The sequence below is a fragment of the Diabrotica virgifera genome, chromosome 1 (genome assembly GCF_917563875.1).
Source record: "Diabrotica virgifera virgifera chromosome 1, PGI_DIABVI_V3a".
In the NCBI taxonomy this organism is placed as follows: domain Eukaryota; kingdom Metazoa; phylum Arthropoda; class Insecta; order Coleoptera; family Chrysomelidae; genus Diabrotica; species Diabrotica virgifera.
The window spans coordinates 294,446,841-294,518,929 of NC_065443.1; the positions used below are offsets into that span (position 1 = coordinate 294,446,841).

General features: G+C 33.3%; 1 protein-coding gene across 1 annotated transcript; it reads left to right on the forward strand.

The window, feature by feature from the left end:
* The first annotated feature begins 28,416 nt into the window (after positions 1-28,416).
* Positions 28,417-55,722, forward strand: LOC114324230 (uncharacterized). The gene is made up of 3 exons (XM_028272018.2): positions 28,417-28,815; positions 43,418-43,585; positions 55,544-55,722. The coding sequence occupies exons 1-3, from the start codon at positions 28,678-28,680 to the stop codon at positions 55,703-55,705; spliced, it is 468 nt and encodes a 155-aa protein (XP_028127819.1). The 5' UTR covers positions 28,417-28,677; the 3' UTR covers positions 55,706-55,722.
* The last annotated feature ends 16,367 nt before the right edge of the window (positions 55,723-72,089 follow it).

Genomic DNA, 72,089 nt, shown 5'->3' on the forward strand with positions numbered 1-72,089 from the left:
TTAGCCTTCTGGACACCACCGTCCGGCATAACCCAGGATCCAAGAACATCAGGACACGGCGCTTGCCCCAGTGTGTTTTTCGGACTGTTTGCTTTTGCTGCCAACACTAAACATTCACCTCAAACCCTGAAGAGGACAAAATCCTAAACGGGGAAGCACATTGTACGCATTTCTTCTAAAGCATTTTTCTAGACAAGCAAATCAAACAATGAGATGATGATGTAAAATATATCACTTGAGAAAGGCACTTTGCCGAAACAGCTGTAGTAATAACATAGTTGTAATAAATTTTGTGGAAGTATAGAAAACAAACGTTTTTCAGTGTTTTGTTGTGAGATAAAATGAACTTCCATCAAGTAACGGTCGAATCCATCAATTATTTAAGGAGATTCTGTTTTATTTTCTACCAAATTCATTCAGGGATTATAGACCAAGAGCTAGCAACGTCGGAAAAAGAATTATTTTAAGACAACTGGTTCTTTAATATATTCCCTATGCTTCCTCGAACACCGTACCGGCCATCTGGCTACTGATACAGGTTGCGTTCATTACTGCGCAGCACACTTGTACAGGTAAATATATCGGATTTAAAATTATTGTAAGACGAAAAATGTTTTTGTCATTACTTTTTAAACATTATTAGAAATATGAACTATAATTGCCAGACATTTCTGTTGTTTAAAAAGTAATGACAAAAAATGTTTCGTCCTAAAATAATTTAAATTCAATATACAGGGTGATTGATGAGTGTGATAAAGCTCAGTAGATCCGCTGTAGTAATAGATCCGAAGAACTGCCGAACTGTTAAAAGAAGTAAATTAGACTGTATAGTTACGGGGATTGGTACAAAGTTTTCGGAATAAAAAAATACATAAAATTTCCAAAGATAAAAAATAACCAAAAAATAATGATTGAAGGTACAAATGCAATATTTTACACACAGCAATAAAAAACAGCACGCAAGCCGGATCTGAATCTCTAGATCCTTCTGGAGACAGAATCAAAAAGGTCGAGATACGGTTTTGATCGCTTTCTGCATAGAGGCGACAACTTGTTTGAATGTATTTAATTCGATTTTATTCTATTTATTCCAGGCCCGGTCTAGAATCTTGTAGATCAAAGTCAGGAAGTACTTAAATAGAATATCGAATTGTAGACATCCATTCATTAATCAGAGGTTAAGTGCGCATCTTGTATTGTCGAAAATAAATTGTACCTAAATTGTAGCTATAAGTTACATGGTTTAGTATAAGTAGGTGAATATCATAAATTAAATAAAGACGTTTAAATTAAGTGTTTTAAATTAAAAATAAAGTTAACCAATAAATCTAGTAATAACACTTCAATTCTAGCCTTTATTTGTTTATCAGGTCTGAATATCAGTTGTTAATCACTTAAGCGCAGAATTTTGTCCTTAATGTTTTTATAGGTACGCATAAATGTTTTCAAATCCTGTGAAAACTAGTATTTTTGAGACATTTAAACGCAGAATGAACCATGAGGACGTCGAAAGAGCAAAGCGTATCTCAAATCTGTGCCACATGAAGGTCGTGATAGAGGACCTACGCAAAGCAACCGGACCAACGCAGTGTTTCAACTGCCTAGTCTACCACCACGCCCAGAACGCGTGCCACAAGGACCCAAAGTGTGTGAAATGCGGCGAAGATCACCCCTCAAAGCTGTGCAAACGAGCTAGAGAAGTAAAGGCAACATGTGCTAACTGCAGTGGAAGCCATCCAGCCAACTATAGAGGATGCCCTAGGTGCCCAACCTGGGGAAGACCACTACCACAGAGGCCACAACAGACGATCAGACGACAGCAGGCAACCGGGGTATCCTACGCCCAAGCCACGCAAACAAACAAACAACAAACACAGAACACCACAGCGATTCCCCAAGACGAAGACTACCTAATCAGAATGGTCACCAACATAGTGACTAAGGTAGTCCAAGAAGTTATCCTAGACACCAGGCAGACGCAGAACTAATGCAGACAGACAGGGGATACTTGAGGATAGGCTCCTGGAATCCGGGCGGCATATCAACAAATCAAAATATCATGGATGAACTCGCCAATATATACGAGACGGACATCGTAGCAATACAGGAAACTAAGCTTACCAACGACTTTAACCTAAAGTTTCCTGGGTACGATATATATATAGGAACGACCTCACAAGAAGATCAGGAGGAACGGCCATCCTAGTCAAGATGGGAATTAAACATACAAGATTCACGACTCTACCACTGGTAAACATGGAGGCAACAACAATAGAAGTGAAAATGAGGCAAGGCGCAATCAAAATAACATCAGCCTACGTAAGACCGCAACACCCATTAATGGACGATGACCTAGATGCATTCCTAAATATCGCCGAAACATCGATAATAATAGGAGACCAAAATGCTAGATCTCCCAACTGGAATGATAGAGCTACGAACAGAAACGGACGACTACTAAATAGCTACATAGAAAATAACGAAGACACAGTGGCAATGGGCCCAGAAGAACCAACGCATTAACCAGGAAATGGACTTCCCACCCACATTGACATCGTTGTGGCTAAAAACCTAGGACTACAAGCAAAACTAATCACCCTAAACGAAGGAACAACAGACCACAATCCCATTCTACTAGAGCTAGGAACATGGGAAGAAACAAACCCGCCGAAAAGAATAAAAAAGAAAATAAAGTGGACAAATTTTAAAAGATTAGTGAGTGAAGGAAAAAATATGTATAGTTCCAGTTATAAATAACCCACAACAAATAGAAGAAAAAGCCCCAGAGCTAGAAAACATCATCCGAGAAGCAATTAGAAATAGCACAACAGAAGAAGAAGTCGAGATCCACACGGGAAGGTTCAAAGACATACCACAAGAAGTACAAGACCTGATAAGGGAAAAAAACAGAGCGAAGCAAATAGCCAGAAGAACAAGAAACCGAGTGGACAAAACCTAGGCAAACACATTAAACAGAGAGGTCAACACGGCTCTTCGACAACACCGCAGCGAAAAATGGGACAACTACGTACAAGAGATGGAAGAACTAGACTCAAACATGAAAAATGTTTGGCCAGAAAATAAAAACCCATCCCCCCATTACATGGAGAAAACGGCATGGTATACACCATAGAAGAAAAATCAGAGGTGATGAGGTCCACACTTGAAAGAGAATGCAGGCTAAACTACCACCCAGACGAGGATGTAGACTTTATGGAAGAAGTCGAAGAGCAAGAAGAAAGGGCAGACGATCCAGAAGACATCATCCCCCAACATCACCGGAAGAAATAAACGAACACATAAGAAATAGTTCACCGAGGAAAGCGCCTGGTCTAGACGAAATAACAAATAGAGCCCTAAAATACTTGCCCATAAGAGCTATAGTGTACTTTACAAACATAGTGAATGCGATACTAAGATATAAAATATTCCCAAATAGATGGAAAGAGGCCCATATCATCATGATTTCAAAACCTGGCAAGAACCACACGTTCCCGCAGAACAACAGGTCAATCAGTTTACTCCCAGCGATTAGCAAGATAGTGGAAAGAATTATCCTCAGCAGACTGCAAGCGGAAACAAATAGACTAGAGATAATCCCTGAAGCTCACTTCGGATTTAGAGCAGAGCACTCCAGCGAGCTACAAGTACTGAGACTATCTGAGTACATAGCAGCTGGATTCAACTACAAGCAGTATACTGGAGCAGCATTACTGGACGTAAGCAAAGCTTTCGACAGAGTATGGCATAAGGGCTCATATATAAAATGCGAGGTTATGGGTACAGCGGGGCGATGACGAGGCTGATCTCTTCGTACTTGGGCGACCGGAGCTTCAGGACTCGGATAGGACAAGTCCTGTCCGAGTTCGAAAGCCCGGAGGCTGGAGTGCCACAGGGAGCAGTCCTGTCACCTCTCCTGTACACAATCTACACCGCAGACGTACCTAGAACACCAGGTACCCTTATGAGCCTCAACGCCGACGGCACAGCAATAGCGGCCAAACACAGGCAAGTAGACATAGCAGTGACCAACCTGCAAGCAGCGGTAGATGACATCGAGGAATGGAGTATAAAGTGGAAGATAGCCATAAACTCCGAAAAGACGCAAGCGGTACTATACAAGAAAGGTAGACAGCAGTAAGAAGAACAACTGACGGTGCAGAACAACCCCATCGAGTGGAAAGATGAAGCTAAATACCTGGGAGTCATCATGGACAAAGGATTAACCTTCCAAAAACAGGTGGAAGCCACAGTCCAGAAGGCCAACATGGCGAAAGCAACATTAGGAGGAATCACAGGCAAGAAAAGTAAATTAAGGCTAAAAACGAGGTTAAGATTAATAAATAGCATAATATTACCGGTATTAACATACGCATCCCTCGCATGGGGACATGTTTGCAAAACACACAAAAAGAAGATTCAAGTGGCACACAGCAGCAGCCTAAGAGAAGCAGCTAAAATCCCGAGGCACGTCGCAGAACGATTCCTGTTCAGAGAACTACAACAAGTGAGAGTGACCGTAATGATGACAGACAAGGCAAGGGTCAAATTCGCGGAGCTGGAACAGCACCCAAGCCCCATACTGCGAGAGATGCTAGGGTATGACGCTTTCCACCGATGGAAGCACAAACGTCCTAAACAGCCAATAGTGGAATAAAGTAAAAAAAAAATAAAGAGAAACATAAAGTGAAAGTAAAGTGACAAAGAAGTAAAATAAAAAAAAATAGTAGATAGTTCGTAGCTCGAAACACCAACTGCCGAAGAAACACGAAATCACAAGCGTAGGTCCAACATCACGATCAGGTAAAGTCAGCCCTTAAGAAAATAGAAGAAAAGACGCAAGCCACCAAAAAAATATAAAAAACAAAAAAAAGGGCGCAAGCCACCAAAAAAACACAAAATACATAAAAACAAAAAAATACTTGAGCACTAAGCCATTGGACTGAGCTCAATGGGGCTTGGTACAATGACTTGGGCCCCAAGCAAGCAATTTTAGTTCCGCGGATAAGTAATTAGAAGATAAAAGCATAGAGCGCTTCACGTTGGCCTAGTTTTGAATCGATTGGGGCACCACATTGGAACCTTATTACCTAGGATTCCATTGTGAAGAGCATTTGGCTGATAGTTGTGCCGCCATCGCGCATCAGCGTGCTGTGGGGGGGGGGGGGAGGAATTGCCTGGGGCATTGGAGCGAGGTGGGATGATCCCTGTTTTTACTCGGGTCAAAACACCTCGCCCAATGAATTGTTACACCCGGACGTACTTTTTCGATAGGGTGGACATCTCCCACGGGTCGGGTTGAAAAGTAAAAAAAAAAACGCAGAATGAAATATTATATTTTTAACGAGGGTCGGTATACATATAAACAAACAGTTTCTTATGAATGAGATATTTGAAAATAAAAATCACACCCAATTTTCTTTTCTTCTTCACCCCTATAACTTATTAAAATAAACATTATATTATAGAAGTTTTTAGGGACTATTAGCCCTCGGTGATAACGTACTCTTTCATTATGGGTTTAAATTTTTCAAAAATATTTATTAGTTTTCTCGGTATTCCAAAAAAATGGCTACGTTTAAAAAGCATTGGGGCCGAAATTTTGTTCCTGCCCCCTTAAAAGTATAACGAATAAATATAAATCATAACAACGAAGAAATATGAATTGCTAATATATTTCATATTGTTGTTTTAACTACGTTTGTGTTGATTTAAAATATTTTTAAAAGTTAACATGTTATGAGTGTCCTCTTTTATGTATCATTAAAATAGTAAGTCTCTAAGCAGAGATGTATGTAATTATACAATGTATGTACCGCATACTCAAACTTACATTATTTTATTGCATGTATTAAAAATGAAAACAAAGTATAGAACTTTTTAACTTCGCAAAAGAGTTAGATATAGCGTCCATTCCCTTGTAACGTGCATCGTACTCCGTGTCATTTTCCCGACTAATTGTTCAGCTCTACAATTACAGGGCTATTATTAGTGGATATCTCATAATAGTATGAGCTGTTAACACTTGCCAGTATCATAGTTATGTAATTTAATTTGTGCTTAATGAACTTTATACGGCAGCTTTTAGAATACGTGATGGGTTAGTAATGCGGACGAAGCATTGTGAAATATAATTACAGAGCAGTCGTTTTTTTACTTAAATTACAGTGAGATGGCCGCGAAAAGAACTATTTAGGATACATTTTCTCCACAGTTATAAAATTTTTTATGTTTATGGATATTTTGGATAAAACGAATAAAAATAGATCGGGGGTTAAACAAGGAGACCCAATGTCACCTAAACTTTTTATTCAGTACTGGAACATGCTTTCAAGAATTAGAATTAGCTGACAAAGAGACTAAAAATAGATGGAGAATATATAAAAACTTAAAATTCGCTGATGATATTGTAATAATAACTGGGGATCGAGGAATTTCAAAAGAGGTAATTACAGGAACTCTTGTGGCTACAAAAAATGTAGGTACGCAACCAAAACATCAGTATTGGTGGACAAACTAGAACTCGTCTTCTTCAGATGCAAATCCACTAATGGATGTTAGCGATCATATTTTCCATTAACTGTTTCTTGCAATATCTTCTTAGCCTTCTATCGTCCACGTTTGGACATAGGCCTCTCCCAACTCCTTCCATCGGTCTCTATCCTGAGCAACATATTTCCAATTCGTTCCGGCTACTCTTTTAATATCATCAACCCATCTCATCTGTGGTCTTCCTCTCGGTCGTTTACTTTGGTAAGGTCTCCAATGTTGTATCGTGGCATTCCAACGTTGGTCTTTTTGTCTAACAGTGTGGCCTGCAAAGCTCCATTTAAGTTTGGCAACTTTTGTTGTTATGTCCTCGACTTTTGTTTTTGATCTTACCCAGTCGCTCCTCTTTTTATCTGACAGTCGTATACCTAACATTGCTCTTTCCATAGCTCTTTCTGTTGTAGCTAGTTTATTCATATTTGCCTTGGTTAGGGTCCAGGTTTGACACCCATATGTCATGATAGGAAGGATGCACTGGTTGAACACTTTGGTCCTCAAATATTGAGGTATTTTGCGGTTCTTAAGTATCCAACCAAGTTTTCCAAATCCTGCCCATGCTAGTCTTGCTCTCCTATTAATTTCCGCACTTTGGTTTTCTTTGTCAAGTTTCAGGATTTGGCCTAGGTAGATATATTCCTGAACTTTTTCTATCTCACTGCCATTTATAGTTATGCGTCTGGGGTCATCTGTGTTTGTCATTATTTTTGTTTTCTTCATGTTCATTTTTAGACCGACGTATTGGGAGCTGCCTGCGAGTTCCTCTATCATAATTTGCAGTTCCTCGAATGAGCTCGCTATAATCACAATGTCGTCAGCGAATCTGAGGTGATTTAGCTTCTTGCCATTAACGTTAATGCCATAGGTTGACCAATTTGTCGTTTTGAAGACGTCTTCTAGTGCTAGGTTGAAAAGCTTTGGCGATATTACGTCTCCTTGTCTCACGCCTCTCTTAATAGGGATGGGATTTGTATTTTCGTCTAGTTGTACTATCATAGTTGCATTTTCATATATATTATGTATTAGTTGTCTATATCTCGAATCTATTCTACAATTATTAATAGCTTGTTCTATGGCCCACATCTCGATACTATCAAACGCCTTTTCATAGTCTACTTTTCTTGCAATATGTATGTCACTAATCCCTGTCCATTGCCTTATGTTTCGGAGCCAGGACATTTTCTTGCGTCCTATTCCTCTCTTGCCTTCAATTTTACCCTAGATTATAATTCGAAGGACCTGGTATTTTTCGTTTCGCATTATGTAACCCAAATACGCCGTTTTTCTATTCTGGAAGTTTTCGAAAAGCTGGCGTTCTTGGTTGATTCTATATTCTATATTCTTTAAGGACATTTACATTTGTGATTTTCGCCGGCCATGGTATCTCTAGGATATGGCGATATAGCCACATTTCGAAGGCTTCTAATCTATTTTTATACGAGCATGCAAAAATGTCTACTTTCGGGCACGCGTTTTAGTTTAGAAAGTTTTACTTTTCCGCACGCATTTAGATATTTTAATATGGCCTTAAATTAATTATAATACATGCAATAAACTAATATTTTTAGATATTATTTACTATTTTATTTCAAATTATGTATCTTATTGTGTTGCTGTTTTAATGAAATTAACACGACAGTTCGGTGAAATAAAATTATTTTGACATAATATTCGAAACTCAAATCGGTAGACAATAACAGTCGTTTTGAATCATCGTCATGGAAACCAAGATCATCGTCATGCTAACTAATTATATTGAAAGTTTGGTTTTAACCACGGTTCTTAGACATTACTACGGTTGCCTAAATCGACTAACCAATGAACATTAAGGGTGAGATTACGTCACGAGAGTTTACTGTCATTTGAATCGTAATATGATTTTTTTCGAATCATGAGAAAACCAAGTATTTTAGAAAAATTTAAACGCAGGATGCAATATTACATTATTACCGAGGGCGGAAAGCCCCTTAGAATAAACAAGCAGATTCTATTGAATGAAATATTTGAAATTAAATATCACACTTCTCTTTTATTTTCAGCCCTGTAACTTAAAATAAACATTATAGAAGTTTTCAGGGACTTTCAGCCCTCGATAATAATGTAGTCTTTCATTCTGAGTTTAAATTTTTCAAAAATATTTATTAGTTTTCTCAGGATTCGAAAAAAATGAATACAATTAAAACACATTGAGAATTTTGACATGCGTCAAAATTTTGCATTAACTCAATGTAAAATTCTGAACTGTTGAATTCCAGCTTCCCTAATAATTATTGTACATCAAAAGACATTAGAAACTATTTGTAGAGGAATCTGTATTGGAAATAACTGTTAAAATTGGTCTATGTAATTAAACATATTCCAAAATTTTGTAAAAATGTAATACATTTTAGTTTTCAGCCCAAACTTAGGCCACACACAATGCAATAATGTTCACGTTTTTGAACTGTCAATATTTTTATTTTATCATCTATTGTTTAAAAACAATACAGTTGATAAGATACCCTCAGTTGCGGAGAAAGGATTAATAATAAAGATTTTTTTATTCAGTCAATGGTGTGAGCACTGTCAGTTAAATAGTAACGTGTGGCCTTACTTTTACACGCATACCTATTGTGGCAAATGTATCATATTTTTCAAAATTTTGGAATGCATTTAAATCGTAGAACAATTTTAACTTTTGATTTTAATACAGATTTTAATTCTCTTATGACTTTTGATGTAAAATAATTAGGGAAGCAGGAATTCAACAATTCAGAAGTTTACATTGAGTTTCCTATGGCCCTTTTTACGATTCACCACCCGGTATAAGATAAAATGTGTAATATTTGTCTAATTGTTTCATAATAACACAAATAATACACATATATACACAATAACACATATTCAATGATCGAAAATCATTTAAAAATATGGGAATGTAAACTCTTGTGACGTAAAGTCAAAAATATAAGTCTCCCCACCACCGTCGGACAAGACAACCGTAATAAAGTCTAATAACCGTGGGTTTTAACAACCTTGTCAAAGAATTAATTTGTGTATATATTTATATAGTAATTAAATTAATTCATTAAGATTTGGCCATTTTTTAAGGACTCTTTGAAAAAATATTGTTCCTAACTCTTGCAGAAAGTCTCTTTTCCGCACTCGACTGCTTGCCGAACTCCAGCTTCGCGTCGTTCGGCAAACTGCAGTCGCGTGCAGAAAAGTATGACTTTCTGTATTTGTTAGGAAAATAACTATTATATCCCTCGTTGAACTGACCAGCCCTCTATGCCTTATAGCAGCACCGACTACACGTAGCATTTAGTAAACCTTAGTCTCAGTGTAAGATCGAACTCTGAACAGGTCAGTACCTTTCCGAATTTTACGAAAGCTTGTCGAGCTTGCTTAATGCGACATTTTACTTCCCTGTCCGATGCCCAGTCCTCAAAAAGCCACTTTCCCAGTTATTTAAATTTGCTCCATCTTTCAATGGACTTAGTATTCAGTGTTATGGTGGGGTTTTCAAATGCATCCAAGTTTCAGGAGATGATCATGAATTTGGTCTTTTTGGTATTAATCTCTAATCCCATTCGCTTACTATACTCTACGATTATAGTGACAAGTTGTTGAAGATCTGCTATGTTGTCACAAATTAAGACAGCATCATCAGCATATCGTATGTTGTTGATCAATACCACATTCACTTTGATTCTTATCTCTGCATCTTCCAAAGGCTCTTGAAATATGGCTTCCGAATAAACGTTAAATAAAAGAGGGGAAAGCACTCATCCCTGCCGAACACTCCTTCTTATAGGTATGGGTTTGGATATAGAATTTTGTATTTTTAATTGTGCTACCTGATACCAGTTTTCAATGCATCTTATGTCTTTTCGGTCTATATTAAGCTTCTTGAGGATCTGTATTAACTTGTGATGTTGGACACGATCAAACCCTTTCTCGTAATCTAAAAAGCACAGGAACACGTCCTTCCTCTGACCGTAACAATTTTGGACCAAGAACCAAGACCATAGAACTCGTAGATAAATATAAATACCTAGATCACGAAATTAGAATTAACCGAGATAACTAGACTCATCAACTGAAAAAAAGAATCGGTTTTGGGTGGGCAGAATATGGAAAACTAAAAGAATCTTTGAAAAGTGAGCCATATGCCCGAAGAGAAAATTATTTGATCAATACGTCCTCCCAGTGTTGACATACGGAGCAGAAACTCTTACATTAAGAGGCTACAGTAGCGATCGACAGGTAAGTAGCAATAAACGCGGTCCAAGATTGCGGCTGTAATTTTGAATATTTTGTCGAGGTATTTGGCACACATATTCGTAATACCGGGTGTCCACTTATATTTTCCCCCATTTTAACTGCCTATAACTTCTAAACGGCTCAAGATAGAAATATACGGTTTTCGCTGAAATGTTTTATTTTAGTAAAAGTTTTGTCTGAATGGATTGAATTTTTTATGTCGCTTTCAAATACGAAAAGAAAAATGGCGGATTTTTGAAAAAAACGTTGTTGACTTTTTTTTAATGGAACACCCAGTATATTTTTTGTAAATTGAAAGAAAGGTCATTCACCTATCCAGCGATATAAAGTTTTTTTAAAATCGGTTGTCAAATCACTGAGTAATTAATTTTTAAAATGAGAGGTGCAACGTGGATATCACATACCTAAATAACATAACTAAGCAAACTGATACTGTTATGTGATTTCCACATTGCATCTCTCATTTTAAAAATTAATTGCTCAGTCATTTGACAACCGATTTTAAAAAAAATTTATATCGTTGGATAGGTAAATGACCGTTTTTTATATCGCTTTTAAATAAAAAATGGCGGATTTTTGAAAAAAAAAAACGTTGTTGACTTTTTTTATTGAAACACCCAGTATATTTTTTTGTAGCTTGAAAAAACAGTCATTTACTTATCCAGCGATATAAAAATTTTTAAAATCGGTTGTCAAATGAGTGAGCAAATAATTTTTAAAATGAGAAATGCAATGTGGAAATTACATAACATAATATCATTTTGCTTAGTTATGTTATTCAGGTATGTGACATCCACTTTGCACCGCTCATTTTAAAAATTAATTACTCAGTGATTTGACAACCGATTTTGAAAAACTTTATATCGCTAGATAGGTAAATGTCTTTTCTTTCAATTTACAAAAAATATACCGGGTGTTCTATTAAAAAAAATTCAACAACGTTTTTTTTCCAAAAATCCGCCATTTTTTTCGTATTTGAAAATGATATAAAAATTCAATCCATTCAGACAAAATTTTTACTAAAATAAAACATTTCAGCGAAAACCGCATATTTCTATCTTGAGCCGTTTAGAAGTTATAGCCAGTTAAAATGGGGGAAAATATAAATGGACACCCGGTATAAGAAAGAATGGCGGTACAGAGCCCGATTTGAGAAATAATGTTAGTATGTGGCAATTACTCTGTCATTAAATACAATACTAAAAAAACGAGCCTGTACCGCCATTAAGAAGAACAAAAAAATACACTTTCTTCAAATAATCTTTTTTATCCCATCCCTACATTTTGTGTTATTTTGGACCTACTAAAATTGTTTATATCTAACAAGAAATCGAACATATTATACCTAATAAATAATTAAGCAACATAGAGAAATTGTTACTGCCATTTTGACAAACCTGCGTCAGATTTTCTCTTATCTGTTCTGTTATCTCTATCGATATCTGTTCAGTGCAGTAGTGTATTTTTTAAGAATTCGTTATTGTTGGTTCATAGGAAAGTAGTGTTTATTTATAGTTAATTTATTATATTTTTGTGTAATAGAACAAAGTTGTTGGCCTATTTAAAAAAATAGATTATTGTTAAAATTGTGAGTTTTAATTATATGTAGGTAGGTAAGTACATCGAAAAAATGAAAGAATACCCATGAACGATCACATCAATCACTTATTTTGTATTTATTGTCTTTTTTTATAAAATAACAAACGTTTGTTATAGAAAAATATAGCAAACACAAAATAAGTGATTGATATAATCGGTCATGGGTATTCTTTTATTTTTCCGACTGTATATTTTACATAAAAATATTTCGAATTCTAATGCGAGTATATAAAGTTAAAGTGCCTTTGGCGCTTTATGAACAAAATAAAACAAGACGGCTCTTGTTTCGCTTCACAACGAAATGATTATTTATTATTATTATTTCGTGTAAATACCTATGTTGACACAAAATTTTCACCCATTTTGGTTTATTTTTATAAATACATATCTACTAATAACGAAATTGTTTTCTATTACTTCCATTTAGCGCGCCTATGAGTATAATTGTTAAAATATTGATCTTAGATAATGTCAAAGATTACCACTGTTGCCAAAGTTTCGCAGACCTTACGAAAAACGGTATGATACTATCTCCCGAAGTTAAATTGATGACGCGCTACTGTATGCTCTTAATAAAAGTCCCGATTTCCAAACTGAAAGTCACACAGAAAAATGAAAAAAAGGAAAGATCTAAAGAAAAAAATCTGTGACTGGCGTCATCGAAAGGATAGCCAAACTAAAATGGAGATGGACAGGACACATAACTAGAATGACAGATGAGAGATGGACAAAGAGATTATCGTAATGGAGAACAAGGAAAGGAAAGAGATAGAGAAGCGTCGGTCGACTACTTAAAAGATGGACTGACGATTTAAGAAGGCTAAATAAATATTGGATTAGAGCAGCGCAGGATAGACGAGGAAGAGGCCTATGTTCAGCAGTGTACTTTTGAGGCTGGATAATAATGATGAATGATGATGTGTTCATGGATATAATAATAGATTGCTACTGATTCTTGCTGACGTCATCTGTGAAATTGTGGTTAAAACCCAACAAAAATAGTAAATGATATTAAATTGCCAAAAATATTAGATAAACCATTTATTTTAACACTAGAAGCACAATAGCGGTCATTTTGACTGCTTTTTATTTTGGACCCTCTGTATTACTACTTATTCATAGTTATTCTAGAAACTTAAAAATTTAGGACTTTGCTACATCTATTTAAGGATTACAAGTTCTCTTTTGCAGGTAGGTACTTAGTGTAATTACTTGTTGAATATGTTGATGTCTACCTAGAAAAAATGCGGTCCTTATTACGGAGGAGAAGTATCAGATCTGAGCGATGATCAACAGATAAAAAAGGCAAGGTGTCACTTCACCCAGTACATAGCGTATAAACCCGATAAGTTTGGAATCAAATTCTGGCTTAGGGCTAATGTCTAGTCCAAATAGTTATTGCACGGATTTCCTTACCTACGGAAAGATGAACAACGACCAGACAATCAACTTATAGGGGAACATGTAATTAGCCGTCTAATGGGCCCATTTATAAATAAGGGAAGAAATGTCACAATACATAAAAAGTATTACGAAAGAAGGCTACCAGCAGTACTGGAACAATAAACCGAGCAAGAAAAGATATTCCTCCGTCAATAAAAAACGGGAAGATGGAATTATACAAATCAAAAATTTTCATACATGAAGATTTGAGCTAACCAGGAAAACCGGGTGTACCAGAGAAAAATGATCAAAAATGTTCTAGCGCTAAATTCTCTAAATATACTCAAACAATATTGAAATAGGCATAGACAAAAAGGATAAACCTAAAACTATTACCTACTACAACCATACAAAATACGGAGTAGACGTTGTAGATCAGATGGCCATACAGTGCTCAACCAAATCAGCTTCAAAAAGATGGCCGTTGCAGGCTAAATGCTTGGATTCTGTATAAGGAAGTTACTAGTTGTCAAATATCTGGGCAAACTTTCCTACTTCAGTTAGCAGAAGAATTGCGACAAGATCATCTGACTAAGGGCAGGACAATATCAATGGAAACAAATCAGAGATACAACACCTCAATCAAATAATAAACGTAGGCAGTGACAAAAGCTACAGTATCTCGGACATGTGATGGGAGCGAGAAGTATGGCATCCTATGACTCATAATGTAAGGAGGGATAGATAGCAGAAGAAGCATCGGAAGAAGACGAATTTCATGGCTGAGGTTTGGTTGCAGCTCAAAACAACTATTCAGAGCTACTGACTCAAAAATTAAAAGAGGTATGATGATTGCCAACCTCCGCAGCCGAGACAGCACCTAAAGAAGAAGAAGTGAAAAACTGGGAACTAAAACTAAAATAAAACATGTGAAAGTCATATACCTATGTAAAAAATTTGTGTATAGGTCTTGTACAAGCAAAATTAAAAAATTTTGTTACTATATAAATTGTGCTGAAATAATTAACTAATTTATTTAAATTAACTAAATGTCTTTTGTTAATAGGTATTAACTCAATATAGTTTTTTTTTCAATTAAAAAAACGATACTAAAACGACTGGCGATAGAAAATTCCTAATACCCGTCATCTTGACTGCTCCGGTGCTTCTAAGTATGCCAAAATGTTGGTGCTTCTAGTGTTAAAGACGGTTCCTCATTTCAGTAGAAGTCACTCGATTTCAGATCAAGACTGAATGATAAATAAGCTTTCAGTTCTATGTTTTATAGATTACGAAGTCACAAGTTCGAGACAATCTATCAAATATTGCATTTTGGTTGAATACTAATCGATTTATCATAGTTGTCGTTCTACACGTCTATGAATGCGTTTGATAAAGAACTTATGTTGTCACAACTATATGGTTTATTCAAAAATTACTGTTTCAAGTTGTACTACGGTCCTTGAATGATGAACTTCTGGTAGATGTTGAAGACGTTCCATGATCCCCTGATGATCAATGAATTATGCTAGAGAAATTTTAGTGATCTGGTTGGACATCCTATTGTGACTAAGGTTAATAAAGGATTAGAAAAACGACTAGCAAAAAGACAAAAGAAGGAAGGAAGTGAAACGAAAATGCAAAGAGAAACGAAAATCAAATTGCAGATTTAGGTCATTAGGCGCACAGAAAATATATTCTTCTTCTTCTTATAAATAAAAGAAAGAAAACAGGATTTTTTTGTTCGTATCTGGTGTTGTCCAATGTTCGTTGCATTCTCTTGTTTTAAAATGATCTCAAATAGAGATAAAATCATATATTTATCGATATTTGTGGTATATTTAATGCAATTGTTAATAACTAATATTCATAGTAATGGTTGGAACATTAGTGAAATCATTTTACAGTTCATTAATATTTGAACTGTCATTATAAATTATAAATGAATAAAGACTTGCATTTTTTACAGAGTAATTCTATTATTCTTTTTACACACAAAAAAATTATATTATATACTTCTTCCAGAAAACAAAGCAGCTCCAAAAAAAAGCATCGTTTTTCAAAATTTTTCTTTACAATATCAGGAATGCTTTCAAATTTACTAGGAAATTCCACTATTTATCCGAAATATTCCTGTATGATCTATTTAGGGTATAATGGATAGAAAAGCATATATCTTAAACAATGCTACAAAAATCCCATTCGTGATATAACGAGTGTTGCAGCTATTAAAAAATATAAGCCTAGCAGGAGCTTCATGCAGTTTTTTTTCCTTCCTTATTGGCTTTGGATTACTTGATCCATTCAGCCACGATAGATAATAAATTACTGTTTGCTACAATATTCCAAATATAATACATTGCATTACATAATACATTAGGTACATGTGCGCACATATAATACTTATGCACGCACATACATACATACATATGTAGAAGTGGAAACATTTAATTGACCAGTAGGTATACTCCTCATTCATGGCCCTAACCAACTTAAATTAATTTACAAATAATTAAATCGACAAAAAAAAACTACATGCTAATACTAAATACTAATACTAAATGCTAATAAATATATGTTTTTTTTTACACAGCGATAAGGCTTCAACCCGGATCAACCCCGCGGAAGTTTACACCCTCTTTGTGTTTTTATTTTTTTTTTCTCTTTTTTATTTTTTTATAATTTATTATACTTTTTTTTATTTATTTATTTTTTTTTAATTAATAAGATTTAATTTTTTTTTATACATTTTTTTTGTATACATATTTATTTGTATAATTTTTTTTTTATTTTTTCAATATAAACTTTTATACAATTCTATTCTTATTACCTCCCTGCAAAATCTACTTAATGAACTTTCACAGGGAGACAATATTACATAATAAGGATAAACATAAAAAAACAATAATTATTGCTAAACACACTCAACCGGACTCATTCAGTGCAAGTTAAATTTTCCTCTTAGTCCTTTTTAAAAACTCCCAGATGATTTGTTTAATTTTAGAATTTCTACGAGACAAATATAAAAGAGAAGCATTATTTTGTGGGAAAGGTATTTCTTCTTGAACCAGATTGTTCATCAAAAACTTAATTGCAACATCATTATGTTTGCATCCAAACAACCAATGATTAATATCGTCAACATATCCATTGCAATCGCAAAGATCTAATTCGGATAGGTTAAATCTATAGAGGTATGACTTGACAGTGGCATGATTAAAGAGACATCTAATAAACATGGCATATATATTTCTATTGGGATAACTTCTGATAGCAAAAGGCTCAGTAGGTAAACTAGGATGAATTTTGGTGTAGAGATTGTTGCTTCGATTGCAGAAAGCGTGCCACTCAATATCCCAATTTTGTTTCAAACTTTTCTTGCGAGTAGCTGTTAGATCGCTTCTATCTAGCCAAGTTATTTCCGATCCTTTTAAGATTGCCTCTTTAGCAAAAAAATCTGCTTTTATGTTACCGGAAATACCAATATGTCCTTTTACCCAGACGAAAGTTACAGAAGTCTGTTTTTCCAGTAGCTTTAGTTGGTTTTCTAAAATTTTGACGACAAGGCTATTTTTATATAAATGTTTACGTGTGTTTTCTAGAGCTAATAACGAAGATCTTGAATCTGACATAATTACAACTTGCTTGTTAGAAATTTTTTTGTTGACAGCCCATTCTAGAGCTTGATAAATTGCGAACATTTCTGCAGAGTATATGGAACATTGTTTATCTAACTTGAACATCAAGGATTATTGGTGATCCGGAATATATACAGCACATCCAACTCCCAATCTTGATTTTGAACCATCCGTGAAAATCCTGCATGGATTATCAAGCTTGGCTATATGTTGCTGAAAGTCAACTGGATTCTCACTGTCAAAATTTGGGAACCAAACATTAACATTGGCATAAGATATATTAAAACTCGATTTAAAGAAAGTTAATTCACCTGGACTGTTTAGGTGCTGAGAAACGTTCGAGTATGTCACTGCTAAAATAGGAGAATTCCTGTTGTGCCACCATTTGTCGACAAGATTAGAAACAGAGATGTCACATATTTTTTGTAGTAGTTCAGTTTGGTTGTAAGATTGGCATTTAAGAATAAATTTTTCAGCCAAAAATAGTCGTATTAAATGTAAAGGAGGCTCCATGGATTCAGCTAAAAGATTCTCTATAGGCGTAGACTTTCATGCAGTTATATCAAAAGGATTTTGGCCCAAAAAAGTGATTTTTTGACGGTACAGTTCTGAAGCGTAGAAGGTGGAATTAAATCATTGAAACAGTCTGTAATACGACGCGAAAAGTAAATAGTGACCGATCGCATTATTTTCATTGAAATAAAAACCCACAAGGAAAAAGTTTTCCTGTAGTTGGCTGTATACCATAACACAAAAACGACTAAAATCCTTTATAAAAGGTTTATTTTTTAAAATCCCTAAAAAGGGCTACATTACAGAACTAGTTTTCGATTGGGTGACCAATCATCATCAGTGCTTAGGTGATCTAACATGCTAACCACCAAAATACAATATTATAAAAATTTATGAGTAAAAACCCTTTAAAAGTGATCCGTCATGGAAACATAGATGAAATATGTGTACTTAAACATGGATGTTCAAAATATTTCATGTAATACGCTCTAGGTACCATCTGAGATCAGAATCGACTTGTTCACAAGTCACTTGCCACCATACAGTCAACATGTGAACAAGTAGATTTAGAGCTCATATGGTCTTCTTCTTCACGTGCCATCTCCTAGACGGAGGTTGGCAATCATCATGGCTATTCTAATCTTAGATGCTGCTGGTCTGAATAGTTTGGTTGATGTGCATCCTTACCATTCCCTCAAGTTACGCAATCAGATGGTACCTAGAGCGTATTACATGGAATATTTTGAACATCCATGTTTAAGTTCACATATTTCATCTATGTTTTCATGACTGATCACTTTTAAAGGGTTTTTTCCCATATATTTTTATAATATTGTATTTTGGTGGTTAGCATGTTAGATCACGTAAGAAATGATGATGATTGGTCATCCAATCGAAAACTAGTTCTGCAATGTAGCCCTTTTTAGGATTTTTAAAAATATACCTTTTATAAATGATTTTAGTCGTTTTTTCTTAACTTAATAATGTCGTAAAAATGCTCAGGTTTATTAACGACATCCTGAGAATTAGCTAAACGAGATGGACAGTGGCAGCTGCGAGAAAAATTAATATTCTTTTACTATTCAAGAAATAGTGATCTGAATGGTTAGAGGCAAATTGGGATCAAAACTAGCAGAACTAAGTAACAATCCAAGACAAAGCGAATATTAAGATAACATATACACAAAATAAAATATAACATTCGAATTAATTCCGACGGTCTTCTAGATCCATTAGAAACACAGAAAAATAATTCATTGATGATCTATGAGATATGTTTAAGAAAGAGCAGAAGGCTAACTAAATAGTACAGTCGAATCCGCTTATTAGAATAGCTGTTATAGGAATATCCCGGTTTAAGGAATAAAAATTTGAGGTCCCGAAACGTTTCTATGGTCACACAAAAAAGACACAAATGTGTGTTCAAAAAGAGGGGATGAGAAGACACAAATGACATCTCTAAATACGATAGACATTTGATCTAGGACCCAGTAGATATATGCAAAATAATCGAAAGCTATGCTTTTTTACTCTATATAGATCAAAGGTAACCAAGCAATATATTAAACTGGAACAAGAGTGAGGACCAGAAATAATGTACTCTCAGATTCAACAAGCTCTGAGATCAATGAAGAATCGAACGAGTCCTTAAATTATTTGATCCAAAGCACGTATTTGTTTAACCGAATATAAATGATCCAGCCAAAATTTCAACTGAATGGTTAAAATCAACCTTTGTAACAATTCAAAAATTTTAAAAAGAGTCTAAGAGTCTAAGAAGAAAAAGAAAGAACAATTTAGAAAAAGATATATCTCAAACACTCGAAGACTGAAAGTTTTGCGCTGAAATGATCTGAACGTTTTTAGAAATAGAACTTGACCACTTACTCCTTGGAAAGGTTTATGTATGAGAATACTTTATTTCCAGATTGGAAATGAAAATGTCTAAAATAAAATCGTAAATTCTGATTACTTCTTCTTCTTCACGTGTCATATCAGAATTATCAGACGTTGGCGATCACCATTGCGAAGGCTTCTCGATCTTCTGCAATATGGAATAGTTGTCCGGCATTTGATATCTGAGTCCACTCACGAATATTTTTTAACCAAGAAACCTGCTTCCTTCCTACACCTCTACGGCCCTCTATTTTGCCTTTAAGGATCAGTTGTAATATTTTATATCGACTTCCCCTCACTATATGTCCCAGATAAGACACTTTTTTCGATGTTTAAAGTCTTTAGCAGTTCTCTATCTTTGTTGACCCTCCTTAGTACTTCTTCGTTAATCAATTATATTACATCAATTATATTACAATTTACGACAAACACAAGTTCATTTTCCAATTAGTAAAGAATATCTACTAAGTTGTCATAAAACGAAAAATATTTAAATTACTCATAAACTACTTGAAAGAGACAAATATAATCATTTAAGTGAAATACGTATAAATATAACAAAATTAATAAATTGAGGTAAAAATAAAATAAAAATCTGTGGCTAACGGACTCGCATCCAAGCAGGGCCGGATTTAAGGGGGGCAAGCTGGGTAGCTGCCCGGGGCCGCCACAACCCAAACTTAAAAAAAATCAGCACATTATTCACATAGACTAATTTTTGTCATCAATTAACTGTGATATTTCGTTACATGGAAGATTTCTCTCCTGTTGAAAATGTATCTTTGCTAAGTCACGGTCATTATAAAGCAGAAGATATATTTAATTTTCTAATAACACTGTCGCAAGCAAGAAGATGATATCAATTTGAAAATCTGCAGGGGATGGTCCAAGGACAACCCGTCAGTTATGAGTGGAAAATACAATGGTGTTTAGGCTGGAATTAGATAATATATTGCCGTTGTGGATTTCGTGTGTCGCCCACTCTCTAAATTTAGTTGCAAAAGCTGCAGCTGAGTGTTGTCCTGCTACCATAGCATTCCTTGATTTCCTGGATGGACTATATGAACTATATGTAAAATATGTATTTTTCCTGTACATATAGATACAACTTGTTAATCCAATGTTTAAAAGCGTCTTTAAGCGAGAGCAACGCCGACCGTGGCAGAAATATTATTGTTCCTAACTAAAAGAGTAAATACCTACTACTAGATTGTCATCTAGAAGCGACGCCGAAAAAGAACTAGTTTAAGTTATAATCAGATCAAAGAAGTATTTGAAACAATTTGACAATTTGAAACTCGTAACGATGCAAATGGTTTGTATAATCGAATGTGTTTCATCGATGTGTATAATCGAATATAAGTAAAAAACTTCAAATATACCGACTGTTAAAAGAAAAGAATGTGAATAATACGTTTCGAAATGTTGTGGTGACACTTCGTTTGTTTAGTTCTTACGCTAACTAAATGCAGTGGAGGGAGGTTATTCTCAAAATTTAAGTTAATTTAAAATCGACTTCGGCCTATGATGGGCCAAGAGCGTTTGAATCATCTCTGTATAATGGGCATTGGACACGATGTCCTAAAGCAACCAGACATGTCCGACATAATTAAAGAATTCCCAATGAAAAAATCTCGAAAAGTACCCGGGCTTAACCATATATTTTACTATGTTTATTTTTAATGTTTTACTGTAACAAATAAACAGATTACAGTTCTTGTATTTTTTATTATTTAAAAATATATTTGTAAAAATAGATCAACATTTTTTTTTAATTTCTAAACGAGAAAACCCTCTAGTTAGCTACATACCATAATTACAACAACAATTTTCTAAATGGTAGGAGGTAGGGCCCCCACACCAATTCTGCCCAGGGGCCCCCACTGCTTTAAATCCGGCTCTGCATCCAAGCCATTTTTTCACACACACACACACACACAAAAGTACGGACCAAACATAGCACTTAACCATTATTTGTCTTAGTTCTAAGCTGAGATGATTATTGCAAGGAAATGACTTCATCTTCATAAAAATAGTTTGAGTCATTGCTATTCTACGTTTTATTTCTATGTCTGGATCTAGTTGGTCCGTTATCACAGTTCCCAAATATGTCATTTTGTGAACTTTCTCAACTTGGACTCCGTTTAATTGAAGCTTTGCATCGGGATGTGGGTCACGACTAAACACTAAAAATTTGGTTTCGTTTGAGTTTATTTTAATGCCCATTTTCTCTCCTACCTCGTGAATACGATGAAGTAGAATTTGGAGACCTTCAATATTATCTGGCAGAATTACTGTATCGTCTGCATATCTAATCACATTAAATAGTTCCCCCTTGATTTTTATTCCCTATGGCTGTCTCTGAAGTGCCTTTTGAAATAACTGGTCCGAGTAAACATTGAACAATGTTGGCCAAAAAATGCAACCTTGCCTGACTCCTCGTTGCATGGAGATTTCATCGGTGTAGTTTGGAGGCACATCAAGCAAGACTCTCCTACACACCTACAAAACATACATAAGACCCATTATCGACTACAGGGCAATCCTCTATGCCTCACTAAATCGAAAATATACCAACAATATCCTCGGTTGCGAACGCAGAATACTCAGAAAGTGCCTTAGGAAGCACTGGAGATATCCGTCGGTATTGGTACACCCACTCGCAAAAATACCCCCCATCAATGAGAGAATACGTTCTCTCAGCAACAAATACGTTATGCGTACGATTAATGGAAATAACCACAGAGCGAAATATGTTCTAACCACCCCTTGCAATCGGCAAGGTCACATACTCACCGGGATTCCCAAAAACAAAGTTCCATTCCCTCCGGCCAACCTTCTACAATTGGCCAGAAACGAACTTCCTGATGAGTACTAAGAAATTCTAGACCAAACTCCCCTAATGTATCGCAGATAACCAAGCTGCATCCCCACACGCTGATCCAAGAGCCGTTCCTTTTTTGGTGACAGATTTGGACCTTCATTGACTGACTGGACGCTTCACTGGGCTATGGCAACTTCTCTCCTTCACCTCTACAGCTTCTGTGCTAAAACCACCTTCTGAACCCCTGATCCACTGGCAGCTTTGCCTCTCCACCATTCATCTAACATTCACAAGCTCACTCTATCATCCCCACACTCCTGAAAAGGAGGTTCCTTCACCATGAAGAGGCTCAAGCCTAAACGGGGTATAAACAACAAGTCTATATATATCGGTGTAGTTATCTCCAATTTTTACGATATCAGTTTGATTCCAGTACAAATTTTTAATGGCACGAATATCCTTGTCATCTATTCGGATATTTTTCAGTATTTGCATTAATTTTACATGCTGTACCTTATCGAATGCCGTTTCGAAGTCCACGAAATATGCAATTACATTTTTCTTTGGTCACGGAATTTTTGTAATAGGATGTTAAGCGCTTAAATTGCCTTCCTGGTTCCCATAGCATTTCTAAAACCAAATTGGGTATCTTCGAAATCTCCTTCGCATTTGCGTCTAATTCTGTTGTGAAGTATTCTTAGGAAAATCTTGGTTCATTAGGTTAATTAGGCTAATTAATTAATTCTATTACAATTAATTGTGGTTTAATCCGATCTCGAAACATAATATTTCACATCTCATTACGTTCAAAAACTTCTTCAATTTTGAAAAAATATATATCACTCTGTATAAAATTGAACGATGCAGCTTAATTGACCACTTTTACACTCCACTTCATATCTAGCATCACATCGTTAGTAGATGCATTATTAATGTAATGATAAAATAATTTAATAATACAATAAAAAAAGTTTTATCGTAGTAAAAAAAACAATGTTAACCCGAAACGTGTGGTTTCTAATTTTGTTTACAATTTTCTTTTATTTTACGGTAAGATAATATTTTACAAATTTGTCAAAAAAATACAAGATCCTTTGTAAAAGGTATATTTAAAAGACCCCAATAAGGGTTAAATCACAAAACAAAACGTTTTCGGATTAATAGGTAATCCATCATCAGTGTTAAGCCCTAAAATAGTTTGTTCAAATTATTCAAATTAAACAAATTTGTTTTTAAAAAAACTTACATAGAAATAAAAACTTCAGTTTTTATGATGACATAAAATTTTATTATTAAAACTTTCTTAAAAAGTGTCGTCCAAATGGAGTAAGGAGTTTCATTCTGCTGAAAATTATCCACGCCAGAATACACTCTAAACCGGAGCTGGATATTAGTGACACTCAATATGGGTTCCGCAATGGTATGGGTACCAGAGAGGCATTATTCTCCTTCAACGTGCTGACACAGAGGGTACCCCGTCAAAATAGCCTCGTCAAAAAAGCCCCGACAAAATAGCCCCGACATAATATCCCGCACACAAAATAGCTCCGACAAAATAGCCTGCAGACAAAATAGCCCCGACAAAATAGCCCCGACAAATTAGCCCCGAGAAAAAAGCTCCCTTCAGAATTCATCATGAAATAATTCCTTAAAAATACATTTTTTCGGAAATGGTAATTGAATCGTTTATTTCAGAAAGGGGTCAAGTGACTAATTTTGACAAAATGAGTTTTTGGTGGAATTTTTTAATTTAAAGTAAATACAGCTTTTGTTGCAGAAAGGAATCAATTGCTGCCATATTGTTGCCTTGGCAGCGCAGAGAAATTATTATCCTCTATTCAGATGTTTATCTTAACAACATTAAATAAAAATTGTCTTTTCAGAGAACTCGAGTCCTGTCTTTCCTGCCTCTTGGAAGTTCGAACATTTAAGTTAAGCGAAAATCAAAGTTAATTTATGATATAAACATTTTTGTCTGTTTTCGGGCAACAGTAAAATGCATTTTAAATTAAATAAATTAAATACATTCTTCCTTTTTGTCAAATAAAATTAAAAAAAAGTTTTTGGACACCTTGTATAAATAATTATGTAATTTTTTATAAGAGGCTGTTTTAGCCGGGGCTATTTTAGCAGGGGCTGTTTTGACCGGGGCTATTTTGTGTGCGATCTATTTTGTCGGGGCTATTTTGTTTGCGGGCTATTTTGTCGAGGCTATTTTGTGTTGGGGCTATTTTGACGGGGCTTTTTTGACGGGGCTGTTTTGACCGGGCTATTTTGACGGGTCACGGACACAGAGATGTTTGGATGTTAACCGCCCTCTTTACGTCTGTTTTATAGACTATAATAAAGCATTTGATAAAGTAAAACATGATCGACTCATGGAAATTCTGAAAACTAAAAACCTAGCTGAAAGAGGTTTAAGACTAATAACACACCTCTATTACAATCTACGAGCAATAGTAAGAATTGAAAAAGAAACATCCGAAGAAATGCAAATAAACAGAGGAGTCCGGCAAGGCTGGATACTATCACCTCTATTATTTAACGCTTATTCTGAAGAGATAATGCGAGAAACTCTGGAAGATGAAACAGTCGGCATAAGAGTAAATGGAGTCTGAGTTAACAACATCAGATATGCAGATGATACAGTAATAATAGCCGATAGTTTACAAGACCTGCAAAGACTCATGAGCAAAATAATAAGGTGTAGTAGGGAGTACGGACTCTCTCTCAATATCAAAAAGACGAAGTTTATGAAAATTAGTAAAAACAACCATAATACTAACAAAATCTTGATAGTACAGGGCCAGCAGATCGAAAGAGTAAAAAAGTACACTTACCTAGGAACACTTAAAAGCACGTTCTAATTTTATGAAAATGAAAAAGGTCCTATGTAGCAAAGATTTAACATTAGCTCTTAAAGTACGCCTAACAAAATGTTACGTATACAGTATACTATACTATGGAGTGGAATCATGGACGTTAAATGTAGAGACAATGAGACGACTTAACGCCTTTGAAATGTGGATCTATAGAAGAATTATGAGGGATTCCTGGGTAGATAGAGTTACGAACAACGAAGTACTGAGAAGAATAGGTAAAGAGAAGGAAGTTGAACTTACAATTAAAGAAAGAAAACTACAGTATCTCGGACATGTGATGCGGGGCGAGAAGTATGGCATCCTGCGACTCTTTGTAAAAAAAAATAAGTCGACTTTATTAAGTAACAAGACATTTACTCAGCACAAATACTAGACATTACACCATCTGGTTACATGCAATCACTGTACCATGCCAATGGCCATTAGTTGTCGAGGTATTAGGCTAAATAAAAAAATAAAAAGTATACTATTCATAATTAATAGAAATAACGGAAAAGAAATGAAATGCAAACTTTATAGTCATTAGACACAATAATGAGATAAGCGGCAGAAAAATGACATGACACAGAGAGGGCATAAAGATTGCTCGAAACAGCGGAGATGAAAACCTGAAGGATCGATGAGAAGACACCATGGGACAGAGCTAGAAGTACAGATAAACGACAGAGATGCAAGGTTGACAACATTAATAGCTGGATACGAAACAGAAAAGTAGAATGGAATGACCACATATGCCGAATGACAACAAAGAGGGTAGTAAGGAATATTGTAGAAACGAGATTCCTACTGTGGACAAAGTTAATGAGGATAATGATCTGCCTAATTTTAAAAGAACAACATTTTTATAAACTTCTTAATATATCAAAAACGAGAAAGACATGTTTACACATTTTACATAATTCTCTTAAATCAATGCAATAAAATAACGTATTCGTATTATTAGAAAACCTCATTCTAACGTATTAACTGCACAAATAAAATAAGTAAAAATGAATTTATTTTATTATTCATGTGTTTACCCCTCAGCGGCGCTCTACTCGCACCTATCATCTACCTATCGCCAATTAGTCCAGAAAGCCACTGCGCATCCGCTAGGAAAAATATTCTAGTTCTGATTTTTTGCACAATCTTACTCAAAAAGGACTCCTTTTAACAAATTTGCATGTTGCCAGGACCAAAAGGTGATCAAACATTTTTTTTTTGTTTTTTTCCTAAAATTATTTTTTTTGCATGGAACAAAGTTTTTTAGGTTTTTTGGATCATTCCAAACAGAAAAGGTCTTTAGTGACTTTTCTCTAAAAATGATAGTTTTTGACATATAAGCGATTAAAAATTGAAAAATTGCGAAATCGGCCATTTTTAATCCGCAAAAACTATGTGAAAAACTGAAAACTTGAATTATGCCAAGGTAGGTAGATATTCTTTAAACATCGATTGATGAAATCCCGAAGAGTTTTTTGCAATATAATATTCAAAACTCCTTTGTTTTTAATTTATAATCACGCGTGCGCGACACTATTTTCCACTGTTGCATGTGTATACAGTATGGTGCAAATGAAAGGAATAAATTCGTTATTTCGTAAACCGGCGACTTTAAGGAAAAATCCCGAAACAGGTCGATTTTTATTTTTAAGTTATGATATTGTGGCATATATGGTATACTAGTGACGTCATCCGTCTGGGAGTGATGACGTAATAGATTATTTTTTTAAATGAGAATAGGGGTCGTGTGCTAGCTCATTTGAAAGGTTCTTCAATTCTCTATTCAGTAATGTAAACATTTACATCATTATTTATACAGGGTGTCCAAAAAATTTTTATTAAATTAAATTATTTAACAAAAAAAAAGAAGTAGAAGGACACCCTGTATAAATAATTATATAAATGTTTATATTACTGAATAGATAATTGAAGAACCTTTTAAATGAGCTAGCACACGACCCCTATTCTCATTTAAAAAAATCATCGATAACGTCATCACGCCCAGATGGATGACGTCACTAGTATACCATATATGCCATAATATCGTAACTTAAAAATACAAATCGACCTGTTTCGGGATTTTTTCTTAAAGTCGCCGGTTTACGAAATAACGAATTTATTCCTTTCATTTGCACCATACTGTCGGTGGAAAATAGTGTCGCGCACGCTTGATTATCAATTAAAAAACAAAGGAGTTTTGAATATTATATTGCAAAAAACTCTTCGGGATTTCATCAATCGATGTTTAAAGAATATCTACCTACCTTGGCAACATTAAAATTTTCAGTTTTTCACATAGTTTTTGAGGGTTAAAAATGGCCGATTTCGCAATTTTTCAATTTTTAATCGCTTATATGTCAAAAACTATTATTTTTAGAGAAAAGTTACTAAAGACCTTTTCTGTTTGGAATGATCCAAAAAACCTAAAAAAACTTTTTTCCATGCAAAAAAATAATTTTAGGAAAAAAACAAAAAAAAAAAATGTTTAAAAAATTTTTGACCACCTTTTGGTCCTGGCAACATGCAAATTTGTTAAAAGGAGCCCTTTTTGAGTAAGATTGTGCAAAAAATCCGAATTAGAATATTTTTCCTAGCGGATGCGCAGTGGCTTTCTGGACTAAATATGAACATTAGTCCAAATAAGTTGTTTAAATTCCTTCGCTTATATTTTCTATTAAACGATTCGGTCTGCTGGCACCGTATACAAAGTATGTTTTATATTTTATGAGCCCAAGATTATAATATACGTTTATACATTGTAAATCATGATTTGGAAGTGCTCCTCGTAACGTTCAAGGTCGTCTGCAGTGTTGTTTTCTCCTGCATCTTCAAGACAGACAGAGTGTAGTTATTTCATTTTTTTTTAATTTAGTGTCCATTTGTTTATTCGATACATTTTCTTCTAATGTCTTTACTCCTTTTTCGATCTCTCAACATATTTCCTGTAATTCTTCTTAGTACTCTCATATCTGCTGTTTCCAGTAGTCTATTTGTTGTGGCTGTATCGAATCATTTTCTGATGCATATGTCATTATTGGTCTTACACTGGCTTTATAAATTCTTGACTTCATCTCTATCTAGATTTTTGGTCTCGTTAACAATCAGTTTATATTAGTTTTCAGCAAAGCTAAGATATGCGGTGGAAACTATGGGCTACTGTAAAGATCCTCAGTATAAAGATGTAAAGCAAGTGCTGAGAAATTTTACATTCCGTCCTATAAACCGAACGACTAAGATTATGGAATGGGATTTAGTTATGGATCGTGACGTGGATAACACAACAGAAGTAAGTTATTTCTTTACAATTTGCTTATTGCATATTTCATATCCCATTGTTTTAGTCCAAATAATGAAGCTTAAAATAGGACAAAACCTCGCAATTTTTATAGAATTGATAGATTGGCTTGAAAATTTGAGAATAAGTAGTCGATAGTCCAAGGTACAAAATGTATATGATACCGAAAGCAACTTTTACCATAGGAGTGGTTGCCACCCCATCTCGGAAGTGGAACTTTTAATTATATTTTGACCACAAAAGTTGGTAAAAACAGTCATTCTAAGCAAAATCGTACTATACATTTTTTTTATAAAGTTAATAGTTTTCGACTTATTCGTTATCGAAATTGTTAGTTTTATATCGAAAAAATCAATGTTTTTAATAAGTTTTCTACTATTAACTCCAAAAGTTTTCGTTTTATCAAAACAACTATACTTAATAAAAATGTTCCTTTTGAAAAAACAAACAAAACCGTTTCTTTTAATTTTCTTTAAGACCAATAGTAATCGAGCTATACTTTATTATATGTTAGCTCTTCTTCATCAAATACTAAATATTGTAGTTTCAAAGTCAAAATACGGGAAAACTATGCATTTTTCGAGGATAACTTGTTGAAACTAATTTAAAGTAATTGATGGATTCGACCGTTACTTGATGGAAGTTCATTTTATCTCACAATAAAACACTGAAAAACGTTTGTTTTCTATACTTTCACAAAATTTATTACAACTATGTTATTACTACAGCTGTTTCGGCAAAGTGCCTTTCTCAAGTGATATATTTTACAATGTGTTTGTCTTTTTAAGTCTTTAACTGAAGAGGTTGAGGAGTGGGGAGCTGTTTGTCTCGAGTTGGTCATTCAGAATTATATCTGTATTTTTCAATTTATTAATTTCCATTGATTCTAAAAGTGATAGCTTAAGGCCTTTATTTTGAATATGTAGAATTTGAAACTCTTCATTGAAAGAATGATTATGATCTAGAAGGTGAAGTGCGTATGTAGAAGTGTCTGTTTTTCTATTGTTGAAAGCCCTTTTGTTTTCTGCTATCCGTTTGTCAAAAGTTCTGCCAGTTTGACCGATGTAAGTTTTCGGACAGTCACCACAAGTTAGTTTGTACACACCACTCTGTAGTTGCTTTCTCTTTCGGCTTTTATTGTTTTTAATATGTTTGCTTAAGTTGTTGTTAGTTCTGAAAGCTGGTGTTATTCCTTTCTTTTTTATGTATCTGGCTATTTTTGTTGTTATTTTGCCAGTATATGTGAGAGAGCAGAAGGTACTGGGTTTTTTCTGTGGTGGTGGATACACTAATTTCAAGGCTTTCTTATGGAGTTTTTGGTTTAAAATGTTGTTAACTGTTTGTTCGTTATAGCCATTGTTTACTGCTATTTGTCTAATGATAATAACTTCGAGACAGAACTAAATATAATTAGACAAATAGCAGTAAACAATGGCTATAACGAACAAACAGTTAACAACATTTTAAACCAAAAACTCCATAAGAAAGCCTTGAAATTAGTGTATCCACCACCACAGAAAAAACCCAGTACCTTCTGCTCTCTCACATATACTGGCAAAATAACAACAAAAATAGCCAGATACATAAAAAAGAAAGGAATAACACCAGCTTTCAGAACTAACAACAACTTAAGCAAACATATTAAAAACAATAAAAGCCGAAAGAGAAAGCAACTACAGAGTGGTGTGTACAAACTAACTTGTGGTGACTGTCCGAAAACTTACATCGGTCAAACTGGCAGAACTTTTGACAAACGGATAGCAGAACACAAAAGGGCTTTCAGCAATAGAAAAACAGACACTTCTACATACGCACTTCACCTTCTAGATCATAATCATTCTTTCAATGAAGAGTTTCAAATTCTACATATTCAAAATAAAGGCCTTAAGCTATCACTTTTAGAATCAATGGAAATTAATACATTGAAAAATACAGATATAATTCTGAATGACCACCTCGAGACAAACAGCTCCCCACTCCTCAACCTCTTCAGTTAACCTTCGGAGTACGAAGACTGGGTCAAGCGTGACCCGAAATTCACTTATTTCTTAATATTTTATGAAATAATTTTTTTACAAATCCGATTGACCGTAAGTTCTCCTTATATGTTTCAGTCTATTTTTTCGTATATAATTCGTGAACATGCAAATTACAGTTTTTCCTCTACGTAACATCTATGATGCCGGGTCAGTCCTGACCCGGTCTTCGGATTTCGAAAAATATTTTTAATATTTTTGTAGGTACACGTAAATCGCAGCCGTCTCTGTTTACGAGTATACGTATTCAAATATATGGCCGGAGCGAATTTACCTATGCCCGTTTTCTGTAAGGTATTAAAATCTGGCCGCCGCACAGTGGTCGAAAATTCAAATTTAGGAGGACTTGTTGAATTCGGTATGTTATCTTTTTTAAGGCAATTTATTAAGAACAAGTAATGGTCACAAATTGTTAAGATAGCATCACGAAAATAGTTAATATTAATGTCGTTCAATTATACAGGGTGTTTCATAATTATTGTTATATTTAGCCGGCTGCAATAAGGGTAATTTACAATAAAAAGCAACTTGTTCTTTATTTTTCTTAGGAACTTTTTTTCAGTAATCACTTAAAACAAATCACAGAATTCTAACAAAAATAAATAAAATACAATTATTAAAAAACCCAAAGTATGTAATAGCGAATTATAAACAAATTTAAAATAGTTTACCAAGCGTGCATATCTAGAGTCAAAAAAAAAAAATAAAATTATTAATAAAAATTTACATTACTCAAAAACTGTAGCATGAAGTATCCGAATCTTCTTCTTTTCTGACATTGAAGGTGATTGAGGGCTAATTTCTGGTGCACGAAGTAAGCCCAAAACTTCTTAAGATAGATGATTTACTTTTCTTTTAGGCAATGGTCTTAAATGTGAAATAACCATATTTGAAGATAATAATAACGCATGAAGAAGGTCTTCTATATTGTCTTTTCTTCCGATCTTGCGCGTGTTATGTTGTCGATAATAAGGCACTCCTCGTCACGAAGAAGCTTTAGAAGAAATAAGATATATGCTCGACATAATAGGAAGTAAAAGAGTATCAATTACGTCAGTTCCATGTATTAATATTTTATGGACACTAGCTGGCATCTTATACCATTCGTATAATTTCACAATATATTCGGCAGTTTTCAGAGTACATTCTCTAAAATTTTCGCTATTTAATTGATAACCACATGATATGGCTTGTAAAATTGTTACAAATCTCCTAATTAAAGTTTCGTCTACATTTGTAATTTGAGCGGATTTCTCAGGGTCTTTAAAGAATTTTCTGGCAGTGTTACCATCATTGGTATTACCACTATCCTGCTTAATTGTATCTATGAGAAGTCCAGTTTCTTGCCGAAATTTTGATTTTATTTCTTTTTTTTTTGCTTCACAAATGGCTTTATTTTGAACACCTCTAACCCGCCATGTTTTTCTATCTAGTCGGTAAGCAATATGCAAAATGCATTCAAAGAATCTAATATGTGCATGTAGCGTCGACAGACCATACTGAAAAGTAGAGAAATTGCAAGGTTTTTTTAAAACTGCCCTTAAATTGTTCATATCTTTTGGTTTAGTTTTGCAAATATAGCAACTCTGTGTGGAAGGATTTTCTGCTAGAGCATTGGCCACTTTTCCATCCAACATAGTTTTTAATAACGTATGCTGGACAGTAACAATTTCTTCTCGAACATTTACAATTGTTGGTAAGAGCGAAGCTATTTGTTCCTCGACATAATTATTTTCTCGCATTATTATATCATGTGTATCTTATCTATTATTATTATCTATTCCATGATTTACATAGTCAAGCATATTTTTCCTTGAAGCAACTGTAGTTGCCCGAGATAACAAAGAATTATCTAAAAGAAGTTCGAATAAATTCAACCTCGTCACGTCTCAGTGAATACCTGAAACACACAAAAAAATTATTAAACAACTTCCGATGCACTCCGACCCTACAGATTTTGTGTATAAAAAGATAAATGATGAATCAACAATATAATTAAAAATTAGAATAAAACTAAATAAACTTTTTTTCTTTTGACTATCAAATTTCAACAATTAAAAAGATAACTATTGTTTTTCTCTGCTTCTAATAAATCCAATTTTACTATGAATAAAATACTTTTATATACAAGCATCACAAATAATACTAACCTGAAGAACCAGCAGACATGATAAAATAAAAAAAAATAATTTAAAAACACTCTTTAACACTTTTAACAACTTGAGAACACAACGTTCGCAAACGACGATAAAGCGTAACTGAACAAAACTTGTACTTGCAGTACCCTTGCGACTACTAGACCTTGAGAAGGTTCCTAGGAAATAGATAAATTATTCGGAACCGACTAAGGTACGCATTTTACTTTTCAATTATAATCATTAATAGATGTTTCTCAGAAGTTGGGTTTTTGTTAGATGTCCTCCTAAATTTGAATTTTTGACCACTGTGCGCCGGAGCGAACTAGTATATACCCATGGGAAACGATCTTAAAAAATTTAAATACAATAATTTAGGATTATAATGGTTATGTTTGTTTGTTTTTTGTTGAATTAAAGATACTGTTTATTAATACTGACTATTTAAAACATCCTTATAAATAAAATGAGAATGGGTCACGCTTGACCCATCTTCGTAATCTAAGTAAGTCAAATAATCTCCGTACTCCGAAGGTTAAAGACTTAAAAAGACAAACACATTGTAAAATATATCACTTGAGAAAGGCACTTTGCCGAAACAGCTGTAGTAATAACATAGTTGTAATGAATTTTGTGGAAGTATAGAAAACAAACGTTTTTCAGTGTTTTATTGTGAGATAATTTAAAGTATTTAAAAATATCTATCTTCAGAAGTAAAAAAAGTCTCTAGCTCAAAAATTAAGTGACTTATAATGAAAATAATCTCAGTCCCTATTTTTTCAGCGAAATAATGATTGGAAGCAACCTCCTAATCACCACCCTAATTAAAATTAGTCATTGACCTCATTTGGTCTTCTTTATTAATGTCTTATTAATAGGTTCTAGAAGGCTTAGAATGATTAATTAAAAAAAAATGACTTAAAATCGAATAACGAATTTTTGTAGTTTGGAAAAAATGGCATTTTTTTCAGAATAGATAGATTAGCATCAGAGATACGAAAAAATGTTCAAATATGAAATTGTAGCTTATTTAATTTCCAAGAAAGTGGTTTGTAAAAATTTTTTCTACATCAAAAATTGAGAGAGCTATTGACAATTAAATCTTGTAATAACATGCAAAAACCACTTTTACCAACCCTTTCAAAATCACTTCTCTTGCGACTGAGGATACTAAAAATATTTAATATTAATATCCTTATAGGTCTTATAAAAACCTACAAAATTCTTTTTTAACAAACTGTTTAAGATAAAAAATAAAAAAGTTACGGTTAAAAAATCAATACATTTTTTTGAAAAAAAGGGGAGAACTCCAATTGGAAGCATAATAATGTAAGTTAGCGGTGTTTTTAATCATTTGACTTATCCTTTCTTCTTTATTTATGTATTATTAATAGATTCTAGAAGTTTGACTGGCTTAAAATGATTAGTTGTAGGTTTTAAGCTCCCAATTAATTTATTTAATTCAGTTTTAATTTAATTAATTTAATTCCCAAGAACTTGGTTTGAAAAAAATTTTCTACGGCAAAAATTTAATGAATCGTAATAATGAGTATATCGAAAAACATTGATTTTTTCGATATAAAACTATCACTTACGATAGCAAATAAGTCGAAAGCTATTAATTTTATCAAAAAAATGTATAGGACATTTTTTGCTTAGAATGCATGTTTTTATCAACTTTTGTGGTCAAAATATAATAAAAAAAATTCACCCCCGAGATGCGGTGGCAACCACCCCCATGGTAAAAGCGTCTTTCGGCATCATGTAGATTTTAATCTTTGATTTTGATTCACTACTTATTCTCAAATTTTCAAGCAAATCGATCTATTCTGTAAAAATTGCGAGGTGAAAAGCTTCGGTTCCTGGACTATTTCTCTAGTACTAAAACCTGCAAATATTTAGAGTCGGAAAAATGAAAGAATACCCATGCGTCATCGATGATATGCATACGAATCAAATCAAAAATTTCTAGTCAAAACAAAGTCTAAACTAAGTTAATACTGAAAATAAACGGATGTGACTACTACCCCACCGTACAATTTTTCGCTACGTAAGAATGTGTCAAAAAATTTTTGTGATGTTATTCTTTTTCTGATAATATATATTTATTGGTGATAAATGTTACTATTACTACCGTTATTAAATATTTGATATAGATTAATTATACAAAAATAATGAGTATGCAAATATAGTATTATGAATTTCCCCATGTTAAAGTTGCCAGTGGACGTAAATAGTAACAGGAATTTAAAAAATATCGTTTATGTCAGCTGCATTAAGTGATTAAAATGAAAGTAAACTTAATGAATTTAGATCATTAGGTGTGCAGATCATTTTCCAGACATTATCTGCAAATAAATGTACATTCGTAAAAATCTACTAATTTGTAATTTCATACACTATGATTGAAAAGTCAGAGTAATATGTATACGTTTGGCGAACTCTAGACAGAAGTTAACCATATTGACAGATGATTACTTACAAATTTTATTGACGTATTTTAATTAAATAAATACTTACTAAACCAAAAGTACAATATAATATCCAAATAGCTCTTAAAAGAACTGAATTTATTCAAGTAAACAAGACTGATTCACGGTTCTTAGACATTACTACGGTTGCCTAAATCGACTAACCAATGAACATTAAGGGTGAGATTACGTCACGAGAGCTTACTGTCATTTGAATCGTAATATGATTTTTTCGAATCCTGAGAAAACCAAGTATTTTAGAAAAATTTAAACGCAGGATGCAAGATTACATTATTACCGAGGGCGGAAAGCCACTTAGAATAAACAAGCAGATTCTATTGAATGAAATATTTGAAATTAAACATCACACTTCTCTTTTATTTTCAGCCCTGTAACTTATTAAAATAAACATTATAGAAGTTTTCAGGGACTTTCAGCCCTCGGTAATAATGTAGTCTCTCATTCTGAGTTTAAATTTTTCAAAAATATTTATTAGTTTTCTCAGGATTCGAAAAAAATGAATACAATTAAAACACATTGAGAATTTTGACATGCGTCAAAGTTTTGCATTAACTCAATGTAAAATTCTGAACTGTTGAATTCCAGCTTCCCTAATAATTATTTTACATCAAAAGACATTAGAAACTATTTGAAGAGGATTGAAATCTGTATTGGAAATAACTGTTAAAATTGGTCTACGTAATTAAACATATTCCAAAATTTTGTAAAAATGTAATACATTTTAGTTTTCAGCCCAAACTTAGGCCACACACAATGCAATAATGTTCACATTTTTGAACTGTCAATATTTTTATTTTATCATCTATTGTTTAAAAAACAATACAGTTTATAAGATACCCTCAGTTGCGGAGAAAGGATTAATAATAAAGATTTTTTTATTCAGTCAATGGTGTGAGCACTGTCAGTTAAATAGTAACGTGTGGACTTACTTTTACACGCATACCTATTGTGGCAAATGTATCATATTTTTCAAAATTGTGGAATGCATTTAAATCGTAGAACAATAATTTTAACTTTTGATTTTAATACAGATTTTAATTCTCTACAAGTATTCTCTCATGACTTTTGATGTAGAATAATTAGGGAAGCAGGAATTCAACAATTCAGAACTTTACATTGAGTTTCCTATGGCCCTTTTTACGATTCGCCACCCGGTATAAGATAAAATGTGTACTATTTGTCTTATTATTTCATAATAACACAAATAATACACATATATACACAATAACACACATTCAATGATCGAAAATAATTTAAAAATATGGGAATGTAAACTCTGTGTAAAGTGACGTAAAGTCAAAAATATAAGTCTCCCCACCACCGTCGGACAAGACAACCGTAATAAAGTCTAATAACCGTGAGACTGATTATTAAAATTTATAAACTCTACCGAACCTAACCCAGTTTCACTGTCAAAATGACAGACATGGAATCAGTCAGATTATAGTTGATCAGCACGATTACTGAAATGTTATGTGTGGTCTATCCTATTGTATGGTTGTGAGACATGAACGTTAAAAACCACAATGCTAAACAAATTAGAAGCATTCGAATTGTGGTGTTGTCGACGAATCCTAAAGATATCGTGGGTTTCGCACACTTCCAATGAAGATGTTCTTCAAATGCTGAATTCAGAACGTCTGCTCATAAGCATCATAAAGAGGAGAAAAACAGAATACTTCGGCCATATAATTAGAGGACCTAAATAACATCTGCTTCGCCTTATAATACAAGGAAAAGTGGAGGAAAATAGATGGATTGGTCGAAAGAAACTTTCATCGCTGCGTAATATTAGACAATGGTGTGGCTGCACAGTAGAAGAATTATTTCGCGCAGCAGCCGATAGAGAGAGATTTCAAGAAATTGTAAACATGATGACGGCCAACGTCTGAATACAGACACGGCACCTAAAGAAGAAGAAGAAGCACGATTACTCGAATAGTAGTTTATACAATCATTATCTCTACTCATGTTGAATGTTTTTCTAAGAATGACATTAGAAGTACAGAAATAGTCAAGTGTGATTTTAAATTTCCTACTAAATTAATATAACTCCGTTGAACAATTGTATCGCCGTCTCACTCTGTCAATTATAAATATGTAACTGCGTATGTCTTGGATAACGTTTTTTCTTTGTAGACAACACTTAATAATCTATCTCTCTCGTTTGTTATTTATAGAAAAAGGCAGCAAATCCAAAATATGTGCTTGATATGATCGTTCATGGGTATTCTTTCATTTTTCCGACAGTTTCTGATAATGTTCAATTCCATTCATTAACATTATTTCTGCTTGACATTTTCTTCTTATATCTTGAGTAACTGAAGCTATTTTCTTGTGGCATTTTTATAATCAAGTATATTCAAATGGGAAATAAGCCACAATTTTACCTAAAAATGATTTTATTAACGTTTCGACGCCCAAGTCGCGTGTCGTTGTCAAAATACAAAATAATACTAAATAAACAAAAATGTTGTTGCTTAGTAAAAAATTCTTCTAATAATTTATTTAATCTGACTAATTTATATCGGCAATTCAGACACGTATTATACATTTTAAAGTAGACGACTTTAAAATGATATTGCCAATATTGATGAGTTGCGTTCCTGGGACGACTTTATTAAAAGATAGTTCATTCGATTACATGAAATCAATCCCAACTCAAGAATATCAGTTATCAAAATAATTCCTTAAAGACAGATCATATGCTATGATTTTTTGTGGCGGATATTCTTGAGTTGGGATTGATTTCATGTAATCGAATGAACTATCTTTTAATAAAGTCGTCCCAGGAACGCAACTCATCAATATTGGCAATATCATTTTAAAGTCGTCTACTTTAAAATGTATAATACGTGTGTGAATTGCCGATATAAATGAGTCAGATTAAATAAATTATTAGAAGAATTTTTTACTAAGCAACAACATTTTTGTTTATTTAGTATTATTTTGTATTTTGACAACGACACCCGACTTGGGCGTCGAAACGTTAATAAAATCATTTTTAGGTAAAATTGTGGCTTATTTCCCATTTGAATATACTTGATCTTGTGTAACCTTTAATTATCCATGTATGTCTGCCCGCCCGCCTGTCAATGACCTGACCTACACATGTAAAGATTTATCGTACTGCTTATTGAACCTTAGGTCGTATCAAAAACAGTACTGCTTGCATTACTGCAATATTATCTACACACATTGCAATGTACTGTGCTGCAGCAGATCGAATTGTGGCATAATTGAAGAGTATTTGTGGTTACAGTAAATAGAACAGTGTTGATCATAAACGAGTGGTTATGTCTTAATGAATTTCAAAAAAAAGCTATTGGAAGAATTTAAAGAAAGAACTTTTTCATTATGTCTTTCGTCCCTTCTGGAAATAATTCCTTAAATTTGGCAAATAAGATATCATAGCCCGTGTCTCGTTTTATCTTATTTGCATAATCTTTTGATTTTGTACCCCCATTTGTTTTTTCTATTTAATTCAATAAACTCTTCCCAGGAAGTTTTTTGTTTAATGTCGATGACGATTAAATAACAATGTTTTTCTGCCTTTTTACGAACAACAAAAGTAGAAGACTTAAAAAAATCGTAACTACAGTATTCGCCAGCCTACACACGTTCCAACTTGCGTTCCAGAAATAGTTCAAATTACTGTAGCAGTTTTGACTAATAGAATAGCATCTGTAAAAATATTAGTACATTTGAACGTTGAGAGGTGACTTATATTTTTTTGCAGAAATTGCTTGAAAATAACTGATATAATATTATTTGAGCTATTCTCCTACTCAAAAAGGTCCGGAACATTGTTTAAATAATCAAAATGTCAAAAAATGAAGCAAAAATTCGATTTTTTTCTTCGTTTTTTGATTATAACTAGACTTAGGCAAATATGCAAATTGCATATTTTGCATATTATTTATAATAGATGCAAAAATATCCAATTTTGCATATTTTTATATAAATTTGCATAAAGTGCATATGATTTGAAATTTTGGTTGTATATATATTTTTATATTCATGTAACAAATAGCTTGGAAATCTAAATATTTAATTTTGTTTTATAATCTCTTGGTATTCAAATTTTTGTTATCGGAACTAATACAAGATAGCGGCTTATACATAATTTTGTCACGTTTTGTCCTTGATACAAGGGTTCCAAAATCTGTCAGTTTATATCACTAGGTAAAAATTTTTTGTTTGACGGTCCTTTTCACTTTTGTTGTAGAATAAGCCGCGAACACCTGTGTTCAGTGTCGTTCATAAAATCAAACTCTAGTTTCGTTCAGACTATTACCCAATTAGATTCCTCCAAATTATCATTGTTAGACAGTTTATTTTTAATAAAAGAATTTGAATCATTTTGTCAAAATATTAAAAGTAGTACATATTGGAAAGAAAACTTTCCAAACATTTCCCAACAACCATGGAAAAACAGGGGTTACCAGGTTATTTCTAAAGTGGTTCAAGTAATAGCTTGGACATTTTCTGAACCACTTAATTTAGAGCCAACTATTATGGTGAATTTGAGAAATGCCCGTTACATCAGTTGATGTCGAAAGAAGTTTTTCTATGTACTCAGAGAGAAGTCGTATGTTTCTGTTAAAAAAAAAACAGCATTTGATAATTTTGTTGTTACCTCAATTCCAAATAATATTATTTATTTATTAAAATACTTAAATATTTAATTAACATAAGTTTAGTTTAAAAAATACGCAGAGGAAATAATAGGCGACTACCAAAGCGGATTCAGACCGGGAAGGTCGACTATAGACCAGATCTTCGTCCTACGCCAGGTGTTGGAAAAAAACTGGGAATTCAACCGCGATGTACACCAAATCTTCGTGAACTTCAAACAAGCTTACGATTCTGTTAGCAGAGAAGCATTGTGGGAGACTATGGTAGAAATGGGAGTACCTGGAAAACTGGTACGATTAGCAAAGGTGAGCACGGAGAACGCTTCCGCACGAATCAGAGTTGGCAGCAACACGTCGGAGGAATTCCTCATTGACACCGGACTTAGAAAAGGAGATCCTCTCGCCCCCCTGCTGTTTAACTTCGCACTGGAACATGCAGTAAGGAAAGCTCAGCCACAACTGACAAACGGATTTGCCGCCCAAGGATCAAAAATACTATTAGCCTTTGCGGATGACGTGGACACAATTGCACAATCCACCAGAGATGCAAAAGAAGTTTTCACCCTATTCGAGAACGGAGCCAAGGAAGTTGGTCTTAAGGTCAACGAGGACAAGACCAAGTACATGGTGGTTACGAAGAACCCAAGACCAAGGGTTAGACAAAACGTAACAATTAATGAATACAATTTTGAAGTCGTCAAAGAATTTAAGTACTTGGGAGCGATCATAACATCTGAAAATAACTATGAAAAGGACGTGGCAGCCAGGATTATTGTAGGAAACAGGGCATATTACTCGTTAAGGACCCTACTTAAATCAAAAATACTCTCAAGACCAGCAAAAATAAGAGTATATAAGACAATAATTCGTCCCACAATAACGTATGGAAGAGAAACCTGGACTCTGAATCAGCGGGAAATAACAAAATTATTGGTACTTGAAAGAAATATACTGCGGACTATCTATGGGCCTTGCAGAGAAGAGACAACAGGAGAGTGAAGAAGAAGACACAATGATGAACTCCAGACAATATACGGAGATGAAAACATAGTACGCTACATTAAATCATACAGAATACGATGGGCGGGTCACGTACTAAGATCAAGTGACGAAAGACTTCTAAACACCACATTCTGGGAAAGGCCCGATGGAAAAAGGTCAGTTGGTCGCCCAAGAAAGAGATGGAAGGACGCAGTAGCCAGCGATCTACGCAAAACGGGAGTACAGCAATGGGAAATAGCTGCTCAGGACCGACAACAATGGAGAGAAATAGTAAACGCGGCCAAGACTCACATAGAGTTACAGAGCCAAAAGATGATGATGATGATGATTAGTTTAAAAAATACGTATACGTGTTAATTAACACAACATGTGAAGATTTTTTAATTATTTTTGTAAATTAAAAAATGTTGTAAATATTTTTTATTACATGCATATTTTCTAGATAAACTTGCATATTTTTGGGTAAACTACTGCATATTTATGCGCATATTTCATACTTTTTTATTGGCATTGCCTATGTCTAATTATAACGATGAAAGTATTCATTTATGAGAAAAGTTGTACCAACATAAAAGTTGCGCAATTAAATTTCCTACAATACAGAATTCGTTAAAAATTTTAAAAATTATCATCCTTGTTTTATAATAGCAATAATTGCGAAAAAACGATAAAAAAAAACAAGTATTCGCATTTTACGTTTTCCAACCATTTATTTTACACTCAGGACCTTCATATTTTGCCAAGAAAAACTTTATGATAAAAAACAATACTGGTAATTTCATTAAGATCGGTTGGATAGATTTTGCAAAATAAATTTTGCAATCGAGCTTTCGCAAAAAAAAATTTATTTTTCAAAATCTTGCAGGACTGAGTATAAAGCAGACAGCAAGTTTAATGTTTTTTACATATAGAAGAATACCGTACCTTTCATTTGCAATTTGCAAAATTAAAATCGGTTAACAACTACGGCGTCAGGAATTTTTTTTAAATACACATTGTTTTTTGGTGCTACGCGCAGGAGAGCGGATAGTTTGCTCTGATTGGTCATTCCAATGGCCTTTGATAATGACTGACAAATTTTAATTTTTAGTACATTTCGATATAAATAAATTTGTTTATTGTAAAATAAAAACACATGCTCCGTTTGAAATAACACATTTTTTGGCAAAAACTTTCTTTGTTCATATATTTTAAGTTAGAGAATACAAGTTTACTAATTTTAAACATATATGCAACTGTTTAAACAATATTTCACATGTTTATTTTTGTAAATTACAATGTAAAATTAGTTTGATTTTTGTGGAAATAAAATATTAAAATACAACAAAATACAATGTAAAAAAATAATATATTAGATAAAGATTGGAAGAAATTTTGGAGGAAATCAACTTGTGTGAATTAAACACCGCTGTCCTGCGCGCAGCACAAAAAATTAATGTTTATTTAAAAAAATTCCTGACGCTGTTGTAGTTAATGGATTTTAATTTTAAAAATTGCACGTGAAAGGTACCGTATTCTTCTATAAGCAAAAAAAAATTTCAACTTGCTATCTGCTTTATTCTCAGTCCTGCAACATTTTGAAAAAATGAATTTTTTTGCGAAATCCATTGAACCGATATTAATGAAATTTATAGTATTGTTTTACTGTATAATATAGTTTTTGTGGGTAAAATATGAAGGTTGTAAGTGTAGCATATATGGTTGAAAAATGTAAAATGCAAATACTTGTTTTTTTATGTTTTTTTCGCAATTATTGCTATTTTGCAACAAGGCCGACAATTTTTAAAATTTGTAACCAATCCTATATTGCAGGAAATTTAATTACGCAAGTATTATATCAGTACAACTTTTCTCTAAAGTGAATACTTTGAAAGTTATAATCAAAAAACCAAGAAAATAATCGAATTTGTCCTTCATTTTTTTACATTTTGATGATTTAAACAATGTTCCGGACAATTTTAAGTAGGAGGATAACCCAATTATTATTATAAGAGTTAATTCCAAGAAATTTCTGCAAAAACCTATGAGTCACCTCTCAACGTCTATCTCAAAACAGATTTGCTCTGGACTATAATGTTCTACTATATTCTACTACATGCTAAAGCCTAGGATCTACGAAGTCTAATTTCTTGTCTCCTTAATTATTTGATTTACTAAAGTGTGAATGTTAAAATATTACGTCGTACATTTCAAATATTAATTTTCTTATATACAGATTTCATACTGTACTTCTTCAACATATTCATTACATATTATGTGTAAAAAATTCAAACAAGGAAAATTTGTTACAGGCTCGCATCGAAATGGAAAGATGGTCAGGGGGTAGATGGATAAAGATGACATTTTTGCCCTTCATACGTGATCCGTGTGTGATGTTGCAACAATATTTCTCAGAACCCTGGGTTACATTGATGAAAAAAATTCAAGTGGAGGATCCTTACAGTTGTCCTTGGAAAGCTGTAAGTATTATAGTATGCTCAAAAATGCATTTTCTGTAATGCTGATATATGCAAAGCAAGCATATTTTAAAATATACAAAACACTAATAACTGAAAAAATCGTTTAATCATGAGGTTGAAGTAATGGGAGTGGGAATGGAATTCTTACTTCTTAAGAAGACTTGGATGCCAGTTCGGTTGATTGTAGATATAGCTGCTAGTTTTCTCGGACTCAACATAGGGTTCAGGTGTCCCACTATAATTCTAAAACTTCAGTAGCTTCGTTAATTACGGACTCCTCAGTTTCTTGTTATTTATGACCTGCATTCCCAACCTCGTGAAGTTTTTTACTCTAAAACATACTTTCTACTGACATGGTTATCTTTCAATTATTCATCAAATTGCTGAGTTGTCATATTGGCACATTTATTGTTCATAAAATACAATGAAATCAAGTATAGCAGCGAGACAAGGTCATTGAGGGGGGAAACAAAAATCCAGGGTCAATGCTATGGGAATGAGGTTCCTGAGGAAAATAGCAAACAGAAAGGGGACAGACAAAATACGAAACGAAACAATCAGACAAAATCTAAAACTAGAACCAATCAATGAAAAAATAATAGAAGGACAACTTAGATGGTTCGGGCACGTGTGTAGAATGTCGAACGAGAGACCAACATAACGAGTGTTCAAAATACGAGTGCAGGGGAAAAACAAAACAGGAAGACCAAGAGTTATATGGATAGATGAAATCAAAAGAGAAGTCGAGAAGAAAGGATTAACATTGGAAAGTCCAAGAAACCCAAGAAACCCAAGTGCAAGAAACCCAAGGAAACACAAAATCGGAAAGCATGGAGACAACAATGCAAAACTCAATTCCATCAGACTTAAATCTAAAGGTAGAAAGGCTTAGGACTAAGTAAGTAAGTAAAATACAACAAAATGATCTTCCTTTCTAAAATGGATCATAGTAATAAAATATGGTAATAAATTCTCAAAGACAACAAACAATTGCTGACATTCACAAGATAAACCTTTACTTTCAAGTTCTTATACAGTACGTAAATCATACAGATGGACATAGGGAACATACATTGTATATATTTAGATACATAAATACATACATTGTATTATATTGAAATAATTGTGGCAACTGAGCTCTCTCGATGACAATATGGTTGTTAGCATTAAGGGGCATTAACCTCAAAATTGGCAACTCATTTCGACTGACACAAATAAACGTCAAAATATGACAATGTAGTAGCACAGAATATACAGCGTGTCTACTTAAGTTGGAAACATATGGGAAACTTTTTTATTATTAATTTTACCAAAAAAAGTTATTCTTTATAAAAAGTTCTGCATGCCCCAAAACCTAAGATTCAATCATCAGATATCAAATTTTCTCAATATTATACGAGGTATGTCAAAAAATATGAATTTCGGTCAAGGGTAAAGTACCTTTATTTCTCTCAATATCGAAAATTCTTGTGATAAAAAGTTATTTGGAATTAAAAACTGAGATGAAATATGCAACTACATGCTTCTAATTGAAAAAAAAATTTGTTTCTCAAATTTATGGATACCCAACATCGTTTTTAATTATTACAAATATGATAACTCGTTTATTATTCATTTTACGAAAAAAAGTTATTCTTCATAAAAAGCTCTGCATGGTCTAAAATCTAAGACACAACCATGATATATCAACTTTGATTAATTTTATACGAGGTGTCAAAAAATATGAAATTCGCTCAAGATTATAGTACCTTTATATTTCACAATATTTCAATTAGAAGGATGTAATTGCATATTGAAACATAGTTTTTAATTTTAAACACCTTTTTTAATAACTGTTTTCAATATTATGAAAAATAAAGGTACTTTACTCTTGAGAAAAATTCATATTTTTTGACATACCTCGTATAAAATTAATAAAATGTGATATCTGATGGTTGCACTTCGGTCTTAGGACATACAGAGCTTTTTATAAAGAATACCTTTTTTCGTAAAAGTAATAATAAAAGAGTTATCCTATGTGTAAAAAATAAAAACGAAGTTAGTATCAATAATTTTGAGAAAAATTTGGAAAATATTTTTTTCCAATTATAAGCATATAATTGCATATTTGATCTTAGTTTTTATTTCCAAACAACTTTTCATAATAAGAATTTTCGATACTGAGAGAAATAAAGGTACTTTACTCTTGAACGAAGTTCATATTTTTTGACATACCTCGTATAATGTTGACAAAATTTGATATCTGATGATTGAATCTTAGGTTTTAGAGCATGCAGAACTTTTTATAAAGAATAACTTTTTTTCGTAAAATGAATAACAAAAAAGTTTCCCATATGTTTCCAACTTAAGTAGACACGCTGTATAACCACACAGAAGCGAATCTGACTGTCGTTTCCATTGATTTTGTTGGGACCGAAATATTTGACCTTGTGCACCAGTTACAGAATAGAACTTGATGTTCTAAGGAATAGACAATTCCAAATTAGGTAATATTTTTGACAAGTTGTTATTAATTAAATATGAAATATAAAATTTAACTATAAAATGCAGGGTGTACCAAAAATACAGGTCATAAATTAAATCACATATTCTGGGACCAAAAATAGTTCGAATGAACCTAACTTACCTTAGTACAAATATGCACATAAAAAAGTTATAGCCCTTTGAAGTTACAAAATGAAAATCGATTTTTTCGAATATATCGAAAACTATTAGAGATTTTTTATTGAAAATGGATATGTGGCATTCTTATGGCAGGAGCATCTTAAAGAAAAATTATAGTGAAATTTGTGCTTCCCACAAAAATTTTATGGGGGTTTTGTTCCCTTAAACCCCCCCAAACTTTTCTGTACGTTCCAATTAAATTATTATTGTGGTACCATTAGTTCAATTCAATATTTTTAAAACTTTTTTGGCTCTAGTATTTTTTCGATAAGGCATTTTTTATCGAGTTGTGGCTTCTTTTTTAATATGTTTACATAAAAATTTTATGGGGGTTTTGTTCCTTTAAACCCCCCAAATGTTTGTGTACGCTTCAATTAAACTATTACTGTGATACCATTAGTTAAACAAAATGTTAAAAAAAAAAAAAAAATAAAAATGTGTGTACCATTTTTATATATTCGGCTGCAATACGAAGGAAAAACAATCTTACTTTTTAATTAGAATAAGGAGTGCAGCCAGTCCCTTTAACTGCAGTTTTCTGCTCTTATTGGAGCGTCATCAGAAGGAACGTAGGCACTGTTCTCCTTAATCCAATCAAATCGCATCGAAATGTTTTCCCAAATATTGCAGCCAAAATGATGGTAATGGGTGGCTAGCGCCATCTGGCCGTAAAATTTTTAAAACTTTTTTGCCTCTTTGTATTTTTTCGAGAAGGCAACTTTTATCGAGATATGGCTTCTTTTTTAATACGGTTCAAAATATACCTAAAAATGTAAATCATACATAAATTTTCATATTATTACAAAGTCTCCATAATCGTACTTATAGTCCTGTCGCCAGGGGGGGTACAACGGCCTCGTTAATTCAGATGGACTTACCCAAATTTTTTTTATGTATTTTGACCCGTAGAACACGAATTTTTTGGGTAACAGTTGATCCGGATGTCGATAAGATTGTTATAGACCAAGAACTTGAGGAATCAAATAACAGCGATTTTTGGCAAAACAAAACAATATTTTGTATTTTTTGGGTCATTTTAAGCAAAAAATATTTCTACAAGTTTTTTAGTAGGATGCACAGTTTTCGAGATAAACGCGGTTGAACTTTCAAAAAATCGAAAAACTGCAATTTTTAAACCCGAATAACTTTTGATTAAAAAATAAAATAGCAATTCTGCTTAGCGCCTTTGAAAGTTCAAGTCAAATTATGTCGGTTTTGATTATTTGCATTGCTAAAAATTTATTGTGTTATTGCTAAACAAAGCTACAAACAACTAGTGCGTGAGTGATGTTTCTATGATTTCTCATTTAAAATCGAACGAGTAGGTAGAATAGGTACTAGTGCAATCAAGACTATTTCTACGCTACATGCGTTAAAACGCATGTAAAAGCACGGGAAACCCTACGTGTTTATAGCTTTGTTAAACAATAAAAAAATAAATTTTTACCAATGCAAATAATCAAAACCGATATAATTTGACTTAAACTTTCAAATGCGGTAAGCAGACTTGCTATTTTATTTTTTAATCAAAAGTTATTCGGGTTCAAAAATTGCAATTTTTCGATTTTTTTAAAGTTCAACCGCGTTTATCTCGAAAACTGTGCATCCTACGAAAAAATTTGTAGAAATATTTTTTACTTAAAATGGCCCAAAAAATACAAAATATTGTTTTGTTTTGCCAAAAATCGCTGTTATTTGATTCCTCAAGTTCTTGGTCTATAACAATCTTATCGACATCCGGATCAACTGTTACCCAAAAAATTCGTGTTCTACGGGTCAAAATACATAAAAAAAACTTGAGTAAGTCCATCTGAATTAACGAGGCCGTTGTACCCCCCCTGGCGACAGGACTATTAACCATATACAAATATGTGGTGGATTTGACAAATATTCAAAATATCTCGATAAAAACTGAATTTTCGAAAAAGTACTAAGAGCCAAAAAAGTTTTAAAAATGTTGTGTCTAAGTAATGATACTACAATAATAATTTAATTGGAACGTACACAAAAGTTTGGGGGGTTTAAATGAACTAAACCCCCATAAAATTTTTATAGGGTGTCCAAATTTCACTATAATTTTTTGTTAAGATGCTACTGTCATAAAAATGCCATATGTCCATTTTCAATAAAAAATCTTTAATAGTTTTCGATATATTGGAAAAAATCGATTTTCATTTTGTAACTTCAAAGGGTTGTAACTTTTTTTATATGCACATTTGTACTAAGGTAAGTTAGGTTCAATCAAACTATTTTTGGTCCCAGAATGTGCGATTAAATTTATGACCTGTATTTTCGTTACACCCTGTATAATTAAAACATGAAATGAAACATAATATATAAAATTTAACTATAAACAACTGTCACGTCAGTCGCAAAAGTGAGGTTGCACCAGTTACGTTGACATATGAGCATGAAAATTATGTTACCGTTTTCGGCAAGAGTTTCGCTTCTGTATGGTTATTTATTCTGTGGTAATAGCTAAATATTTTTGGCCTAAGGGAGAATGGGAAAACTGTTTAGTTCTGAAATTAGTTTTTAAATAAAAAATATTTTAAAAATTAAAGTAAAATTATTAACTCATTAATCATAAACGTTGTTTTTTATTTATTTATCGACAGCCTTGCTTCAAAACTGACTCATTCTATTCATTCTCACAGCTCTATAGGGCTTTTCATTCACAGTCATTTGTTTCGAGCTTCTGCCATGTGTCACATAATATTAATATATCTACGTTATACGTTATTGGTATATAACAATGATACACACACACACACACCAAGGACGTATGGCGCAGATATATTAATATTATGTGACACATGACAGAAGCTCGAAACAAATGACAATCGATGAAAAGCCCTATTGAACCAAAAACTCGTACTCGAACAGAAGCTTTAACTAATACAGGTTAGCGTAGCTGCCACAATTCTCTCAATGTATATTCCCTATGTCCAGCTGAACGATTTACGTACTGTATAACCGTATCATATAATTTACTTAGTGTGATATATGTGACAAAAAAAAAACAAAATTAGGTGTACAGAGAAATATATTAAAATATAGACCATTGGTGCATTATTGATATTAAACCGAATTTTAAAATTTAAAGAGTAATATATTAGAATTGGTAGATCTTTAAAACAATATATTTTCAAAAATTTCGTAGTTTCTAATAATCCCTCTATTTTGTTTTCTTCCGGCCACCAAGACACTTTAATAATAGCTGCCAGAGAAGATTGGATTTTGTTAACATTCTTTTTCAATTTGTATTCGCAATATTTTTTTACGATTTAAACAGCTGTGTTTATAGGCCAGGAACCGAAGCTTTTCACCTCGCAATTTTTACAGAATGGATCGATTTGCTTGAAAATTTGAGAATAAGTATACCTCGTCCAATTTACTTACCGTTGCACGTCATCCGCGCCATAGCCTGTGACACGATACCAATACGAAATATCTAGGCGGTAGGTGTGTTCCCCTTTAGAATAATTTTGATTCTAAAAAAGAACACACTCACCGCCTAAATATTTCGAGTTGGTATCGTGTCACAGGCTATGGCGCGGATGACGTGCAACGGTAAGTAAATTGGACGAGGTATATTGGACAGTCCAAGGATTAAAATGTATATGATGCCGAAAGGCGCTTTTATTATGGGGGTGATTTAAACCCCATCTCGAGGGTGGAAATTTTTTATTATATTTTGACCGCAAAAGTTGATAAAAACTTTCATTCCAAGCAAAAAATGTTCTATAAATTTTTTTGATAAAATTAATAGTTTTCGATTTATTCGCTATCGAAAGTGATACTTTTGTATAGAAAAATCAATGTTTTTTGATAATATACTCATTTGCGATTCACTCAATTTTTGCCGTAAAAAATTTTTTTCAAACCAAGTTTTTGAGAATTAAATAACCTACAATTTTATATTGAAACATTTTTTTGTATCTCCGATGCTAATCTTTCTATTCTGAAGAAAACTGCATTTTTTTACCAAACTACAAAAAATCGTTATTGGCTTTTAACTCCCGTTTTTTTAAAACTAATCATTCTAAGCCAGTCAAACTTCTAGAATCTATTAATAGTACATAAATAAATAAGAATCAATAAGCCCAATGACTAAAAACACCGCTAACTTACATTATTATGCTTCTTATTGGATTTCTTCTTTTTTTTTTCAAAAAAATATATTGACTTTTTAACCGTAATTAGTTTTAATTTTTGTCGTAGAATAAATTTTTGCAAACCTTATTCATGGGAATTAAATAAGTTACAATTTCATATTTAAACATGTTTTCGAATCTCTGATGCTAATCTTGCCATTCTGAAGAAAATGCCATTTTTTTCCAAACTACAAAAATTCGTTATTCGCTTTTAACTCCATTTTTTTTAACTAATTATTCTAAGCCGGTAAAACTTTTAGAACCTATTAATAATACATAAATATAAATAAGACCGAATAAGGTCAATCACTAATTTTAAATAGGGTAGTGATTGGGAGGTTGCTTGCGATCACTTTTTCGCTGAAAAGTATAGGGACTGACATTCTTTTCATTATAAGTCACTTAATTTTTGAGCTAGAGACTTTTTTCATTTTGAAGATAGATATTTTTAAGTACTTTAAATTAGTTTGAACAAGTTGTCCTCGAAAAATGCATAGTTTTCCCGTCTTTTGACTTTGAAACTACAATATTTAGCATTTGAAGAAGAGGAGCCAAAATATAATAAAGTATAGCTCGATTACTATTGGTCTTAAAGAAAATTTAAACAAAACGGTTTTGTTTATTTTTTCAAAGGGTACATTTTTGGTAAGTAAAGTTCTTTTGATAAAACGAAAACGTTTGGAGCTATTAGCAGAAAACTTATGATAAACATTGGTTTTTTCGATATAAAACTAACACTTTGGATAGCGAATAAATCGAAAACTATCAATTTTATGAAAAAAATGTATGGAACGTTTTTTACTTAGAATGAACGTTTTTACCAACTTTTGCTATTAAAATATAATAAAAAATTTCCACCCCCGAGATGGGGTGGCAACCACCCCATGGTAAAAGCGCCTTTCGGCATTTTGATCCTTGGATTATCCACTACTTATTCTCAAATTTTCAAGCAAATCGATCCATTCTGTAAAAATTGTAAGGTTTTGTCCTATTTTAAGCTTCATTACTTGGACTATTACTTTAAAAATAGATATAAATTAGGTTTAAGTTATAATTGAGGCTATCAGAGCAACAATGGCCTAAGCCCAAAAACGAAGTTTTGAGATAAACGCAATCTTTGCATTCGTATTTCCAGTATGATTATGGGATGGCGCTACAAATTATGTAGCGCCATTTAGCCAAATATAGAGGTAGGTTGTGTAGGCCCTGTTAATCCGAAAATTTAATGTTGCTGCTTTTATTGATATATTAATCTTCTTCTTCAAGTGCCGTCTCCTAATCGGAGATGGGATATCATCATCACTATCTTTACTCTATCCACCGCTGCTCTAAAAAGTTCTGTAGAACTGCATCTAAACCAGTCCTTTAAATTCTTTAACCATGACACTCTCCTTCTTCCTATACTCCTTCCACCTCTTATCTTTCCCTGTATTATCAGTCTTAGCATTTCATATCGCGGTCCCCTCATGACGTGTCCCAGATATTGTAACTTTCTTATTTTAATTGTATTTATTATTTCGCATTCTTTACCCATTTCTCGCAATACTTTTGTGTTCGTTTTCTTCTGTGTCCATGCTATTCTAAGCATCCTTCTGTAACACCACATTTCAAATGAGCTTATTTATGTGTTCTTCCTTTAATGTCCAGCTTTCAAGTCCATATTGTGGTATCGAGAACACGTAGCATCTCAAAGCTCTTACTCTCAGTTCTAAGCTAAGGTCTTTGTTGTAGAGAACTGTTTTCATTTTTACAAACGCACTTCTTGCAATCTCTATCCTGGTCCTTATTTCTGTTGTTTAATCATTTTTCTCTGAAATCCAGGTTCCTAGGTATTTGTATTTATCAACATCGGTACATTTTCCAAATGTATGCTTGTTTGTATGTTTGTTTTCCTAGTTATTATCATGTATTTCGTCTTTTTTATATTTATTTTTAGACCATATTCTTCACAGAAATTGTTTGTTTTGTTTAGTAGTAGTTGGATTTGTTCAGCAGAGCTTGCCATAATCACGGTGTCATCTGTATATCTTATGTTGTTAATAGATCTTCCGTTAATTATTATTCCTTCACTTTAAGATAGCAATGCTTCTTCAAAAATGGCTTCACTATATGCATTAAAAAGTAATGGAGACATAATACAACCCTGCCGAACTCCTCTTCTGATTTCAATTTCTGGACTGGTTTCGTTATCTATTACAATTTGTGCTCTTCGATTCCAGTAAAGGTTTGTTATTATTCGTAAGTCCCTTTTGTCTATGTTTTTTGTCTTTAGAATTTGGACTAATTTTTTATGTCTTACTTTGTCAAAAGCTTTCTTAAAATCAATGTAACAAACACGCACATCCACATTCATGTCCATGCATCTTTGAGCTAACACATTAAAAGCAAATAACGCCTCTCTGGTTCCTAGTCCGTTTCTGAACCCAAACTGACTATCATCTATTCCTTCTTCTAGTTTTTTATTTATACGACCATGTATTATTTTCAAGAATAATTTGAGAATGTGACTTATTAATAATATTGTTCTGTATTCACTGCAATCTTTAGCGTTTGTATTTTTAGGGATAGCACAAAAGGTTGAGAGTAACCATTGTTTTGGTATGTTTCCTGTTTTGTACACTGTGTTAAACAAGTCTTTATGCAACTAGGGTTAAACTACAGATTCTCATAGTACTGCATTCATATTCCGTAATGACTTTTAAGTGGGCGGTATCCTTTCCTGTTAGTACATTCTTTCACGGTCTTTGCTGTAAATTTTAAAGAACCACTTGGACTAAAATGAAATTTGGCATACGCATGGCTAACATGTCGTGTTCACCCCATCTCGGGGGTGAAAAAATATATGTTCAAGATAAGTCCCGAAATGGATAAGCTGACTAATTTTAAGCAACTTTTGTTCTTTAGAATTTTTTCCGCAAATCAATAATTTTCGAGTTATTTGCAAGTGATTATGTTCATTTTTCAACAAAATAACCACGTTTTTAGACGGCTTTTCGCAAATAACTCAAAACGTAAGCATTTTGTCGAAAAAAATATTTTTAGCCAAACTATATCCTATAAAAAAGTGAAAAAAATGGTGTATATGTTACAGTTCAAGTTGATTCTCAGTTCGAGTTGACTTTTCCTAGTTCGAGTCAACTCCAACTGAAACCAGCAGTAACAACGTTTACTAGTTGAAGTTGACTCTTCCTAACTCTTGTTAGTAAAAGAAGATTATACAATTTATACGAGTATAATCTCACGTGCATTTTTGATGAGTGTGTGTCTCTTTGTTTTGACCGTTTTAACTATTTATTAGTTCAGGCTCTAACGTCGCGCGTTGTCCCCGTTAGGTAAATTATTCTGATTCGATTTTTTTTTGCACAAACTTACTCAAACAAATACATCCTTATAACAAATACACAGTGTCAGGCGGTACCGCGGTTGAGAAATTGTTTGTTTTGTTTAGTAGTAGTTGGAGTTGTTCAGCAGAGCTTGCCATAATCACGGTGTCATCTGCGTATTTTATGTTGTTAATAGATCTTCCGTTAATTATTATTCCTTCACTTTGAGATAGCAATACTTCTTCAAAAATGGCTTCACTATATGCATTAAAAAGTAATGGAGACATAATACATTCCTGCCGAACTCCTCTCCTGATTACAATTTCTGGACTGGTTTCGTTATCTATTACAATTTGTGCTCTTTGATTCCAGTAAAGGTTTGTTATTATTCGTAAGTCCCTTTGGTCTATTATTTTTTGTCTTTAGAATTTGGACTAATTTTTTATGTCTTACTTTGTCAAAAGCTTTCTAAAAATCAACATAACAAACATGCACATCCACATTCATGTCCATGCATCTTTGAGCTAACACATTAAAAGCAAATAACGCCTCTCTGGTTCCTAGTCCGTTTCTGAACCCAAACTGACTATCATCTATTCCTTCTTATAGTGTTTTATTTATACGACCATGTACTATTTTCAAGAATAATTTGAGAATGTGACTTATTAATGATATTGTTCTGTATTCACTGCAATCTTTAGCGTTTGTATTTTTAGGGATAGCACAAAAGGTTGAGAGTAACTATTGTTTTGGTATGTTTCCTGTTTTGTACACTCTGTCTACGATAATGCCTAAGGTTTCATCATTTATGCATTTTAAGCTGTCTACTGGGATTTGGTCTGGACCTACTGCTTTGCCATTTTTGCTGCTTTTTAATGCTGATTTAATTTCTTCTTTTAATATCTTTAAAACCGTATCATCTTCTACGTCGACTTCCATCTGCTATGTTCTATTGTCTTTGAACAATTCATTTATGTATTCTGTCCATCCCTTTAATTTTTCGTTAGTACTCAACACCAGTTTCCCATTTGTATCTTTTAGTATTCCCGGTTTTCTTTTTCTGTTGTTCTGAGTTAATTCTTCAATTTTTTTATGTGTGTTAAAATTATCATGTCTTTTCTGGTGTTCTTCTATTTTTGCGCATTGTTCTTTTAACCATTGTTTTTAGCCTGCTTAATTTTGGATTTTATTTGTTTATCCACATTTTTGTACATCTTTGTTTTTATGCTGACGTCTTTCTTCCATTAAATCTAAGATTTCCTCCGTCATCCATTGTTTCTTTTTGTATCTGGTTGGTGTAAGAATTTCTTTTTGACATTTATCTATTTCTTTCTTTATTAATAACCATTTTGCCTCTGTTTCAGTATTTCGCTTGATTTGTTCTGTAACATTCATTAAACGGTTATTAATTTCATCTGTCAGGCGTTGTTTTTTGAGTAGGCTTCTTAGTTTACTTGTATCGATTTTTACATCTGTTTTTCTGCGTTTTATTTTCATTTTGAGCCTAATTTTGGTCACTACTGGGTTGTGATTTGATCCTATGTCGGCACCTGGATAGGTTTTTGAAGATATAGTTGCGTTCTTGTGTCTTTGTCTAATTAATACATAATAGACTTGGTTTCTTACAACTCTCCCTTCTTGATTTGCTGGTGACTTCCAGGTATATAGTCTTCTCTTTGGCTTTTTAAACAATGTATTAGTTATGACAAATATTAATCTAAAAATTCTCAATTTGTGGCTTAGGCCACTGTTGCTCTGGGGGCCTCAATTTTATTTATGCAGTTTATTTAATTTTGTCTGTATTTTATTCATAGGGTAACTACTCCTTAAGAAATTTGGTATATAGTGACGCATATTGTGCGGAGAGTTTAATTCCAATGGTAGGAAAATACAGATTTCATGTGATTTACAGAGATATCAAAACCAAAACGATATATTGCTGTCTGGAAGGAATCACTTCACAAGAAATTTGTTAATTGAGGATTCATTTTGTAATAATTATTATACTATAAACGATTTATTGCAATTTTTGGTTTTATTTTTTCAACAGTTTAATAAGAATAATTGAAAATATAACAAATGATTTGTATTACTTATTTGGTATGGTCTGTGCCTGTATAGTTTTATAACGTTCTGGATTGGACAGACATTTGTCACATTCAGGAGACGAAAAAGTGACGGAGCGGTTCCGCAACGGTTGGGAATTCAAAATCAACTCCCATAAAGCTCCAGGTTATGATCTAATAATGGGAGAAATTCTCAAACATTTACCAAGAAGAGCTATCGTGTTTCTCACTACTTTATACAACCGAATTCTTCATCTTTCCTACTATCCAACGCAATAGAAATTTGCTGAAATTATCATGATCGCCAAACCTGGAAAGCCACCAACAGAAGCTGTCTCTTACAGACCTATAAGCCTGCTGCCTATACTCTCTAAAATATTTGAGCGACTACTGCAAAGTAGAATAAATAGTAGAACCCTCCATAAATAATTTAATACCAAATCATCAATTTGGCTTTAGGGAAAATCACACCACAACTCAGCAATGCCATAGGATAGTAAATTTAATCAGAGACGGTTTAGAAAACAAGAACATTTGCACTGCAGCATTTCTAGATATTCAGCAAGCCTTTGATAAGGTTTGGCACCAAGGGCTGTTATACAAATTAAAAACAAACATGCCGAGTCAGATTTACTTACTTCTAAAATCATACCTTTCCGACAGACATTTCGATGTCAAAATGGAAAAAGATAACAGAAGCTACCATATCATAAGGGCAGGAGTACCCCAAGGCAGTGTTTTGGGACCATTTTTGTACTTATTATACACTGCTGATATACCAACTACCAACGAAACAACTATCGCCACGTTTGCCGATGATACAGCAATAATTGCGCTTGACCATGATCCACTAGTGGCCTCTAACAAGCTACAAACACATTTAGATCGATTACAAAACTGGCTCCAAAAATGGAAAATCAAAGTAAACCACGAAAAATCGGCTCACATAACATTTACGAACAGGCATGTAAATTGTCCACATGTTATAATAAACCACCAAGTTATCCCAGTGAAGACCGAAGTCAAATATTTAGGTATTCACCTTGATCAGAAACTAACATGGAAAGCGCATATTAAAGCTAAAAAACAACAACTCCAAATAAAAACCAGACAAATGAATTGGCTTCTTGGTAGAAGATCACAATTATCCATAGAAAACAAACTGGCAATATACAAAATAATACTAAAACCTATATGGACCTACGGCATTGAACTATGGGGATGTACGAAACCATCAAACACCAAAATTCTGCAGACATACCAATCAAAAACTTTAAGAATCATTGTAAATGCACCCTGGTATATTTCAAACCAAACGTTACATGAGGACTTAAAAATACCATTCATAAAGGACGTAATAGGACTGCATGCGACCAAACATAGAAAAAGAAGTATCAATCACAACAACGAGCTGATTTCCACGCTTTCCAATCGTCCATTACCAGTTCGGAGACTCAAGAGACAGTGGCCAGAAGAGTTGTGTGAGTGACATTTGTGTTAGTGAATACAGTGGTGAATAAGATGAACCGGCACTGGCCGGCAACACCTACAAAACATTACATAATTATCAGTTTTACTTAATACTCCTTTGTACAGAGTAGATTGTAAATTTACAAGTTTTCAAATAAAAAAAAATATTGAGAAAATACCTATTTCCCCTTAAAAAATGTATTGGACTGGTCCCAAACTTGTAGATGTTGCAGCGTTAAGGACGAATTTTGCTTGCAAGTTCGCCGAAGAATTTTCGGTGAAGGTTAGGTACCGCGTCGAGGAGAGTAGTTCCAAATTGACCATCACCACGAGAGGAACTCTGACAGATTGCGATCCAAAATATGAATGTGCAATTGTTGTTTTGATCTGAATTACCGGCAGATCGTAGTTATTAGTTTTGAAAATGGATTTCACTGTTTCAATAGTAAGTTTGTGTTGGTTAGAAGAATAAACTCCCCTCTGTTGAATTTTTAAGATGAAAATCGCAATACGAATAGAATTGCGCAGTTGTAAGGCAGTATGGTAGTGAAAATTTCTGTTCATTTTTTTATGATGTTTGAAGTCCTCTAGTTTGAAGTTCCCGTATTTATGTCCCTTATTGAAGTCCCGATGAAGTCTCGTAGTCTCGTTCCTGTTTTGTCCTGTCCCATTTTAGAAGCCTGTTTTCGTCATAAGAAACCCCGCTATCCCCCCCGTGTTGAATAGAAAGTTCTGGTTTAGTGTGACGTGTGACATGGAGATGTTTTTTTTAAGAAAGAGGTACTGTACTTTTTTGTTTCTTAAAGTAAATAAAGTGGATATTAAAATTTGTAGTTGGTAAAATTTTTATATATTTTAATAGATTGTGCTTTCAACATGAGTTAAGTTTTTTGGAAATTAAATAATATGGCAGTGACATTTGACAGCCATAATTTTAAAATAAATAGGTTAAATTTAATTTTAAAATACACTGCCCAACAAAGTAAAATTTTTTTGTATTAGTAAATATAAAGTTTAACGTTTTATATATTGTAAGCCATGTACAGGTTGTAAATTTTTTATTGTCTATGGTAAAGTCTGTAATTTCCTGTTTGAGAATATTTTTTTATAATAAAAATAGAGTTTTGAAGTTTCAGTAAATATTTTGAAAATGTACCTGTTTTTTATTTCCAACCCTTTTGGAAAATTATTAACCAGATTTCTAATGGAACTGAAATTGAGTTTTAGTGTAGAAGAAAAAAGAAGTTGGCATAGAAGCCAACGTGGATATTTAGAGTAGCTCAGTTTGACCCAAAAGGGGAATCTCAGAGGAATGTCTCCGCATTTAGTATCAGTAAGTACCGTGAGGTGTCCAGTAAGTACCCAGTAGTGAAACTGAGGATTTATTCTAAGTAGGAAAGTCCTCAAGTCTGTGTAAGTATCCTTTGCTTATTTGGTAATGGTAGTTAGTCTTCTTCAAACTCTCCCTTCCCTTAAAACGATTCCACGACCCGCCACCAAACAAAACCTAAGCTGCCGTTCTCAAAGAAGGTTTGAGTGTCTGCTCCTTCTACAGCCCTATTTTAGTTAGTTAGTAGTAGTAGTTAGTTTTATCCCTGACCCCATCTAGTCTAGGCGCCAAATAGAGGTCACCGTGTCATTTTCAATTCTGATGGAAAAACTCAACGGTTTTTTATGGATTTTTGGCTGCTGATTACGAATTTCGAGGGGGGATTTCGATCCGAGTGGTCAAAAAATTGTTATAAACAATTAATTGTTTATACATTGTTTATAATGCTCTGGCTCATAAACTAAAAGAAATAAAAAAAATGTTTTAAATAAAATCTGTTCCTTAATAAAAAACGAAGAAATAACCGTTTACTAAACTTAAATCCGACAATCAGAACTCAAGATATTGTAAAATTAGTGCACAATGCAAATTGCAAATTACAAAATAAGTATTTTTCGAAGCTTTATCGATCGTAACTCGGCTTCTACGCATGCAAATGAGCCTTATAAGGTGTTCTTTTAAAGCTTAATTAAGAGGCTTCCAAACAAAGTTTGTTAAATTATTTGATCTTCATTTGTTTTAAAGTTATACCCGTTTTAAATTATAATTTTCTCAAAAAAAATTGTACATTAATTTGTTTATAAAGGTTTCAAGCAAACTTGAGCTATAAACATTTATACTTTAATTAACAATAATGATAAAACAACTCAAAAGGAACAATTTGAGCTTACGAAAATGTTCGTAAGTTTATTTTTGGCTAAGATGTCGATATTTTAATGGCGCGCTATGAGGCGCAAGATTGGCTCACAGTCAAGTAAGTATGTATTCTTCGACGCTTTATCGATCGTAACTCGGCTTCTACGCAAGCAAATGAGCCAATATGTGATATCCATATAAAAATGGATCGAGTTCTTTTGCAGCATCATCATTGCATATAAATCGAGCATTTATGATATGGCGGCATACACACAATTGACGGGCCTTGATGATGCTGCAAAAGAACTAGATCCACTTTATATGGATATCATATAGATAATTAGACTCTGAAGCCTCAAAAAATTTTAGGTTTAACTGCCTACAAGAACAGACTTGTACCACCATGTAACTGTTAAAATTTCGCTAAGAACATGCAGATGTAAAAAGCTGATATTCCCTGTATATCTCTATGCAGATTTGCAGATGCATGAAAAAAAAAATGTTTGTAAAAATAGTATTAATTAATAGTATCAACTTACTTTTTAGTTATACTTCTGAAATATTAGTTTTTAATGTTTTTTTCTCATTTAGTGCAAAAAATAGAAGACAAAGTAAATAGAATGAAAGGTGATACGAGGTACAGTATGATGATTTAATTACATATAAGAATTATATGATAAAATTGTATTAGGATCTTCAAAAATGAAAAATGAAGATAACGTATGTATACATAGTTTTATAATTTGCATCTAGAAGTTAGCGCGTGAACCTTTACGCGGTGAGCCGATCTTGCGCCTCATAGCGCGCGCCATTAAAATATCGACATCTTGGCCAAAAATAAACTTATGAACATTTTCATAACATCAAATTGTTCCTTTTGAGTTTTTCTATCAATATTGTTCATTAAAGTATAAATGTTTATAGCTCAAATTTGCTTGAAACCCTTATAAACAAATGAATGTACAATATTTTTAAGAAAATTGTAATTTCAAACGGGTATAACTTTAAAACAAATGAAGATCAAGTAATTTAACAAACTTTTTTTGGAAGCCTGTTAATTAAGCTTTAAAACGACACCTTCTAAGACTCATTTGCATGCGTAGAAGCCGAGTTACGATCGATAAAGCTTCGAAAAATACTTATTTTGCAATTTGCATTGTGCACTAATTTTACAATATCTTGAGTTCTGATTGTTAGATTTAAGTTTAGTAAACGTTTTTTCTTCGTTTTTTATTAAGGAACAAATTTTATTGGAAACATTTTTCTTTATCTCTTTTAGTTTATGAGCCAGAGCCTTATAAACAATTTATAAACAATTAAATTGTTTATAACAATTTTTTGACCACTCGGATCGAAATCCCCCCTCGAAATTGGTAATCAGCAGCCAAAAATCCATAAGAAACCGTCGAGTTTGTCCATCAGAATTGAATATGACACGGTGACCCCTCTGGCGCCTAGACTAATCTGAGCAGACATTTAAAACGCTTCACAAGTAATACTTATATAATATATTACCTCACAAATAACAGAAAGTGATAGGCTGTGACGAATTTAGGGAGCGGAGCGTTCACAAGATGAAACACAACTGTTACCGCTCCATCAGGAACTGCTCCCTCACTTTTGCGTCTCCTGAATGCGACCATTAGTAACAGTGGCGTAGCTAGCCCCTCAGGGGCCCTATATCAAAGTTTGTCGCGGGGCCCATTTCCACGACCGATATGGGATAGTGCTAAAAAATTGTTCAACAACAGAAGCAAAAACGCTTGTATAGAATAGAATAGAAAAAATATGGTTTATTATCACTGAACATTTTACAATTTTATGGACAAAGCTTACAAAGAGCCGAAAAAAAAAACAATAAAAAATACAGTTGACTGAAATTACATAAATCGTGAATATTATTACAAAATAAAAGATAATGAAATAAAATAAAACAATCTATTGCAAAATTGAAATAAATTACATTGTACATAATACAAACTTAGGAACTAATAAGTTCTGCGTATAACGCCCAAATATAGATAATAATAATAAACCTAATAAACCCTAATAAACCAAATTCGAAAAATAGATTTCAATTGTTGAGACTCATAGTCAGTCCATTTAATCACGGTTTCTGCTTCAAATTTTAAAGAACCGCTTGGACTGACATGAAATTTGCCATACACATATTTAACATATCAAAGAAGAAATGTGATATTGTGCCGATGTGTGCTTTTGCCCTGGGGGTGTTTCACCCCTTCTCGGGGGTGAAAAAATATACGTTCAACAGAAGTCCGGAAATGGATAAACTTACTAATTCTAAGCAACTTGTGTTCTATAGCATTTTTTCACGAAGTTAATACTTTTCAAGTTTTGCGAGTAAATATGTTCATTTTTCAACAAAAAAACACAATTTTAGACGGTTTTTTGCAAATAACTCGAAAAGTAAGTATTTTATGAAAAACAACATTCTTAGCAAAAATATAGCTTATATGTTATATAAATGAATGATTTTGAGCGTATCTTGTTTACTTTTGATGCTAGATATTTTTTTAAACAAAAATAAAAATGTTTACATTTCAAAATAGTTGTTATGAGTCTTCTCCAAAAAGTGCATCATTTTTGGGTTAATTCACGTTAAAATATTCGCTTTGAAATTTGACGAATATGAACCTATTTTTCATTAGCTATAACTTTGCTTCTACTGGGTCTAGAGAGTTCATACATATACACAATTTTTTTCACTATTTTATCGGCTATATTTTTGTTAGGAATATTTTTGTCCATAAAATACTTACTATTTGAGTTATTTACAGAAAACCGTCTAAAAATGTGTTTTTTTTTGAAAAATTAACATATTTACTCGCAAATAACTCGAAAACTATTAACAGTGAAAAAATGCTATAGAACAAAAATTTCTTAGAATTAGTCAGTTTATCCATTTCCGGGCTTATTTTGAACGTATATTTTTCTACTCCCGAGAAGGGGTGAAACTCACCCTCACGGCAATAGCACACATCGGCACAATATCACTTTTCTTCTTTGACATGTTACCTATGTGTATGCCAAATTGCATGTCAATCTAAGCGGTTTTTATAAATATATAGGTTTTGCAATATTTTACCGTCAGTGAACGAACTGTCAGTGTTTGAAAACAGATTCAGTTTTTTCAAGCCAAGGGTGAATGGACATTAAAATGAGCTTGAACAAAGAATCTCTGTTCTTATGGTATAACGACGAGCGGCCGGCAAATAAATCTACAGAAATACAATTTGTAGATAAAGAACAGAATACACGAAAATATACCCAAACAATACATACTGTTTCAGATATTCAAAGGTAAAGCGATTACAAATATTGCAATTTGACATTATACATTATACAATGTCTCACACACACAGCCAACGTTGAATGGACAATGAAAGGTAGCTTGAAAACAAAAAAGATCTGTTTTATGGAATAACGGCGAGCGGCAGATAATAGAAAATAGATAAATATAATTTTTATATAGATAAAGAATCCATTATACATACTAAAATGTCGATATCCAAACAATATACACTGTTTCAAAGCGTTTTAACAGTGAAATAATTGCAGAATAATTTGTTAAATTTTTTAAATGGAATTTTGTTTCGACATGCCGCGCTGGGGCCCCTAAATGTCGGGGGCCCCGTATAATTGATACGGCTGATACGGCGGTAGCTACGCCTCTGATTAGTAAAGAGTAACAGTTATGTCTGATTCTCGTTCTTCAGGAAAAAGTGTATCTAAAAAGATGCCAGGGAGAGGAAGAATTTCTTGGGTCCAGAATCTGAGAAAATGGTCCAACAAGTGTACAATCAGACTATTCCCAATATATACTAGCATAAAAAGAATAGCCATATTGATCGCCAGTATCCGGAATGAATAGTTACCATAAGAAGAAGATGTAGCTAAGGAATTTCTATTTATGCAACTAGGGTTACTCTTTTATGTAACTAGGGTTAAACTAAAGATTCTCATAGTACTGCATTCATTCATATTCCGTAATGACTTTTAAGTGGGCGGTATCTTTTCCTGTTCTGTTTATTGTTTTCACCATTATAATGTGAAAACCTTGAATTATCTACATCTATCTGTCCATCCGTAAACACGACTCCAGGTTTCAGAGTTCAGACTAAAGTAGTTTTTTAAATTAACCGAAATAGTATAAGCGATATGTTATTAGACGCACTTTAACATGACAGGAACAAATATATAATATATATTTGTGATTTTCATGCCTGTTTGTCGTCCGTCCGTCTGTCCATAAATACAACTCCTACGTTATCAGAACAAATATAATGACAAATTAGATGTCGAATTAAAGCTTATAACCCAAAGATGGTGTTAAAGATCATCGGACGAAGATTAACCTCGAACTTCCAGTTCCAGAGTTGCACCCGAAAGTACTATTTTAAAATAATCGAAATTATACAAACGATATACACATCGGCGCAAAAAAATCGATCCACTAAACATTTGGTAATTTTTGATTTTTTGAATTTCCTAAACATGTCCGATTTAAGTGATTTTTTACTACGTTATAGCCTTATCCATTGACAATATCGATGTAATAATATTGTTGCTAGACAGTTAAACTGTCATTTTATACCGGGTGTATCAATCAAACTGTGTTTTTTCTCAAAGTTCGCATCACCCTGTGGAATATTCTAGCATTTATAAAATACTGAAATTAAAACCCAACTATAAACTCAGGTTTTCTTAACATTTTGTATTTCGATTCATTCGCTTATGTTGAATAATAAAAAAGTTAGGTACTTTAACAACTGGCCATGTTCGTCATCAGTACAGGGTGTTTCTAAATAAGTGCGACAAACTTTAAGGGGTAATTTTACATGACAAAATAATGACAATTTGGTTTATAATAATATGTCCGCAAACGCTTCGTTTCCAAGATACGGGATGTTCAATTTTTTTTTACAAACTGACGATTTATTTATTGCTTTAAAACCAGTTGAGATATGCAGATCAAATTCGATGGGTTTTAAAACGTGGTTATTGCACATTGTTTGACATACAATTAAGAATTTTATATTCACCATTGGTGTGCGTACGTAATATTATCGGTCATAATACACGTTTGCGTGCCACTGGTGAATATTAAATTCTTAGTAAAATTTAATAAAAAATTTTGGCTTGGTAAAAGGTATATTAGTTTAAAAGGCCCCTATAGGGCTACAAACAGAAACAAAACGTTTTCGCTCTGTAGCAAGAGCATCATCAGTGTTACAAAAACACGGTGAACCAACCAAAAAATACAAAGGTCAAAGCCTATCAAAAACAGACTAAAAGTCTTATATAGTTTCCAACATGGCAAAATCCAAAGGATGGATAAAATTCCTATGGCCCTAGGGCAACATATGACTCCCACACGTGGTAAGTGGATCAAAAGGTAACATTAGGTCATTATGTTACAACAGGTGACAGGCTCAATTTAGTTACAACAGGTGACAGTTACAACTCAGTTGACTGCCACCCGTTGTAACATAATGACCTAATGTTACCTTTTGACCCACTTACCACGTGTGGGAGTCATATGTTGCCCTAGTGCCGTAGCCATAGGAATTTTATCCATCCTTTGGATTTTGCCATGTTGGCAACTATATAAGACTTTTAGTCTGTTTTTGAAAGGCTTTGACCTTTGTATTTTTTGGTTGGTTCACCGTGTTTTTGTAACACTGATGATGCTCTTGCTACAGAGCGAAAACGTTTTGTTTCTATGTTTGTAGCCCTTTAGGGGCTTTTTAAACTAATATACCTTTTACCAGGCCAACATTTTTTATTAAATTTTACTTGTAATTAATGGTATACAGCCAGCTACAGGAAATTTTTCCTAGTGGATTATTAAATTCTTAATTGTATGTCAAAAAATGTGCAATAACTACATCTTAAAACCCACCAAATTTGATTTGCACATCTCAACTGGCTTTAAAGCAATAAGTAAATCCTCAGTTTGTAAAAAAAAATTGAACATCCCCTATCTCGGAAACGAAGCGTTTGCGGACATATGATTATAAAGCAAATTGTCATTATTTTCTCATGTACAATAACCCCTTAAAGTGTTGTACTGATGACGAACATGGCCAGCTGTTGAAGTACCTAACTTTTTTATTATCCAACATAAGCGAATGAATCGAAAGACAAAATGTTAAGAAAACCTGAGGTAATAGTTGGGTTTTAATTTCAGTATTTTATAAATGCCAGAATATTCCACAGGGTGATGCGAACTTTGAGAAAAAAACACAGTTTGATTCGTACACCCGGTATACAATGATAGTTTGACTGTCTAGCAACAATATTATTACAGAGACATTGTCAATGAATAAGGCTATAACGTGGTAAAAAATCACTTAAATTGGACAACAGGATTAGGAAATTCGAAACATCAAAAATGACCAAATGTTTAGTAGATCGATTTTTTTTGGACCGCAGTGTATTAGTCGACGCGCCTTAGAGAGACGAAAACAAATAATATATGTTTCCAGTTTCATTCCGTCTGTCTGTGCGTGAACACAACGCACCTGTTATTATAATAGATAATAACTCAAATATGGTAATAAAGATAAGAAATTTGACTTACGACTTTCGGTTCCATAGTTGTAATAAAAAGTAATGTTTTAAAGTTACTGAACTAATACAAGCGATATATTATTCGACGCGCTTTTGGTTTTATGTCACTCCCGATTAAAATGTTGTAACCGGAAGTGCCGGAAGTGCCACAGTATGATGTATCAATTTTGACCGTATTGCAAATTCTAGATAGAATGTATGGTTTTGTTTTCCATGCTATTTCCGGTTAAAAGTTATGGAGTTGGGCAGAAATTACTCAAAATTAGCCAAATCTTATATCGATTGACACAAAGTTACACGAAAAGTTTACATATCGACTACCGGTTCAACTTCCGTTAACGTTGGTTGAAAACCTAGGACATACGAAGTTCACTTGCTTGTTTTTTTATTATTTAGGTAGTCAAAGTTATACACTAACTATGATTCACGTTAATAAATTAAAAATTAGATAGTGTATTACAGTACCAATTTAGTGTAACATCCATTTAACGCAATTCCCTGTTTAGAGAACCATAAACAGCTCACCCAAACGCATAATTCGATATAAATGAAACCAGTACACACAAACACAAAATAAACCTCACGAGCATGGGAAAAACTACCGCATCTAGTAGAATGGCTGTTTATTGGACGTTTCTGAACGGACAACAATTTCCGCGGTCGTCACAATAGTTGTCGAGTTTTCCTGCGGAGCAAAATCTACTAATAATTCCTGCGAAGTGGCGGGAAAGTGTTCATTTCAGGACAGTTACTTTTTATGGATGGCAGTGGAGACATTTTAGCGTTTATTGGTCCTTTGTTGTATTTTAGTGAGTGGACAGGATGTCGGCGACCGTTTGGCGATGAGCAGGAATGAGGGGTTGAATGGAATTCCTAGTATTTTAGTCGGTGTAATACATTTTTGGGCTGCTGTTTATTGTAAATTACAGAAAACGTTATTGAAGATAACAAGATGATGGATTGCGACAAGAATCAAGTAAAAATGCAATGAATAAATAATAACATTATATATTGGCGATTAGCAGGACGATTAGAAGTAATGAGGGGTTGAATGGAATTCCTTGGATTTTAGTGTGGGTAGTAATTTTTTTGCTGCTGTTTATTGTAAAATATAACAACAACTTCAAAAATTTAGACGGTGGTAACAATATTTGTTGAGTTCTCTTGCGGAGCAAAATCTATTAATAATTCCTGCGATTTGGCGGGAAAGTGTTCATTTCAGGACAGTTACTTTTTGTGGATGGCAGTGGAGACATTTTAGCGTTTATTGGTCCTTTGTTGTATTTTAGTGAGTGGACAGGATGTCGGCGACCGTTCGGCGATGAGCAGGGATGAGGGGTTGAATAGTCAGTAGTAATTGCACAAGAGCTCTAAAATTATCGAATTTTTCCCGAGTGACTCTTTGACAGTTTTAATTTTAATTTTGAAATTATGTCAAAGTGTCACGAGGGCAAAAATTTGATAAAAATTTTAGAGATCGAGTGCAATTTGTTGCGAATATTTCATGAATAAAACTGTTCAAAACCAAAATTTTATTATAATTTATTTATGTAAGTACAAATTAGTACAATTAAATACACAGTGGTTATAAATATTTGACGGTTGAAAGTCATCACTTTTATAATTTTTAAAACAATTATTGTAATTAATGTCACCGAATGTATTTTTTCGTAGCAACGAAGGGCATCTGACGTAATATATTTGACGACAGGATATTATCAAAAATTATCGGGTTTAATATCACAAGATAGTGAGCATAAATTGAAAATAATGCGACAGTTTTTCGAAAATTTGTTGTCTGGCAATAGACACGAGAGCCCGCAAGGCTCAAGTGGCTATTGCCCAATGAAAACAAATTTGAGTAAAAATGAAACATTATTTTCTTATTTTTTCTTACTGTCGTGTGATATTCGTAAGATTATTTTTTAATACGTATATTATGGATATTTTCTTAAATGTGACAGTTGTCCAAACTAGGAAACTGGTTGCCATTAAACAGAAAAAATCTACTTAAAAAATTCTCTTGGTAATTTTCTACAGTAGATAATTCTCAGTATATTTTTAATCTGATTGGATAGAATTAAACACGTGATCAAATATCTTATAGATTTCTCTTGGTCAGAATCTCCTATGAATGAAATAATCGGCGTAATACATTTTTGGGCTGCTGTTTATTGTAAATTACAGAAAACGTTATTGAAGATAACAAGATGATGTATTGCTACAAGAATCAGGTAAAAATACAATGAATAAATAATAACATTATAAATTGGCGATTGGCAGAACGATTAGCAGTAATGAGTGGTTGAATGCAATTCCTTGGATTTTAGTGGGTGTAATACATTTTTGGGATGCTGTTTATTGTAAATTACAGAAAACGTTATTGAAGATAACAAGATGATGTACCTATTGCGACAAGAATCAAGTAAAAATACAATGAATACATAATAACATTATATTGGCGATTAGCAGTAATGAGGGGTTGAATGGAATTCCTTGGATTTTAGTGGGGGTAATTGAAGATAATAAGATGATGTATTACGAGAGAATCAAGTAGAAATACAACGAATAAATAACATTACATACACTTAGATATTAGCAATTATTGATTATGACATATTCGCTGAGAGCGTTACTTAGGATTAAAGGTCACGTGGTACTCTCCATTGATTTACAAAAAAGTTCTTGACGAAAAAGATTTAAAACTTGGACAAAAACAGAGTCTCTTAAACGTCCATTTAAAGATAGTAATACTACAAATACAAAGTTATGATCTTGTTTAGGAAATGATATATATTTATGAAATGATATAAATGCTAATATATTTAGGTAGCTAGGATTGGTATAACAAAGTAATGGAGAAATGGATAAAGATGTATGCAGTAAAGTTAGTTGGTTGTTTAAAATGAAAGAAGGCGAGTGTATCTTGTAACAAAAAGATATCGAATAAAACTGAAAAGAAAATTCTATAAAACTTCCATAAGACCAACTATGATATACGTAGGTACCTAACTAAATGTTGGTGAGCTAAAAATAAAGAGAAACAACGAATATGCGTGTCGGTAAAGAAAATACTTAGATGGATGTGTCGAGTGACAAGAAATAATAATATTAATATTAAAATAATCCGAAAATAAGAGAACGTAGGTTGAGGTAGTTATGGTATGTTCAAAGTCGAGTTGCTAATCGCCCAATATGAAAAAATGCTGATTAGCAAGGAAGGTTTTAATTTCTGGCATTAGTTTCTGGAAGGTTAAGAAAAGGAAGACCAAAGAAGACTTGGTGATATTGATATCAACCACGATAGAAGTTTATTGAGAAGTCTAATTATTTGGGAAGCTTGTTTCTCATGTAGATCAAGTCAAAGACTATGTATGACAAGTAAAATTGAATGTTTCAATAAATCCGCAAGTAGCGGTAAAAGAGAGGCCAAAAGCACAATTACGGAAAAATAAATGGGAGATATGACATTATGTAGGTACCAATCATTATAGTAAATTATTGTGGGTGACTACAATTTTGCTTTATAATTCTTGTAAATCCTGGGATATTTTTATAAACTAATTAGACAAAATTTCACGTTAATTTTGTTGCTACAAATGATTCTTTCAATTTATTAGTACTTTGTTAACCGTCAACAGCAACCGTAATTCCAATGCAACTCAGAAATCTCCATTTATCCCTGTCGCTGGAAACTCTTCCTCACGCTCTAACTCCAATAGATTTTAAATCGTCCTCTATGTTGTCTTGATACCTAAGTGTCGATCTTCCTCTGGCTTGTTGTCCCATTGGATTTCATTGGCCAAAAACTTTTTAGTTGTCTGGTAACTGGTTGGTGACTGTTGCACCTTTTCCTCGTCTGATTTCCTGCCCTATTTATTTAAGGCGTGCCATTTTAATGAATTTTACAACGAGAGGTTCTCCGAAACTTCTATACAAAGAAAAAGTTGCAGCGCCTGTGCCACAAACCTTGCTCATTTATTTCTCCATATATTGTTTTTAGGTTTTTTGCTCGAAACGTTTAAGCAGTTCTTAGATGCAGAATTTTCACATAACATCGACGTCCACTGAGTCTCTGATCAATGCATTCCGGATGTTATGGGCATCTGCATAGAGAATGGGACTAAACAAAAATGTCCACACGAAATATGCACAAGGATCAAATATATGTTGTATAATATGTCAAGCAAGCAGACACCAAGAAAAATAAATGTTGACGATTTAGAACTAGGTGTGGATACGTAGGCTCGCCAATAATGCTTGCCGATTAGTGTTACCATGGCTTACGAAGACAGATGGCCTCAAAATTACCCACTGAAATTAAAATGACCATCTATAAAGCACTAGGAAGATCAGTGCTAACATAAGAAGGAGAAAAGTGGTAACTTACATAGATTGACCAAGAATTGCTGAAATTTCAATGCAACTATTAAGTTGTTTCCTGATTAAATAAAGACAAACTTAATTTTACTTAATTAAAAAAAATAACGTTGGCACTTGCAAGTAAGTATGGCATGTTGGCTGGCTTATTGTTCGCTATCAGAGAAAGTAAAATAAGCAGTTAGTCGCTTTCAAAGTGCTTTGTAAGACAGTAGTTTACAATAAAATTTATTTTTACCTAATTACTGATTTTTACATTGCCTGGATCTTTTTTAGAGCATCCTGCGGTATAGGCACTGTTATTTAGAGGTGTACACGCACCACAGCACTTTTATATTAGCGGTTTATCTCCTATCAACCCTTTTTGTACCGGTCTGTAGTTGGCTAAGGCTGCTGACCATTTCCTGTATTTAAAATTCCTGCTATTTAATGTTGTCCGAGAAGAAATATTTATTGGATCTGATCCCTTTTTACCCACGTAGGGCTTGGGGTTTCATTACGTTTTTGTTAATCTCTAACGATTATCCACAATGGGGGGTTGTGGCTGGGTTATTCTGACTTGGGTTCTGCTTTATTTACTAGTAATGAAGTTCTACACTGTAAAATCAGTATGCTTACTAAAATCATTATGCTTTTTGAGTTCGGAACCCGAAATTTTAACCTTCCGTTTGTAACGATTCAAAAAATTTATTTTAATTCAGAAACTAGTAATTTTAAATTTTTTATTAAAAGGACTTTTGACAAACTCAGTTTATTGTAGAGATCACTTGCTTCGTAAAATATTTGCGTTTTAAATTTATAATCATAGTAGGGGAGCAAAGTATGCTAAATGTGAAGTCACTCGAGCGTTATGGGCACCTATTGCGTTGTGAAGAGTAGGTCCTAAAACCAAAAAAAGTTAAGTAAAGTTTTCCATTTTAGTGGGCGCTTGCCATTTTTTAATTTAATTTTCCATTTCTAACAATCGTTTTTCCGATTATAACGCCATCTATCCATAATTCGAAAAAAATATTTCGAATAAAAGTTACTTATTTTTACGTAAGGAATCCAAATCTGCAATAAAAAATGGGGGCTCCTATTTAAGATTTTAAAGTAACCCCCACCCCACCTCCGTGGGGAGTCGTGTTTAGTGCCATTTGATAGATTTTTTTAAAAATATTGAATAAGTGTATTTTACAGTTTTTCGATCTGATGTTGATTTCGCGAAATATCGCGGGATTCGTATTTAAAATATTAAGTTTACCCACCACTCCTCTCCCTGGGAAGTCGTGTTTGGTATCATTCGATAGATTTTAAAAAAAATGTTGAGAACGTATTTTTTAGTTTTTCGATTGGTCATTCATTTCGCGAAATATTCGCTTTTTTCTTGTGAAATTTTGGGACTCACCCATTTCTTTACGCCCGGCTCAAACCGTCAGATTTTTGAAATATACACTCTTTTGCATGTACTTAACTTACCTTAGCTAAATCTGACAATTTTGAGCCTTTTTAAAGATAGACGTTATTTTTTCGGGCCCCCTTAACGAACTCCCCTGTGTTAAGAGTCAATATATGGTATAGGTACATCTGCAGGGTATTAGGTTTCTCCCCATATGATAATCTGACGCGCTCGAGTAACTGCATAAATCACCGCTTGGGCTCCCCTACCAATACGAGCATCAGTTT

Coding starts and splice junctions, on each gene's coding strand:
- LOC114324230 (XM_028272018.2), top strand. CDS start 28,678: ATGGGCTACTGTAAAGATCCTCAGTATAAAGATGTAAAGCAAGTGCTG. Junction 28,816..43,417: donor ACGTGGATAACACAACAGAA/GTAAGTTATTTC, acceptor AATTTGTTACAG/GCTCGCATCGAAATGGAAAG. Junction 43,586..55,543: donor ACAGTTGTCCTTGGAAAGCT/GTAAGTATTATA, acceptor TTTTATTCATAG/GGTAACTACTCCTTAAGAAA.